Source organism: Gopherus evgoodei, chromosome 6 (assembly GCF_007399415.2).
Source record: "Gopherus evgoodei ecotype Sinaloan lineage chromosome 6, rGopEvg1_v1.p, whole genome shotgun sequence".
Taxonomy (NCBI): domain Eukaryota; kingdom Metazoa; phylum Chordata; order Testudines; family Testudinidae; genus Gopherus; species Gopherus evgoodei.
Genome location: NC_044327.1, coordinates 92,659,442 through 92,731,530, shown reverse-complemented (window position 1 = coordinate 92,731,530; position 72,089 = coordinate 92,659,442).

Here is a 72,089-nt window from a genome sequence, read left to right as displayed (position 1 = left end):
TGTGAACACAGCAAAATAGTCAGCAGACAGTCTTACCGCATGTTTTGTTGTATCAGGTGGAGAGAAGCCAGAGGACTTTGTGTGAGTGGGAGGGGGCAGGGATAGGGAGAAGGGTTCTCGCTGAGGAGAGGGCAGGAAATGAGGACAGGTGATGGGCAAATCTTGGATTGGTTTTTTGAGAATGGGGGAGCAAGTGGCTACTTTCTGATCTCAGGGCAGATTAATGTGGTATTTCCAAAGACACAGCAATTTGGAACCAACAGGGCAGGTAACTTGATGGCAGCATGGAGTGCACCATGACATGGGGATTGCTAGCTCCAGGCTGATTTTGGAAAAGAGTGGTGGCCTGTATAGGCATCATGTTGTGCCCACTCTACAACATTTAATTGATGACTTAGAAGGTTGTGATCTACTGGACTCTCTGGTGATTCATGCACATGGAAATGACCTGAGTCTCTAGCAAACAGAACTAATTACTGCCTCCATCATATAGTATTGCTACACCTGACACTGACCATACTCACTTTACCTGGAGTGTGTGCTGATAATAAATGCTTAGCCTGTTGTCATATCCCAGATGGCTACTGTCAATATCTTTTGCAATAAACCCCCTGAGCCCTGCTAATTACAGAATATACACTACTCTGAACTGAAATGATCCATACTGGATGCTGAAGGTATACATGCAACTCATCCCTTTGCTCACACACATTGGAGGGTGCAAAACATATATCCCCTCATATCACAATCACAGCTTTGGCACACACGTCCAAGTAATCCACACATATCACAGACACAGCTTTACCAAGCAGGCCTAACTCATGCCTCCCCACCTACCACACTGACTGCACCAGAGTGTATGCAGATAATTTCAGCTGCCAGCTCCAAGAGACCAGAAGGAAGGTGACATGGGTAATATTTGTTTTTCCTTTCAGCCATACAACACAAGACAGCTGCTGAAGAAAAGTATTCTACTCTCACTACTGGTACCTGTTCTGACCCCCTTCGCTCTGCTTTTCCCTCCCACCACTACTCCCAACAAATGCCACAACTCAAATTCCCTTGAAACCGCTGAACTCTCCAACTATAACTCTGCTCAGGCAAGTATGCTGACCCTGAGCCCCCAGTCCTGATCCACCTCCAAGCTGCCAAACCCGCTTTCTACTGTTTCTCTAGCAGGTACCCTGGCCTGCCTAAAGTAGGTATCAAATTACATGTGCCTTTTACACATGCAATCCCATGTGACAAGAGCATGAAAGTCTAACTCACGACTTTTAACTTGTCATTCTTGTTAGGATACAGATATTCAGGCCTGTCTGCAAAGGCCTACACTTTAAGAATTTAGGTGTATTCTAATCACTTAGCTAGATATAGAGGTATAAAAGAAAGAATCAAAAATCACTGTCTGTGTAGTGGCCTTCTCTTACTGTGACAGTCTGAGACCCGGTTCTGTAGCAGCCATAAATTGGGAAATGTATGGTCACGTCCTCACATTACAAACTAGTCATATTAAAATAAGGCAACCTGGGGTTGCTAGGAAGATGATTCGATCTATCACCTCCAGAGAAAGGGAAGAGCCTAGAAATTTAGTTTGACAGTTTTTTGTCTGGTAAGAACTCACTTATCAATAGACACAGCTGGAGAAACCTTACGTCTATATAGATGTAGTTGTGAAATCCTCACTTCTTTATTGTTTTGTATGTTTATTTGCATGGTCTCTGTCTGGTTCTGTGATTGTTTCTGTCTGCTGTATAATTAATTTTGCTAGGTGTAAACTAATTAAGGTGGTGGGATATAATTGGTTAGCTAATCATGTTACAATACGTTAGGATTGGTTAGGTAAATTTTAGTAGAATGATTGGTTAAGGTATAGCTGAAAATATTACTATATAAATTAAGGGCAAACAGGAAGTAAGTTGGGATTCAAAAATAAGGAAAAGGAACTTGAATTTAAGCTTGCTGGAAGTTCACCTCAATAAACATCGAATTGTTTGCACCTTCGGACTTCAGGTATTGTTGCTCTCTGTTCATGAGAGAAGGACCAGGGAAGGTTGAGAGTTAAGGAATAAGCTCTCTAACAATTGTCCTTTTAAATATTGTGTCTCATAGGTAGTAGGTGTGAGTTCTTTCCAATACACAGCCAGATGCTTTGTGCACTTTCTATAGCAATCTCTCACTGCCCAAAGATCTCAGTTCCACACCACCCCCGCTTCCTGGGAGTATACTCTGTCTAAATAATTCTCTTCAGCTACTGGAGGGACAAAGTTGCCAAAGCCCTGTCCTACAAAGTCACTCTAGCATCATTTAAGAGCCCAGGGCCAATTGTAAATTATATCTGTGCTTTTGTCATTCACAGTCAGACACTTCACCCATTATTTAACCAAGGATTTTTTTTGTCTTATGTTGATTTAAAACTGCAATTTTTTAACAATATGAAATTGTAAACCCTAGGCTTGATTCACTACTGCATTACTCTGCCTTTATGAGTGGCACTCCTTTGATTTTATTCTGCATTGACTTATTCAACCCACTGGAGAAGGTCTGTTACAAGTCCCGCTCTGTGCCTGATCCACAGCGGATATGAGTCTGTTACAGCCCCAGGGAGAGAGTTTTAGTTTAAGGTGTAGCAGTTCATAACTAACCCTAGAGGTCCCCAGCTCAATCTCCAGTGTGTCAAGATGGTGGCAGCCACACTTACACTGATGTAAAACTGGAGTAACACAGTTGTAAATCAAGATCCTTTTGGTATGTGGGTGAACTTAGTATTCATGAATGGTGCTAGACTGGCAGCCAAGGTGACTGAAATCCCTTTCTTTAGCACAGCTACAACCTGGCACATTCTGTACCTCAGCGCCTGAGAAACCAACATGTTATTGGCCCTTCCAGTTTGGTTGGTAATTGGGTAGAATCTTCTCTAAATACAGAGCCGTTCTGCTCTGTTGGGCAAAACTGGATTGAGACAATTTTTTTAAATATGTTTTTGCCCCAGTTCAAGTTGAGTGCCTTCTTTGAAGTTGCTCTGGTTCCTGGGTTTCAATATTTACTCATTAATTTATTTTAAAAGAATGCTATTTACAAAATAAATCCAGTCCGTGGTGTCATTATTACCTATTGTGCAAGCTATGTAAAGTCACTGATGACCATTTTTAGAAAAATACTGTCCTGTGCTCATGTGTCAACATTACCCAATTTGGGCCTGATTCAAAAGTTATTGCAGACAATAGGAGTCCTTCCACTGACTTCAGAGGGCTTTGGACCATGGCTTTGTTGAATAGCGGGCTTTCAGCTGCTTTAATGAGGCTTTATGGAGGCTAGGAGATTTGGGTGAAGGTGTTTTTTTTTACAAAATTACCCACAATAATTCAACTTTAATGGCATGATCACCTGCCAGATTTCTTGATTTTCAATCAAAGATGTTTTTGAACTGGTTACACATGAGCAAAAGTAAAAGGAACATTTGTAACTAGTTGCATCAGCTGCTCATTTTGTCATCTTGTAACTCAAAGGCCATGGGGATTGTCACTCCCAGAGATCTTTGTAGGCGGAGCATCAGCCCAGACTGAAATTTAAATCCATGATCTCTGGCTCTGAGAATGAGGTGTTAGAATAGTACTTTTTTTTACTCAGTGCAACATGATAGTTTGAAGAAGTGCTAATATCTTCATAACTATGAAGTAGGTAAAAGATACACATATTATATTTCCATGTAATGATGATTTGCAAACTGACGTTCTCCACATTACACCAGCTTGCATAAGGGGGAAGAAGGAAATGTCATGTGACAGGTGAGGGGACATGTGCCCTGAGGATGCAAGGTCTATGCAATGTATGCATTACATTGCATTTCATCAAAAATATACTGATATATGGGAGAAAGAGCCACTCAAAGTCAGTACCAAAACACATCCTGAGCAGCGAGTAAATGGTCTTCACACTTCCTCTCCTGAACTAGAGTGAATTGCATAGAGTTGTAGTTTTATGCAGAGAAGGGCTCTGAAGAATAGGGCGGCACAGGGACAGTCTCTTATGGAAACAATTACAGAGAACTATCATGTTTAGACTCAGATACTACTACTCCAAGCCAAATATTAAGCCAGGCAGGCAGCCACTGTTTCACAAAAAATACTGCTTGTCCATTGTCTGGAGCCTCTTCTGTCTCTGTCTGCAACTCCAAAAATGTAATTTGTCCTCTCTTCTGCTCCCAGCTCCTCCTCCCTTTCCTACTTCTAGCTGGTCAGTATCCTTGTCCTGGTACACCCAATCAGCACTAGCAGAAGTAACACCAGGTCCACACCACTCCCACTGAGCAGATACAGAGCCTGCTGGGGTGCAACAGCAGCATGGAGACTTGGCTGGTGGTACTGAGCAGGATCTCCAAGAACCTTTGTCACCCTTAACTGGGGTCCAGGACCTGACTATAATGATCAACACAAGCAGCTGCTTGGTCTCTCCCATTTTGGGGTTTCCTGTGTTGGTTGAGAGCTCCAGCAATCATTAGTCAGGTTGAACCTCCCATCTAGTCACAGGATGTGGTGGGGAACTTAATTCCCGCCCAGTCAGCAAAGCCAAAGCAGAGTATGCCACTCTGAGGAGGCCCAATGAGGTTTTGTTGCTTAGGGTCCTGCAAACTGTAAGCCCATACTTGCTGGGGAGACTTAGTGTTGGCGGATTGTGAAGGACATTCCTCCAGGCCCTCATCCAGTAGAAGTGAAGGTCTAAAGCACGAGAAGAAAGAGGGGGAAGGGAATCCTTTTACCCACATTTTCCTTTTGTCTTTAGTTTCACTCTGCTCAGTCACTTTATTATAGCTCATTGACCGGCTGAAAGGCCGGCTGTATGGGGAGCAACATGAGCTGAACTGACACAGTTTTAAAAATGAACTCAGTGAGGTGAAGAGATCATTTTTCTCTCCTGACATTTTCATCTACTTAGATGCTTAATTATCTGTTACCAGAATGTCTCCATGTGAGTGTCAGCAATTTCACCCATTAGCAATTAGTGAGAACAGTTATTCTACTGAACTTTGTGCAGTTGAACAAATAGATAAATACCATCCCCTTTGAGCATGAACACTTGGGGACAGATCCTCAGCTGGTGTAAACTGTCAAGTCACCATTGAAGTTAATGGAGCTATGAGAATCTACAAACGCTGAGGATCTGCTCCAGGGAATTGTTTAAAAAAGATATAAAAGCATTTTCCTACAAAGAATTACTGCATCTCCTCTTATTTTGGGTATTGATACAGTGACCATATGCATTTCTGTCCTGTGAATAATCTGAGTATTGATCCACTGAGTAGATAAATTTCTACCCTGTTGAGATTTTGGGTATTGATCCAGTAAGCCAATACATTTCTCTCCATACCAGCCAGTTTCCCTGAAACTTTTCTGTGTTCCACAGTAGATTTGGAGGGAATCCACCTTTTTATTAATGTCTCCAGCTCTAAAGTATCAAAACTATTTTAAAGAAGGGAACTGATTAAGAAGTTCAGCCTTATGAGTAATAACTTCCACAAGGCCATTAAAATTTGCCAAGGGAAGATTCATACCATAAAGGCTATGTAGTAATTAGAACCTTTTTATCAGCTGCAGATAAAAGAACCGCTCCAGAAGTAAAATGATCACTTTTTATTTTTCTGTGTTTGTGATACCACAAGGTTAGTGTTTCTCATAGTTATCTGCTCATGTATTAAGTTAGTTTTAGGGGGCAGGAAGAATTAGGAAGGAGAGTCGAAATGTGTGCTAAAGGAAAGGGGGGAAATCATTTTAAAATGTGGGTGGAAAGAGCAGACTGCAGCAGAGACTCCAGTCTCTGGATTTTAATTTATATTTTTCCTAAAGCATTTGCAAAACTGTTCTTGGAAAGTGCTTGTTTAAAAAAAAAAGTTTTTTCAACTTTCTGCAAAAATGCCATGGTTTATCATTAATGTATTAGTTTTCTTCCACAGGAATTGCTTTCTTGTTACTGAAAAGTTGCCTTTTTTTAACATAGTCCTGCACAGAGCTCACTATGATTTTGATTAAAGTCAAGAGTAAAAAAGTCAGCTTCATCCATGTTTATGTCTGTGATTACCAGCAGGATGCTGTTATCCTCGTGGGTCAGGCAGTATGGATGAGTCAGCCAACTAGAGAGTGAAGTTCAAATAGAGTAACCGGATATAGTTTATCAGATATCTCAGAGCTGTAGGTGTGAGGTAGCTTGAGATACCTTCGCCATTAACTGACCCAGCTCATAATGTCTGTGCATCTGAATCCCCTCTGTGCATGTCTGAAAACTAATATACTAATCCCTTTGCTGCCAGGGGCTCCAGGGTATAATTTTCGAGAATTGTTCGTGTGTGATGGCTGACATATTTGTACATGTATACTTGCGTGCGCATACACCCTGTGGTAACTGCATACACAAATCATTAGCTAAACCACAAACTGGTCTTCTGTACTCACAACTGTGGTTAATTGTGCACTTGCCCTGTGGTAAATACCACAATAATTGCACGTGTAATTTATACATAGGTACACTTCAGTCACTCTCCTTCACCAGAGACCCTGCAGGAGGGAGCCAGACAGTTCTGCAGCTCCACTCACAGTGAAAGGAGCCTGGGGACGCCAGCAGGAGCTGTGCTACCTCTGATTGAGCCACCAAGTAGCTGCTCGACAGCAGCCATAAAGCAGCGGTTCCACAGGAGTTGATGCTGCTTCACTTACCTCATGAAATTCTGTATGGAACCTGGCACTTTGACAGTCTCAGCAGTGAGACCAAATGAGAATGGAGACTATCTGCCTTAGGCTTTTACATGAACTAAACTACTCTGGCACCCGTGGAGGTATTGTACCCAGCAGAGTGGCATGTGTAAACTTGCACTCTCGGTGCTATAGATAGAGGACTTCAGACTCCAGAGCTGTCAGCCAAGCACCTTTTATAAGCACTTAGTTCACACAGAAAATAAAGTTAGGGCAGGCCACTGCCAAGCCATGGATGCATGAAGATGATTAATGCAAAGGGTTTAAGAATTCATTAAAAGTGGCTCCTGGATGTTTGTCAAGTTGGGTTGATAAGGAGCAGTTAAGCAGAGGCTTACAGTCAGCTCAGAAAGGCTCCCTGTAGTGAATACCCCCCAAATTCCTGCTGATTGTTAACAAAAAGGGCTCATTGTAGTGAGTAATGCCATGGTGCAGGCATTGCCGATGTACATGGTAATCGGGAATTTACAGCAAAGTATGCAAGGACTTTGGTTTAGATTTAGTCCTTTTCTAAAGGGTTGATTAAGCCACATTTAAACTGGACCTTAACAATGACAACAGTTATTCACTGGAACCTGACCGTAGTTTAATTATTTACTGTCAGGGTGATTTTAACCCTTGGCTCTGGCGTCAGGACTGCTGCGTGATATACTCTGTTCTCAGCACTGCCACTATGGGATGAACGCAGGTGTACTGTGAATGTCAAGCAAGATTTTTCCTAAAACAGACATTGGGCTGAGTGAATCCTGTTGTAAATTCATGAGAAATGCTTTTTTAAAAAAAACCTTTTCCTCCTAATCCTTTCTGCTTACTAGCAAATAAAAATGCTTTCATATTCAAGAGTTGCTTCCACTCTCCCTCAGCTCACCTTGCATCTGCTAATGTATCTATCCCTGCTCCTCCCCCCAGTCCTCTCAACCTTCTCTCTTTCACTTGCTCAGAGCAGCTGCAGATTTTTTATGAAAGTCGTTTTTTTTCAGAGAGATGTTTAAGGTCACGTAAAAGAACTGCTCAATAGACTGCAGAAGGAATTCCTCACAGCAACACACAGAGGCCGATTTGCTGTAGAGATGGGCCTGAGATGTGAAGCAGGGAGATGAAGTGAAACTAAGGGAGGATTTAGACAGGCAAAATGCAGTTACCCAAACAAGAATTTTGCCAACACACTTATTAGACTCGGACCCCTCCTACTGTGCAAAGTGCACACAACTAGCCAGCTAGTCTTATCTGAAAGACAAGTAAAGGACAGACTTTTAAAAGCAAACACTGTCTCATCCCACATGCAATGGGGCCTCCATGTATTTTATATTCCAGAGGAAAAATCTTGACAAAATGCAGCTTTGATTGTGCAAAAGCCCTCTGTAATGTGGAAAAATAAAGGTTATTTGCCTATAACTGGTTCTTTCAGTAGATTCTCTGTACTGATCCACACATCCTATTGGATCCTCCCTTCAACACCTGAAGAATTAATGAAATATTCTTTGAACTATCTCCCTGGTGGTATTAAGAATTTTTATAACCTTCTCACTAATAACTGAGACTTAGAATGCAGAATTCTCCTCTGTACAGAAGAAATTTCACTAGCTATTTGATATGTTGGAGCCTTAGCACAGAGGGAGAATGAATGCTCCACAAGCTAGAAAAATTCTGACTGGAAATAAGATGTAAATTTTAACAGTGAGGGAAATTAAACATTGGAACAATTTATGAAAGGTTATAGTAGATTCTTCATCACTGGCAATTTTAAAATCAAGATATGATGTTTTTCTAAAAGATATACTCTAGTTCAAACCGGAATTCATGGAAATCCTATGCCTTGTGTTATACAGGAGGTCAGCCTAGATTATCACAATGGTGTCTTCTGGCCATTTAATCTATGAATCTAAAAATTACCGTCTAATGAAACCAGCCTCAGACCGCGGAGTGACACCAGTGTCTAGTCCACTGAAATCAAAAAATGCTGACCAGCTCTACCAGATGCCTCCTGAGGAATTGGATTATTTTTTCACTCATCTACATCTGGTTCATTGGTGATAACTGTCACAAAGGAACTAAAAAGATAAGTAACCATTACTAAAATGGTAGCTGCTGCTGAGTGCTGATCTCAGTTTTGAAAATCTGGTTACTTCATTTAGGTGTCTAAATGGGAGCTGGTGGGTGCTCAGCTCTTTTGAAAATCTGACCCCAGTTGCCTGCAGTGGAGTTAATTTATGATGTCAAGGGACTTACTTTTACCCTTATTTAGATGGCTTGTGGATAAGAGCTCAATAATTTTGGGAAGAAATTCTATCCTACAGTCATTCTGCTTGGGGGTATAACTGCTTACTTAATCACAGTGATGCAGACATAATTGGACTTCGACCTAATTTGTTGATACATCTTTTATGTTGACACTTCAAACGTTTCATTAATTAGACTGCAGCTGTAACACCCAGGATGCTGACATACTTTCTGGGCTAATTCTTCAGATAACACTTCCCACTTACCTGTATTCTCTCCAGCATAATTACATATTTGAATACTATGTATGTTACCTTCTCTGGGGGAATGTCAATAACACAAATTATAGGAATCTCCTGCCTCTTAGCATCCGATGAAGTGGGTATTCACCCACGAAAGCTCATGCTCCAATACTTCTGTTAGTCTATAAGGTGCCACGGGACTCTTTGCTGCTTTTAGAGATTCAGACTAACATGGCTACCCCTCTGATAATTTTGTAGTGTAGGCATATCCTTACAAATAATCACACTTGAGTTTGTTGACCTTGATAAATGTATTCTAGTTACTCACCTCTCTTCATTATAAAGAGAAGAAAAGAATTTAAAAGAATATTTGTAGCTCTGTCATATGACTGAGTGAGAGATTACCTTTGCTATTTATTTATCCCGCTAACCATTAATTGGTGGTGGTAATCATTTAATGTTCAGGATCGATCAGGTATGATGGCAGCCTGGGAATGCCTAATAAACAATGCAATTAACTAACTGCTAACCTGCTATCTGGATAATCTCAATTTGCACATTGAATCCCTGAAGAAGACTAGAGGGGCTAAGTAAACTGGAAAAGGCTTATTTGTGCCTTTAAGCCAAAATCTCAAGAGGGTGCAATGAATGTGCAGACACATACTAACATTGAGATGCCCACAAATGGAAATTGTACCTGTTCAGTGCTATGTACCCATGTTAGCCATATTTTTTGTGCAAATGCAGGAGTCTGTGACTGCACCCAGTGCATGCTCCTTTGAGAAGGCAGTCCTTACTGTTCACATTTCCTTTTATAATGTAATGATAATAACGAACAGTGCGTGCCCTTGAAACATTTTCTTTTAACTTTCTAACATTTAGTAAAGTATCAACAATACTAGTGCCATTCCCTATTCTATGTATGATGAAAAATGGCACTTACCGGACAATTCCTTATCTACTGCAGAAAAGGCAAAAAGAAGCTTTTTAAGGGCACCTACTGTATTTATTCTGTCACTGTATTAGGTTACCTGACTATTGTTTATTATATTAATTGAAGACGTATTAAAGAACTATATGCTGCTGTCTTTGACATGGCCCACCTGTCTGAGAACCAATTTCCACTACATGCATCCAACGAAATGGGTATTCACCCACGAAGGCTCATGCTCCAAAACGTCTATTAGTCTATAAGGTGCCACAGGATTCTTTGCTGCTTTTACAGATCCAGACTAACACAACTACCCCTCTAATACTTTACTACAAGAATTAGAGCAGCCTCAGCCAAGTACAGTTGCAACAATATGTATCTCATTTGTTCCTTAGAATTATTTTTTGGCAAATATAATTCCTTTCCATCTCCTGCCTTTATTGCAGTGCAAGACTGTAGCTATGCCAGGAGTTAATGATTATGAGATGAACATTTATCTCACTTGGTGCCATGTTAGCTTGTACCAGTCTCAAATGGTTTTTGCTCTTATGCACTCTGTTCTTCTGCCAAAAGTTGAAGAGAACTAACCATTTGTTTTCCAAGAAAGAAAATCCTGTGACTTGATCCCAATTAACAGCTCTCATTTTTAATATCATCCTTGTATTGCTTCTTTATTTCACCCCAACATCACCATTGCATACTTGTCAGACACTACCTTGTATCCTTTAAACTCTATTGTCACCTGTGCTGAGATATTTAATTCAGGATTTGCTGAGTAAAGAATGACTTTCTTATACTTTTGACTCCAAGGGAAGAGGTCCCAAGGATGACTGATTTTCTAACACACTTTTACCAATAATCAATATGCACAAACTGCCCTGTTTGCAAACATTTGCTAAGTAGCTTTTCTTCTGTATTCTATATTCTTTCCATTTGAATTGAGGCTTGCCTTTCATTTTTTGTTTTGTGCTCAATGCAGCCTCTAATTATTGTAATCCAGCCAGAACTGCTTACAGTATCATGAGTGCCACTATTTGCTGTGAAATTGAAGATGGCACTATGTGAACAACCAACTCTGCTAATGTAATTATTTACTTTGGGCTGATTCCTCAATTAGCTTTCCAGCTAAGTAACTAGCATCTATGATCCCGGTTATCAAGTGTCTTGCTTTGGAGCTTAAGTGCATTGATTCAGGGATCAAAATGGAAGGAGTTTTTCCCCCCAAGGGTGCCTTCCATGGTATCCAGGGATTTTCATCTCTGAAGCATTAGATATTGGCTGGTGTCATATGTAAGATGCTGGACTATATAAACCAACGGTCAGATCCAGTATGTCAAATCCTATATTGCTATCTTTATTGTCTGACTGAAAATTGGAAGTTAAATAACATTTCAAATGTTTAAAATTATCTCCTGAGTCAAAGTACATTTGGTGCATCAGTGGCGTAGGGATGTGGAGTGGAGAGAGCTATTCTATTTACTTTAAAATCCAACCAAAAAATTAGGCAGCAAAATATAGAAAAATGTTAGTCTCAGAGATTCATTCTGTTAGATTTCCTGCCTCAGTATTTACCAGGCCTCACTTCCAGAAGCAAAGCTTCTCTATCTCAGTGAATACGATCCATTGAAGAAAGGAACCCCAGTTCACATCCTATACCTTTTTCTTTTCCACAGCTCCCCTTTGATCTACTGTAAATATTAATTTAATTATGAATGCTGCATTAGCTTCCCTTTCAATATATTTATTGTTCTTCCTTATTTTCCCCATGGTTCAAGGAAGAGAGCATAATTTCTAGAATTAGAAGGCCCATATTCTTATGACTAATAATAAATATCTAGTACTTGCTTAGCACATTTCCATCTCAAAGCATTTTACAAACATTAACTATTTAATCTTCACAACCCTTCTATGATGTAGATATAGTAAATAAATCCCATTTACTCTTTGTCCTTTAATGTATAGGATTTTCTGTAGACATTATTGAACAACAGTCTATTGTCCAAAAGCTTACTGCAAGTAAACATTGTTACTGCATTTGATTTACCCAATTAACTCAATTAAAAATATTGCTGACAACTTTGTTCCCTAAGCTAGCATGAAATATAAAAAAAAACCTTCTAATTTATTTGTTTTGCAAAGCTTATATATATGATACTGATACCTAAAAGTGTCTGTGGTATTAAATAAATAAAACAAAATAAATTCTTATCTGAATTAACCAGTATGATTCTTAAGGCCTCAATCTTGAAAAAGTTAAGCACATGCTTAACTTCATACACTGAGTAATTCCATTGATTTATGTGGAATTCCTCACAGAGGGGATGTGCTTAAACCTTTTCAGGACTGGGGTATAAATGTAACATGACTCCAGGTTTGCAATAAGAAGATATTTCAGGAGAAACAGAAATGCTAAACATTCTAATGGTGGGTATGGAAAATTAAAAATCATGGACTGAAAGATTGTTTTACCAAGGAAAAGAGTCTGCTTATTTGCTTCATGCTGAATGGTAAGTCTAGAAAATGGATTTTCTGATAACCTTTTTTTGTGAATTACCTGAAAATGAGTTAAGGTGCCAAAAAAATTACCTACTATCTGTGTTACTATGTGATGGGGTATCCACTCCTCACAAGGCCTGTAGGGGTTTAAGGTGACTAGGTGCACCAATTATCTGCCTACGAAGCATCTGGAGGAGGAGCCAGGGAACAAAGAAGGCTAATTCAAAATGAAGCTCAGCTGGATAGGAACAGGAGGGGCCTGTATAAAGCCGGGTAGCTGAGAGTAGAAAGGAGTTGCAGAGAGAGAGGATGCAGTCACTCTCAGGGGGAGAGAAGGCAAAGTAGGAAGTAGCCCAGGGATACAATGGTACCGCTTAGGACTGTGCAGGCCTTGACTGCTTGTTGTAGGGTCTTTGGGCTGGAACCCAGTGTAGAGGGTGGGTCTGAGTTTCCCTATCAGCCCCTGGAGAAGTGGCACCATAAAGAGAAGACTGCTTGGGACAGACAGTCCCGAGAGACTTAGAATACTGCACTCCTCCAGAAAGGGAGAACTACATGGACCTGGTCAGAAGACAAAGTGGGTGCAGTCGAGTCCCGAGAGAGTGAGACAGAGAAAGAGCAATGGAGTGAGCAACCACAAGAAAGTGCGTTGGACTGTCAACTAATCCCCAGATGCAGCCAAAAGGAGGCGTACCAGTGATGAGGAGAACATCCCATGATATACTACTTTTATAAAACCAGCCTTAGCCAGATTTCTGCCCCAATATCTAGAACTAGAAGTAAGATATGGACTCTAAAATGTCAGGAAGAACATCTGAAATAATAAAATCCTACTACTATTTCTATAGAAATCTTAAGCAATAGGGTTGAACTTGGTTTGATGCTGTCTAAAAAAGAAAACTCAGTTGGATGGATGTAGTACAGCTTATTAATTCTATCTGAGAATGAGTAACAGAACCCCTTTTAATGGGGACAGTCCTATGGCATATATATGAAGGGCCTATACTGCAGCCTCCATTTATTAAACATACTTTGAGACGAGTCAAGGCCCTGAAGGCTTTCCTCACACTCACTTTATGCTACAGAAACCCTAAGAGGCCCAGCTGAAAATGCTGAAAGGAAGCTAGTGTGGTACACTAAAGCTCACAGCCATCATTGTTGCATTCTCATGCAGCTGACCGTGAGATTCAGCTCAATATGCAGCATCTAGACTGCATCAGCTCAGCCTGAATGAAACTACACAGAACACAGAGGAAGAAACAGTCCCTGCCCCACGTGGCTTGCAGTCTAAATAGAGAAATAAAGAAACAACATCCCTCTTGCTCACCCATTGTCTACCTTATTGCAAGTGTTTTTAATGAGCATGAAGTAGTGACAACATTAGCTTAGGAGGGACAACACTGGTAAGCTGGGCAGTAAATGTATCCTGACTTCTGTGCTGCAGGGAGAAGCTGCTCCCATCTATCCTAGATGCAATGAAAAATTAGACTTGTTCCCAGAGAAATCAGATCCACAACAGCAATCAGAGGAACAAACAGTGAAAGTAGTGATATATTACATAGACAGAAAAAGATGTTAACAAAACTTTTCTAAAATAAACCCAACTTACTCATTTAGTTTCTTTCTCAATAATTAACTAAAGGAAGAATGTGCAAACTTAATGAGAACACTGATTTAAAGAAAAGGTCTCTCTAAAGCCTGGACCAGCAGGGAGCTGCACAGCTAAATGTACTGTCAGCCAAACAAAAGGAGATGACAATTAAACCAAAGTTTAGACATCATTGATAGATACTAGATATAGAAAACTAAAAGCAGGTAGATAAAACACTCCATACCCTAATTCCATCTGTAGCCTGAAGTCACAACAGTGGCTCTGTGTTTGAAATGCTTAGCTTCCTAGCCAGCTCCAACAGCCACACAACTAAGAAACAGACTCAAGAGTGGGATGCCATTGCTGGAAGAATTACCACTTCTATGACCTGCAGTAAAGACAAAGGTGAAAAAAATATTGAAAAGCAGTGATCAGCAAAATTATTTTTGCTGTATAGAACACATTTATTCTCAGCACTAGCAGAGTCAGAGTTTTTCCTCTTAAATGTTAACAAGCTCCTTCAACGGTATTAAAACTATGGGCAAGTCTACATTACAAAATTAAGTGGATCTAAGTTATGTTGATGTACAGCTAGCACAGTAATTAAGTCGCTTTTGCATGTCCACACTACGCTCCTTCTCTGGGCAGTGTGCCTCCTCATCAGGAGCGCTTGCACTGATTTAACTGCCAGTGTGGGGCATTGTGAGACAGCTTCTGAAAGGCAGCAACTGTTAATGTAAGCAATGCAGTGTCTGCACTGACATTGTATCGACCTAAGCGCTATGCCTCTCGTGGAGGTGGAGTTATTAAGTCAGTGTAGCAGGTAAGCTACATCGGTGGGAGCTACATTTTAGTGCAGACACTTACAGAATTGGGTCAGCATCTGCCTTACATCGACCTAACTCTGTACTGGAGACAAGGGCTAAATCCCATAATCCTTGTGCCCCCCTCGTTTAGCAATGGAAGCAGTCCCCATCCCCACCCCCAACAACACCATTTCCAGGATTCAGGTAAAGCTGCCAATAGTTGCTGTTAATTAAGAAATTAAAACAGAACATAGTCAATCAGCTTGTTCCATGCAGCATGAAGGAAACAATTCGTTTCCATAACCATGACTAGAAGTTTTGTGCCACTGGCAGTTTTGTATTTCAAAATCTTCATAACTTGCTGTTAATTAAGAAATTAAAACAGAACATGGTCAACTAGCTTGCTCCATGCAGCATGGAGGAAACAATTCGCTTCCATAACCATGACTAGAAGTTTTGTGCCACTGGCAGTTTTGTGTTTCAAAATCTTCATAACTTTCACATACCATTAGCTATGTTTCTGTCCCACTTCAAGGCCAGCTCAGAGACTGCTATTTCTAGGGCCAATTACATCTGCCTATTACTTTCCTCCCACTTTTTTCCTTCCAGACAATAGAAGGCACTGAAAAACATAGAGTAAATCCAAAATGCAGTGTCAAGTGCTAGCTAAGTAACACAGTATCCCACTGATTCACCCAACAAACAGCATGTTTATTCCAGATAGGTGGACAACACTGTCTATAAAGGCTCAGCTTGTCCTTCAGAAAAACGTTTGATCATTATTATTATTAAAATTTTTTGTAATTCTGCAGTAGAGGTGGCATCACCTCAGGTTTGCTTCAGCCTCCTCATTTTTATGACTGATGTGGATCATTACTTGAGGTAATGAGGGTAAAATCTCTTCAGTTTTCTGAGCCAACACTTCTTCTCTAGAGAAAAAACTCTGAGCTTGATGTCTTTCAGGGATTAGGCCAAATGTTAACTGCAGTTCTACTGTAATGGGAAAATGCAGCAGATAAGATAGACAAAAATGCCAAAAAAGTGGGGGTGGGGAGGAGGAAGGAACAGAAAGGGAAGAAAGAGACACTTGGAGCTGTGACAAACTACTGTGCTGGAGGAAAGGAAGGAGAGATATAACAGGAGGCTCAATCAGATGTGAAGGCCCAGTCAATTGTTTATACCATAGGCAGCAGAGCCAGGGAGGCCACCTGAGTCTTGGCCTGACCATTTGTTTTATGCTCTTGCTGGTTGCCAATCAAGAAATGTAACCTTTTTGCTGTGCACATGTATGCAGCAATACACACTATGGCTGGGAGCACACCCCCACCAGCTCCTGGCTCCTACTCTGCATGTGGGGCATGCAGCATGCCAGGCCTTAACCTGGCAGCTGCGGAAACCATGACAGCTCCTCTCAGCTCTGGGGATCAGCCAGGAAGTGGGATAGACCCATCACCTAAGGGTGAGGATCACGAGCAGGGAGGGATAAGCTAAGGAATGGGGTGCGAGAGGCAGAGATTCCTGGGAGGAGACAGTAGCAAGACTCCCTTGAGGGCTGAGGCTTCTGGGAGGGGGTGGGTATAAGGTTTCCTGGTCTGGGAGTAAGGCTGCTGGGGTGGGGGGGCACGTGAGAGAGAAAGAGGAGGGTCAGTGCAGGGAGTGAGGTGGCAGCACAGCATGGTGGTGACATTATGGTCCCACACACACACTTTAAGTGGTGCTCCATAGCCCCTGGTTTATACCAACATTTTAAAAAGCACGCACAAGTAGCCAATGGGGCAACTGTTTGCAGACAGTTTGGAGCTGGGCATACATGGGATTTTGAGTCAAGTGCCCTGAGCTCTCTGGGTCCCCTGTGCCCCACACAGGTGGGTTTGGGATATAGAATTGGGAATGAGCTTTCCACGAGTGTTTTCAAAAGCAATTTGGGGCTCCCAGGTGCTGCTGCTTAGCTGAGTCAGATTCATGGCCACGTCATGAACTGCAGGTAGCCTCCCACTGGCTGCCTCGCAGTGCAGACCTCCTGTAACCTGTCTCCAAACAGAATACAACACTCCAATAAAAGGTGATAAAAGGCAATCAGGCAAGAGGGTCAAAGAAAGATACACCAGGACACAGAAAGGAGTAGACATTTTGATGAGGATTTAAGCAAGGCTGGAAAAGGCTGACAGAGATGGGTGCTCTTACAAGTCTGCTGGACGAGGGGAAGGATTGAGTTGTATACATAGGAGTGGAAAAATCAACCGGGGAGACTGCAGGCAACCATGCTGAGTTTGTAAATAATGAGGACACTCAGGGAAAGAAGGAGATGAGCAAAGGACGTCCCCTAAAAGAAGAAATGCCTATACCCTCTTCTCAGGAGCTTTGTGAGAAGAGAGAACAGTTTCACAAAAGCCAAGGGAGGACAACATACCAAGGAAGAGAGACTAACCAACGGTACAGAAAGCAGCAGAGCAGTAAATAAGGATGAGGATGTAATGTGGATCCAAGAACAGGTTACCACCAAAATCACCAAGCTTCACATCACTCCATTTACATTGTTTGAAGAACTAAAAATGCTTCCAGATCATATCAGTTCTTAAAAAATGTGTGAGAGAGAGAAAGCAGGAGAGAAAGAACTGGAACTATTTCCCATCCACTAGACTTGAGATCTACAGGAAAATTCTTCTATTCTCACAATTCATTAAATGTTGAAACAGCTGTAATGCCAGTACCCATTTTCAGGACTCCATTGGACATAAGCAATTTTGAATACCTTTCCTCCTGAATTCCCATTTATTTAAAAAATATGTATGTAAATATAGTTGCACTTGCAAATTTACCACTCTCCCCATTGTGTCAAGATCCATTGCCTTCTAAACACAAGTCATCTGGAAAACATGAAAATAAATCCCTTGGGTTTCATCTTTTACAGGATCAGACAGATCAGTTTTAGCATTCTGGCAGTTACTGTGCAGGACCATTATAGACTAGTGGTTTTCAATCTGTAGTCTGTGGACCCCTGGGGGTCTGTGGCCTATGCCTAAGGGGTCCGCAAAAGATTGTCATTACCATAGAACAGTGATTTTCAACCTGGGATCTGCAGACTATGTCTAAGATTTCCAAAGTGGTCCGCACTTCCATTCAAAATATTTTTAGGGGTCTTCAAATGAAAAAAAGGTTGAAAACCACTGTCCTAGCCGATGTGTTTCCTTACCCCGTCCTTCAAGATGCTCCTTTTTTCCTCTCCTGATTGTTCTGCATTGATCTTCCTAGGGCTCAACTAGATAATACTATTTGTCACTAGAGATAGAGCATGGGTTGCTCCCGGTTTCTTAATCTCTCTTTTGTGTCTCTTCATTATCAATGCATTGAAACAGCATAATAGTTTCCACTATAATTTCAACAAGAGGAACTGGTGCTAACTGAATGGTGTTTTTCTGCCTACTCAAGACAAAATAGCAAGGTTTGCATTTGATGTGTGTTTATTTTTCAGTTGATATAAATATATTTATTCTATTATCTCAGGCACATGGGCAGAAGTGTGAAACTCAGCAGTATTTGGTTGACCATAATTAGCATGATTAAATTACCATCACCACAAACAGGGGCCAGATCCTCAGCTGCTGTAAATCAGTATAGCTCTATTAGCATCCTATCTTTTCCATAACAATATAGAGTAAGGGACCCATTCTATAACACTTAGTCTGGTCAGGCCAAGGAAATCTAGAAAAACCTCTCCATTCCAGAAGCTCAAGTACTTGATACTTGTTTTCCTACTGACCCCTGTTTTTCCTATGGTTTCGCATCCATTTCACCCTAGTAACCCTGAAAACATAATTTCTTCTGTGCTCTCCAGCAAAGAAATCTTCACACTTGTGCTAAGATAAACAACATTAAATCTGCTTTATCTGCAGCATCCCAAAGAGTCATTCTAGGAAGTGAGAATTGAAACCTGTCTACAGCAAGGACTGGTTCATTGTGATTTGACAAATGTGACAATAGTGATTGAGAGGCTGCAGAAAGTGTTTTATGAAATAGAATTAAAGGGAATAATGTTTGGGCAACCATTCCTAGGAGCAGACATAGGTCTACAAGTATATTATGGATACAAACACCAACAAGGACGAAGAAATGTTTAGGATGCTCCAGGGCATGTAACTAGGAGTAACAACTAAGATGAAATTGAGCAAAAGAAAAAATTAGTCTGAATATTATCTGAACATCCTCTGAAAGCTGAAACTAGACAAATACAGGCTAGCAAGAAGGTGCAAATTTTTAACATTGAGGATGATTGACCTTTGGAACAACTTACCTAGGGATGTGGTGATTCTGTATCACTAACTGTTATTATATTAAGACTGGATATCTTTCTAAAAGATAGGTTATAACTCAGATAAAAGTTATGGGCTTGATGCAGATATTACCTGGTGAAAATATATGGCCCATGTATGCAGGAAGTCCGACTAGATGATCAGAATAGTCCCTCTAGCTAAAAATCTATGAATCTCTCAGGAAAATGCCAAAACATTGAATTCAGTGATGTACACTGCCTCAGATCTGGCTCTGGGAGAGCAGCTCAGAGTGAGCACTTGAGAGCCAAATCCAAAACCTGTTGAAGTCAGTGAAAAACTCCCTTGACGTCAATGGGCTTTGGATCAGGCCCTTATAGCAGGAGGAGATATAAATACTGTTTTGCTGGCCAAGTATATCATGTCACCCAGTATTAGGTGACACTGCCCTCAAAGGCCAAGCCAGAGTAAGCAAGCTCTTATTGGTTAACTACTAAAACAAATGTTAAAGGAGGGTTAGCACTAGCTAATGCATTTCAAATATTAAGCTATAAAGAACCCCTGAGTTTCTGCTTGACATTGGACTATTCAGGAAAGAGGTTGCTTTTTTCTCTAAAGCCACATTAATTGGAGGTGAGATTAGATGATCTAATGGTCTCTTCCAGTCTTAAAATCTATGACTCTATGAAAGTTGTGGACTCTCCAGCACTTACAAAAAGTGATTTTGGGAGGAACCCAAGGGGAGGGCCGTTTCATAGGCACAGAGCTGGACGACCACCTGGGCACAGCCCAGCTCAGGGCAAGTGATCTGGCAAACACCAGGGCTAGGAAACGGGCAGGGCATCCTGGGGGAGAGCCCGCCTGCACACCCTCCTCCCCTGCATCACACACTCTGCATAGCCACCCCCCATTGTAAATGGCACTCTGCAGCACCCCCCCCCCGCCCCAAATCCTAATGATTTCTAGTTCCCTACATGTTTCTCAGTGCGAACCAAAACCAGTCAGGACAATGTGCAACACAAACATCACAGAAAGTCATGTGTAAAGCAAGAACAGAAAGAATTAAAAGGAAAAATCTTCTTCCATAAAACCCTCGTACCATGTCTAAATTTGTCTAGAACATTAACATTAAAGAAATTAAATGTGCACCATGAAGTCCTCCATTAGCTGGGAGAATATTATATTAACATCAGCTATAGAATACAATTAGATTTTTATAGCATCAGTTATGCTCAAGGTATCAAAGTGCTTTGCACAGTTTGATACTGACAGTGCAGGACTCAGTAGCCATGACAGGCTCAGCTATAACTTGGGCACTGGAAATGTGTGCTGGGGCCTGGATAAGGGTATTGCCCAGACAAGGGTAGATTTAGGATCTGTCAGTTAATTTTGGTTATCAGAGTGTTTTCTGCAGAATTCCACTTTGCATTTTACAAAAGGATGTTGCTAGCCCTTGCCACATAGCTGCAGAGGCCATCTTTCCAAGGGGAACCAATTCAGTGCTGTTTTCCTGAGTCTGCACGTGGAAACAACAGCTCTGAGAGCTGAGGACTGCCATATTCATTCCAGCTGAGGTTTGACTCTGAAACCCACTGATAACAATTTAAATGTGCCTGTGGCCAACTGACCATTTAACAAAAACACAGTGCTTTGTTCCCTGTGGTTGGATTTGTCCTAAAGGATCTTTCAGAAGGAAGCAGTGAGAAGGTTTTAAATCTACAAATCATTTAATGTTCTGTAACATTTCTGGTCCTTTCGAAAACACAGTGGTAGATAATGTAGATGGATCATTGGTCTGTTTCATTATGACAAATATCTTCCTCCTTATTGAGGGCCAGATTTAAGCCTTTCCTTCTTCCCTCCCCTTACCCAGTGACATAGTATACCCACTTCCAGTGGAAATGGGGGCTCTGTAGCAATACCTGCCTTCCCTGCTGACCTGGCTGAGCCCCCTCCACATATCTAGAGTCCACAGGCCTGTTCCTGCTCCTATTCAAGTCATTCTTATTGCCTTCACTGGGGCAGGATTGGGTCCCATGCTGGAAGAAGACAGGGCTGGCTCTGCGTAGGGAAGATGCACTCTGTCCTCTTTCTGGCCCCACAGAACTTAACCAGAGAAGACAACACAGGGTAAAACTGTAATATCTTTTCTGCAGGACCTCCTGTCTCACTCCAGCTGTCCTGGTGGCCTGCCTGGCTTGTAGTATAGCTCCTATGGAGCCATACTGCCAGAGAACCAGGAGGGGCTGCCAGGGAATGGATCCAGTGCATGGGCAATGGACCTCTGCAGAGATGGCCCTGGCCTCAGGGAGCTGCAAGGTTTGGGACAAACAGGGATTTCTTCACCAGAAGAAGACCCTTCCCAGAGCTTTGTTTTGCAGCACTTTGAAATCCCTGGCACTTTTCCTCTTTGAATTCAAAGAATCTTTTCTGAAGCGTAACATCAGTGGCTAACAAAGAGGGGACAATCTGGCCATGGTTGTTTGTTATTCTCTCCCGTCTATTGTTCCTTCTTGCCAGGGGTTCACCTGATCCAGAAGTGTTCCTAGTTTGCCATCTCCCACTGCAACAGGCTCAATACATTGATCTCTTGAGGGCAGAAAAGTGAGGAGCACTCAGATCCTGGCAATTTGGGTGATGAAAAAAACATCATGCTGCAGACAATAGGCCAGGTTCTCATTTACACTGGTGTAAATTCAAATGAAGCTAGTAGAGTTGTCCTGATGTAAGTCTGGAGTAAATGAAATAAGAAATTAGCTCAGTTTCCACACAGGACACTGCAGCACACAAGGACATCGCTTGCATAGTGGCACCTTGCCATTAATCTCTTCCTCCTTGTCCATGCTAAACAAAACAAACATTTCAGTACAATCCCCCACATTTCTGTGGAATGCTTTCAGACCAGACAAAGTAGAACCAAGGCCTAAAATCCTTCCCAGGCATTTTCTCAGCTAGCAAGTAAAAAAAAAAAAAAAGAGATCTTGTGTCTAACCAGATAAACCCTGATTGCATTTTGAGAGTATGGTTGCAGGCAGGCAAAAAGTTAACCTTTCAAACATTCTGCATAAGGTCATTCCCATAATCAAAAGGAAAATAATCCTCTCTCTCTAGATAATTGGCTTAGCTAACCAATGATTTTACGCTTCAGACAAGGCTCTTTGAATTCAAAAAGGGAAAGTGCCACGGATTTCAAACTGCTGCAAAACAAAGAACAGCCTAATGCTGCGGGGAGAGTATTTGGGGGGACGACTCTTTTAAAAGAGAAGCAGCATGCTCCTGAAAGAACAAGGATACTTCTCTGTCTAGATTTTTTACACTTGTCATACACTCATCTCTTATTCGAAGATTGAGCCAACATAACCACAAGCTGTGTGACAAGTGTTCTGAAGAAGCAAACATGTGAACAGTGGTGTGTGGTGTATGTCAGCCATTTTCATGACCTCGTTTCTGCTAAGCTAGTGATCAGACATAGCTTGCTGCTGCCTGATCTGGCTACAATGACATAGAACAGTGTAGTTAAGAAAACCTACCTTAACATAGGAAAGGCTCCCACCTTTCTCAGCAATCACAATGCCAGGCAGGAACACAGAGCTACCCTTTGCCATCCCACAAAGCCTGCAGCTCTGGACACCCCTCATTTAGTTAATAAAGGATGTAAAGGAGAATCTCAACTTTCATGCTAAAAGGCAGCACAGTCTAGTAACTAAGCAAGGGACTCAGAACAGGTAACTTACGCCAGCCTTTGTCAAGTCACATGGGCCACAAATTTAAACCCAGTAGTCTCAGCTGAGGCACCTATCTGTGAGGTAGGGTTTTAGGGGCTTACATTTATACAGCCATGTTTGAACATTTTGGGCTTAATCTATCTGTGCCTCAGTTCACGCATCTGTGAATTAGGGATAACAGTACACCTATCTCACAAAGGGGTATTAGCAATTAAAGAGTGAATGTTTTTAAAGTGTTATATGAATATTAAAACTCAGCAGAGTGCACATGAAACCCTCCAGTGCCTGAGATCCAGCATACCCCCAAACTACAGTTTAATTGAGCAATTGTCCCCTGCAAAACTTCAGTCTTCTCCTCTTTCCTCTTCCCTTTTTGAGTGCTCTCATTCAGCTGTCGCCTCAATTCCATCAAATCCATCATTAGTCTTTCATACCTGACCAATCTGATTGCCTTCTATGATGAGATAACTGGCTCTGTGGATATGGGGAAAGTAGTGGATGTGATATACCTTGACTTTAGCAAAGTTTTTGATACGGTCTTCCACAGTATTCTTGCCAACAAGTTAAAAAAAGTATGGATTGGATAAATGGAGTATAAGGTGAATAGAAAGATGGCTAGATCTTTGAGTAGTAATCAAGGGCTCGATGTCTAGTTGGCAGCCGGTATCAAGCAGAGTGCCTCAGGGGTCAGCAATTTGGTGGATGACATTAAGCTGGGGGAAAGAGGTAGATACACTGGAGGGTAGGGATAGGGTCAAGAATGACCTAGACAAATTGGAGAATTGGGCCAAAAGAAATCTGATGAGGTTCACAAGAACAAGTGCAGAGTCCTGCACTTAGGACAAAAGAATTCCATGCACTGCTACAGGCTGGGGACCCGAATGGCTAAGCGGTAGTTCTGCAGAAAAGGGCCTGGGTTTTACAGTGGATGAGAAGCTGGATATGAGTCAACAATGTGCTCTTGTTGCCAAGAAGGCCAAGAGCATATTGGGCTGCATTAGTACTAGCGTTGCCAGCAGATCAAGGGAAGTGATTATTCCCCTCTAGTCAGCACTGATGAGGCCACATCTGCAGTATTGCGTCCAGTTTTGGGCCTCCAACTACAGAAAGGATGTGGCCAAATTGAAGAGAGTCTTGCGGAAGGTAATGAAAATGATTAGTGGGTTGGAGCACATGACTTATGAGGAGAGGCTGAGGGAACTGGGCTTATTTAGTCTGCAGAAAAGAAGAGTTGGGGGCGGGATTTGATAGTAGCCTTCAACTACCTGAAGGGGGGTTCCAAAGAGGATGGAGCTAGGCTGTTCTCAGTGGTGGCAGGTGACAGAACAAGAAGAAACGGTCTCAAGTTGGGGAGGTCAAGGTTGGATATTAGGAAAAACTATTTCAGTAGGAGGGTAGTGAAGCACTGGAATGGCTTACCCATGGAGGTGGTAGAATCTTCATTTTTAGAGATTTTTAAGGCCCAGCTTGACAAAACCCTGGCTCAGATGATTTCCCTTCTGCTCCTATTTGTTCCCCAACCACACACCACTATTATTTTTATTTATTGTTCGTACTGTAGTAGCACCAATCTTGTGCTCACTTGTGCGGTGTAAACAAGGTAGCAGGAGTATGAACTCCAAGCTCAGTCTCAGAGCCATTAACGCTGCTTTGCATTGCTCCAGCTCAGTACAGTAGATCTTAAATTGGCTTAAGTAGCCAACTGAGGATCCTCCTTGTTTAAAGAGAAACCTTGAATGGCATAAAGCCAGTCCTGCACCTCCATCTCTCTCCCGTAGCCTCCTGAGTTCTGAGGAAACTCCCTTTCATCCACAGAAGCACCTGCCCCCAGGAGCCTTCAAGGGGATATCTTCAATAAAGAGCACTACAGACCAATTAATCCAGCATCATGCTGCATTAATTTCTCCCCATCATATCTACTGGAGTTTGGGGAGAATGATGTGAGTCCGTCTGCCCCGCCACACAGATTACCTGTTGCCTTCCCTTTGCTGCTCCATTCCCAATCCTGATTACCAACCATGCAGAGGGCTCTCTGTATTTTGAAAAATCTCTTTTAACAGGTTTTCCAAGTGCAATAAATTAATGGAACAATCAAGCCATGGTGAGGGAGGGAGCAAGGAATCAAAGAGTCTCCTACAAGTCAGCAATGGAAAAGACTTGCCATTCAGAACCCTCATTACAATCCTTTTCTAATCATAATTACAACCTATGATGGCTGGAAATCCTCTTTTGTAATGGAGAAGATGGCCGTCCAGGGCATGTACTGTTCTTTGCCTGATTTCTTTATAATAAAGTGCTCCAGGATAATCACATATCTGGACTGGCTAAATAATCCTATCCCTGCAACTGAAGGCAGAGGATGCTTCATGCTGTTGAAATGAACTGCTTCTCCCACTTTAATTGTAGGGACTGTTCATTTTAAAGTTACATCAAGGGAAAGAAACTCCAGCGAAGATTATTAAAATAAGCAGTATTTTGTTATTTGTCATATTTCTCATTTGTTGTCATTCCACATTTCAGTATTTTATAATAAACCTGCATACCCCGAGGTTACTTCGTTGTTTGTTTTATAGGGTGCCTCATTCACCATTCATCTGGGAAAGCAGCATTGTTTTTGAGTCCTGCATCCCAAATCAGAACTCTTTATGAGCCACTCTATATAACACAAACAGAGGCACCCTCTGGGCACCATATAAATTAATAGCAGAAGTGTATTTCTTTTCAACATAAATGTTTCATCCAGGAAATTTGATTTTTCTGATGGAAGAGTTTCTCTTAATGAACTAGGCACTGTAGGCACAGACTATCATCAAGGTATTTGTCTTCTACACAAGCTGGTCTGCATCACACTCAGACAATGGAGTTCCAGTACAGTAGCCTCTGTTTGCCTGATTTTCCAAGGTGCTGATCACTCACGATTGGTTCCTGAGCTAGAGTTATTATGGTGCGCTGTGCAGTTACTGGTGAGAATATGTTTCAGGTTGGCAGGTTGCCTGTGGGCAAGGACTGGCCTGCCACCCAAGGCCTTTCACAGGGTGATATTAGGAATCACAGGCCTTGGGTGGCAGGCCAGTCCTCGCTCATAGGCAACCTGCCAACCTGAAACATATTCTCACCAGTAACTGCACACCGCACCATAGTAACTCTAGCTCAGAAACCAATCCATGCAACAAACCTCGATGCCAACTCTGCCCACATATCTACACCAGCGACACCATCACAGGACCTAACCAGATCAGCCACACCATCACCGGTTCATTCACCTGCATGTCCACCAATGTAATATATGCCATCATATGCCAGCAATGCTCCTCTGCTATGTACATCGGCCAAACTGGACAATTGCTACGGAAAAGGATAAACGGACACAAATCAGATATTAGGAATGGCAATATACAAAAACCTGTAGGAGAGCACTTCAACCTCCCTGGCCACACTATAGCAGACTTTAAGGTGGCCATCCTGCAGCAAAAAAACTTCAGGACCAGACTTCAAAGAGAAACTGCTGAGCTTCAGTTCATCTGTAAATTTGACACCATCAGCTCAGGACTGAACAAAGACTGTGAATGGCTTGCCAATTACAAAACCAGTTTCTCCTCCCTTGGTTTTCACACCTCAACTGCTATAACAGGGCCTCATCCTCCCTGATTGAACTACCTCATTATCTCTAGCTTGCCTGCATATATATACCTGCCCCTGGAAATTTCCACTACATGCATCTGACGAAGTGGGTATTCACCCATGAAAGCTCATGCTCCAAAACAACTGTTAGTCTATAAAGTGCCACAGGATTCTTTGCTGCTTTTACAGATCCAGACTAACACGGCTACCCCTCTGATACTGGGGTGTTCAAGGCCTTCTGAAAATCAGTTAATCTATGAAAAAAAAAACCCATGAAACAAAGATAGCAATGCAGTTACCATTTAATGGACAGTCACTTCAGACAATGATCCTTCATCATCTGACCATGTCTATCCATGTTGCAGTGTCTACACTCACCTTTTTTATATGATGGGCTTCATTCTTTTTTCACTGATTTGAATCAGCAGTAACATGGCTGAAATCAATCCAGTTACATCAGTATAAAAGTGAGGGAAGTGAGAGAAGACATAGGCCCAACATACTTACTTGTGATCTAATCAAAGTGGGTAGCCAATTGTCTCAGTGCTAAGCTTTCCTTCCTATGAGGTCTGACATGCATAATCCTTGCTAGGAATCCTTGTCTTGCTCATCCAGTTTCCTAAGCAATCTTCAGATATGTTTGTCACTTGGTGATCACGTTCTAGCATCTAGCAGAAAGCAGAGACGGCTAAACCTACAACAATTTAATTTAAGAACATTTAGAATGGAAGGTAACCTTCATTTTAAATCTATGTCCTCCAAAGATTTTTAGGCCATAAAATCTACATACAAATTGCACTCCATGAGCCATATTCTGATCTCAGTTACACTGGTACATATCTAGAGTAATACCTCTGACTTGATTAAGTTACTCCAGGGTCATTCTCATGGAAATGAAAGCAGAATCTAGCCCCTATAAAACCCTCCCTTAAACAAATCATCACCCCAGAACCTAGGTCCCAGTTCTGATCTTTCAACTGTTTTACACTGACTTCAGTGCACATATTCCTGATTTAATTGAGGTCAGAATCAGGCCCCAAGACTGTCATATTGCAGATTCATACCTCCTCAGTTCAGAAGCCTGTTATCCTCTGTCTTAATATTTTTTCTTATCTTTTGTTGCCCTGATGAGAAATTAGAGTGCTTTCCCTCTCCCTGCCCCTTTCCCCCCTCATTTAACTGGTTGCATTATGGTATTGTATAGCTAGAACAACCAATACACAGCCGGTTAATGACTGTAAAGGAAATACTGAAATGTGTTAGGCTAGTGAAAATTATCTCAGATTAGCTGTTTGGTGCATCTTCTGACAAAACTGTGTAGTTAGACTTTAATTGAAGTGTGGTTCTCTCGGCTGCAGGACCAATGAATGTGAAATGCAGTGAATCTCGCTCCTCATCACTGACATGCAAACAACAGCAATATAATGCCTATTGTATTTTTCAGTTCACCGATGGAGTTTTCTGAATTCAACCTGTCTGCTTCATGATTTTACTTTTGTGAATTTAATTTCATTTAAACAACGGCGCAAAACATGCGGGGGGGCTTCTTCAATTCTGGAAAGCGAATATCTGAGATAGACATTCTGGACCCCACTCTGGATGCTTTTTGCCTCCCCTTCCATGCAAAGCAGCAAGATTACTGGCTTAACCAACTACTTGGGAATTCCCTGAGTCAGAAGAGATTCCCAGGTGGCATACAAACAGTTTAATAGCTCCCGGCACGTGGAACAGGCTATGGTGTCCTTATGTCTTGGCAACTCCTGAAAGCCATGGAAAGCTGGCGTAAATCAGAGCAGCCTTCAGGCAGTCTTCATCTCTAGATACTTCCCAATTTTCTTTTACACATTTATTAATTTCTCAGCCATTTTCTCTTCTATACTCTAAAATAATCTCTAACCCACAAGATTTAGCCCTAACAGTTTCTCATGAGTCCAGTAGGGGTATAGTTAACCCTGTTACCCTAAAATCTAGCATTTGTAGGGCCAGATGCCTTTATCTGGTTCACTTGGTGCAGGGCCCAGGGTGAGTAGGGAAAGATGGCTCTAAGCCAGGAGTGGGCAAACTTTTTGGCCCAAGGGCCACATCTGGGTATGGAAATTGTATGGCGGGCCATGAATGCTCATGAAATTGGGGTTGGCATGTGAGAGTGGATGAGGGTTCCAGCTGCGGGTGCAGGCTCTGGGGTGGGGCCAGAAATGAGGAGTTCAGGGTGAGGGAGGGGGTCCTGGGCTGCAGCAAGGGGTTGGGATGCAGGGGGGGTGAGGGCTTCAGCTGGGGGTATGGGCTCTGGGGTGGGGCTGGGGATGAAGGGTTTGAGGTGCAGTATGGTGTTCCGGGCTGGGACCAATGGTTTCAGATAGCAGGACGGGAATCAGGGCTGGGGCAGGGGCTTGGGACATGGGAGGGGGTCAGAGGTGCAGGCTCCAGGCGGTGCTTACCTCAAGCAGCTCCCAAAAGCAGTGGCATGTCCTCAGTCCAGCTCCTATGCGAAGGCACAGCCAGGTGGCTCTGTGCACTGTCCCATCCACAGGCACTGCCCCTGCAGCTTCCATTGGCCGTGGTTCCCGGCCAATGGAAGCGGTGCTTGGGACGGGTGCAACATGCGGAGCCCCCGGCTGCGCCTAAATGTAGGAGCCGGAGCGGGAACATGCTGCTTCTTCCAGGAGCTGTGCGGAGCCATGGCACATGCAGAGCAGGGCAAGCCTCCAACCCTGCTCCCTAGCTGGAGCGCCAGAGTGGGAAAAGCCCCAGACACCGCTCCCTGGTGGGAGCTCGAGAACCAAATTAAAACATCTGATGGCCTAGACATGGCTCGCAGGCCGTAGTTTGCCCACCCCTGCTCTAAGCCATGGCCCCTAGGGCTGCTCTAAATTACATTGGCTAGAATTGCCCACTAAGCACTGCTCCACCATCTAGAAATCACTGAATTTTACCTTCACACACACGCCTCCAACTTCACACCTGTGGGATGGCCAGGGATGCTCTCTATATATGAATATGAGTGGATGACATTCAGGGACTCTGTTACTTTAGGAGAACCCCCCAGAAGCCTGGCTAAGGCAGTCCTCCATCCCCTATGCACTGACAAAGAGACTCAAAAAGGACGTAGCCATGGACCACAATCTGGCCTGTAACATATAACTATCCACTAAGCCCGCTCTATTAAAAGAATAGGCTACTAAAAATAGACTTGTTGTGACTCAACCCAAAAGATCTTGTATGCAGAAATACGGTGAAGCTCTTTTAAACTAGCTAAAACAACACATGTCATCAGCACATTAAGAGATGTACTGTAAAAACTAGATTAATTTTCTGGGCCTGGTGCTGACCTCAGAGCAGTTTTGACTTCAATGGGAATTAGCCCTGATTCGCATAAGTGTAATGAGATCAGAGTCAGGCCTATTTTCTGTGTCCTAAATCAAAACTGATGTAACATAAATGACAAAGCCCTGTTAAATGACTCTGTTTAGATATATGATGTCTGAAAGGCAAAAAAACGTGCAACAAGTTCGTTACACTTTAACCCGGTCTCTACTATCTTTGGAATTGCCTTATTTTAACATTCCTGTTCCTTGCATTTGTATTCAGACAATTTAAAAACTCTCCCCAAGTGACCACCTTATTACTTTCAGTGGTTTGGGGCCAGTTTCTTCACCCAATCCCCAAACCTCTCAACACATTCTAGGAATTATATGTCCTATTCCACTGCCGCTGTACATGATAGCAGATCTTTCCACATGGGTGAAAATAGTAAAGGAAGTATTTGTCAATTTTTCAGTATTTTCAAAGCCACTAGTTTTGACTAACTTCTAGAGGAACCATTTGTGGACTGATCTCCTTTGCAAAGTACTGTGTCACCAGATCTCACTGTTCTACAACATGCTGCAGCACACTGATGGGCAATATAATCTATATGAAAATGAAGGAGCAAAATATATGCAAAGCTTCACTGCTGGTGCAGAGGGCTGGAAACTATGTTGTATAGTACATCATTTCACTGGAATTTCTCATTTTCAGGACATTGGTTCTAATATTACTGCCATCATAGTGTTTAATGTCCCTATAGTGGAATTCCAGCATTAAAAAAAAAAATCTATGGCTCACAGCCAGGAATACATGTCCCACTAATTTTAACCTGTCTGCCTATTTTAGGAGCTGGGTCTAGCTGTGTCGAGGACTGAGCTCCCAGGCACTGAGGTGTCAAATAACTGGTGAGAAAAATTAAAATAAACAAGCACACACTCAATCTCAATATTTTTAAAGTATCTGTAGAAATTCTATAACCACAAAAGGTCTTGAGGGGCAATATGTCTTCTTTCTATGTTCTTTCGATATTTTTCCTTTTGTTTGACTTTAATGATTGTAAAGTGATTTAAGATGTCCTCAGGAAAGACACCTTACACTGCGAGAGATGGAATTGTTGGTAATGACTAAGAATCACCTGTTGACTGAAAACTCATCATTTTCACATGTTTTCTGTCTTCATTGTTGCCTTAAATAATTCTCTATATCCATGGTATTAATTAACATTTCTCTGCCAGGTTGAGGCTGGCCCTGTATGTCTTTGAAACAGAGTTATGATTTGATACACAGAAAGTTTAAAATGGGTTAGAATGATACACTTCCATTCTCATCATGTTGTCCTCTCTCTTTGGAAAACTGAGTGATGTTACTCACACTAGGAAATATGCTGTGCCATCAACTGTTCCGTATCTATTATATGACTAAAACAATGGCTTTGTAGCCAGTTTTGGAAGTGCAGAAATAAATATGACTCCTCGCACAAGATAAAATGAGAAGACTTCTGCAAGATGGCCAGGCTGTTAATTTGAAAAAACCCTTAGGAATGTGGTTACAGAGGCAGAATGGGGGAATTCCAGACACAGGAGTTTCAGCTCCCCCAATAAGCAGTAGGATTTGCCAAATATAGAGTTTCAGCTATAAATACCACACATTCATGTGCTCTTGAATACTGCTGGTGAGCTGGTGGCTGTGAGATAGTCATTCCTGAACATGTCTCAGTAGGCCAGTTTGGGAGCCAGACAACCTTAGTGGTTACTGTCCATGAGGTAGCTGTCTGGGAATACAATCCTCATAAGAGCAGCAAAGAATCCTGTGGCACCTTATAGACTAACAGACGTTTTGGAGCATGAGCTTTCGTGGGTGAATACCCACTTCCTCAGATGCATGTAGTGGAAATTTCCAGGGGCAGGTATATATATGCTAGCAAGCAAGCTAGAGATAATGAGGTCAGTTCAATCAGGGAGGATGAGGCCCTGTTCTAGCAGTTGAGGTGTGAAAACCAAGAGAGGAGAACTGGTTCTGTAGTTGGCAAGCCATTCACAGTCTTTGTTTAATCCTGAGCTGATGGTGTCAAATTTGCAGATGAACTGAAGCTCAGCAGTTTCTCTTTGAAGTCTGGTCCTGAAGTTTTTTTTGCTGCAGGATGGCCACACTATAGCAGACCTTAAGGTGGCCATCCTTGAGCCCCACGCTGCTGCTGCCACTACCAACAACATAAGATCTTCCTGTTTTCACATGTATTTACTAATGATATTTCTTCAACTTCGTACAACAACATGAGAAGCTACAGCTGCTAGTAGGGGATTACACATTCATATACACAGATATCTAAGGAATTAAGCTGTACCTTGTTTATTTTGGTATTTTTAACAGCTTTGCAAAACAGAGTTTCCAGCTATAAAGTGTCCTGATGTCTAGCAGTATTGCTATTTATCAGCAAAATTAGGGTTCAAGACTCATGCTGGTGCTCTCATACCCCAGCTGGGGAAGCTCAGGTAGGTAGAGTGTGTGGAGCACCAGTCTCTGTGAGCGCTTCAACAGCACCTTCTGAGGTCACGTATCCACTTGGGCTACCCATCACCCAGAGTAACAGAAATCTGACCAACTGTATGAAGCTAGAATCACCCACACTCTTCCCAGTGGTTATCAAAACTGAGGATTATTTATTTATTTGCCTGTATTACTGTAGCACCTAGAAGCCCAGCCAAGGACCAGGACCACACTGTGCTAGGCATTGTACAAACACAGAACACAATGGTGTTCTGCCCCAAAGAGCTGACAATCTAAGTCTAAGACCAAAGACAGCAGGTAGGTAGGTAGATAGATAGATAGATAGATAGATAGATAGATAGATAGATAGATAGATAGATAGATAGATAGATAGATGATGGGGGAGTACAAGGAAACAATGAGATGATATTGGTTGGTATGATAAATTGTTGTCTCAATACACCAGCAGGTTAATCATTGTCAAATTTTTTGAGGGCATCTCGGCAAAGGAGAGTTTTAAGAACAAATCTGAAGGAGAACAATGAAGTGGCTTTGCAGATGTTTATACCAGGTGTCAGTGACTTCTTTTTCTCCAGTTTAGCACCTGCAGAAGAATAAGACAAATACAGAAAGCCTTTACAATCAATCAGAGCCATAACCTCCGGTGGACACAGTGCAGCCTGTAGTGCAATAGAAACCACAGCTCAGCTGGTCTGGGACATCAATCTGGGTAGGTTTGTATGGACTTTCACTGAGATTAACCGAAAGGATCCCAGATTCTTTCCTAAAGGAACAATGACAGCTCTGGAAAAAAAAATCCCAAACTTCACAACAGAGAGAACTCTCCATGATGGGCAAGACTCACCCACACGGGATAGGCAATGGATCCTCTAACCCACATGCAGGATGGAATGTGCCAGCACTGAAGATGGGAGAATGCCCTAGACCAGTGCTGCTGCCACACCCCCAAGCTGACTGCTTTGGGAAATCCAGCACAAACCACATACTTGTGTGCATGCATTGTAACTTGTCTGCCCTAACTAGGAGCCAGCCACACCTAGGAAGCTTTTATCTCAAGGTCACCCTCATGGCCAATTATCACAAGATGATGGGATGCATCTCGACAGTACAAGGACTACATGTACTTGTATCCAATGAATTTCAGAATTCATTCTGTGTCCTGCTGGCATGCTCCCTAGCCAGCAGAGCTCTTCAATGCAACGTGTACACCTTTGAAAAATGATGCTTTCAAGCCTGCCCTGTGGTGCAGTAAATTTGAAAGTGCTCTTAATAATAATCAGGATCAACATTGACTGTAATGGTCTTCAAACCCATCGTATAATTTCATTAGCTACCCAACACAGATGCAAGCAGGGGTGATGTCATACTTTTTCCCTTGCTCTGAAACCTGAGTAAGGCGCCAGAGATAGAAGCCAGTTTTACTGCCTCTAATCAGATTAAAGCTTCTGGCAGCTGGTGATGGATAGGTGGTGGCCGGAGCAATTCAGAAATGCACAGGGCTAGCACAGGTTCTCAAGAAGACACAGCATTGTTCACATTAAGGCAAGGTTCTTGTTGACTGCACACAGGACTCAGGATACCATGAAATGCCTGTGAGCATCCTGAATCAGTTAGAGCAATTGCATGTTTCAGAGCACTCCTGCCAGCACCACCACCAAAAGATTGCACTGTGTCACGGTACCAGGCAATTCACGTTCTGACACTGCAGTGTCCTTCCTGGAGCTCCCATGACTGTACTTTTACAATGGCTTGACCTAGGTATCTCATGTAGGGAATGTAACCACCACCACATGGGCCTCCAGACCCTCATGCCCATGGTTCCTTCTGCTTAGCCCATCTCTTCTTGGTACAGTGGTCATCATTAAAAAAGTCAGCATTTGTCAACAGCTACCAAATGGTGTTCTCTCACACAGAGAATAGGAAAAAATGAAGTAACTTTATCATGTCTATTGGCAAATTGTCTACTTTTTTAATTGCCTACACATCTCACAAAACTCAGACATAGCAAAGCCAAAGGCAACCAAACAAAAAAAAAACCCAAAGAAGTGAGAGGAATCCATGGCCATTGACTCCTTAACAAGACTTAACAATAAGCTGAGAAGATGCAATTACCTCATCATCTGAACATTGCAGTGGTAGAATCAATGCTACTTAAGGAGTCTGACAATCAGTTAAGCACTCTCCAGATATTTGTGCAAGTCAAAGCAATCCTGTGTAAAACATTGATTCATGCACAGATATCATTAAAGCTCCACAGTAGTAGTCCCCTAATGGATAAAGAGAAAATGAATTAATTCCAACTATGGAATTCTGATAAAATCAGACTTGCATCTTCCTCTTCAGTGGGATATGGTTTATTTTTATAGGCTAGATTTCCTCATGATGTCATCTACCACAGTGTGAGAGATCATTCATCCGTACCCCTATTCACTATAACCACCCCTGGCCCCAGCTCATTCCCCCCTACCTACATGTTAGGGGACAGGCCAAACCTGTGAATGGGAGCAGAGCACATTAGCATCATAACAATCACATTATACATTGGGTAATGCTTGAAAATCTGCTTTTAGTTTTCACTTAGAGTCTCTGAGTAACAACTAAACTAATGAATATATCAGATAAAAAATTGGAGTCACATACTGTCCCTGAATGACTGTCAGTGGCTCTACACCTGTGTTTTCAGTGGCTTATAGAGGCTACAGGGTTGAAGAAAATTTTACTATTCATTTCATATTTTTTTCTGAGATTGTGTAACATCAGTCAGGATATTATGGGCCTTTGCAGGATTTTCAGTTAATAGTAATTATGATCATGTCTAAAATAGTGTGGGACAATTTCATTTCTGGTATGATTTGACTTCACTGGAATTACACAAGGAATGAATTTGGCTCTGTGTGTGGATAATAATAATCTATCAGTGTCTTGCATGAGTGCTCATACTGAATCATTCTACCAGTGGTGATTCTGGCACAGAAAATGTGTATCTCTTAATTTTCATTAAGATGCCATGGGGGTGATAATAAATTCACAAATGTGACCATTTGGCCATAAACGTTCCCCTTGGAATTAAAGAAACTACAAGGTATATTTTTATCTTGCCACATACAAATGTTAATCTGAAATAATTTAGATAATGGCATAGAAAGTATACTTACAAAGTTTGTGGATGATACCAAGCTGCAAAGCGTTGCAAGTCCTTTGGAGAATAGGATTATAATTCAAAAGATCTGGACAAACTGGAGAAATGCTCTGAAGTAAATAGGATGAAATTCAATAAGGACAAAATGCAAAGTACTCCACTTAGGAAGGAACAATCAGTTGTACACATACAAAATGGGAAATGACTGCCTAGGAAGGAGTACTGTGGAAAGGGACCTGGGGGTCATATGAGTCAACAGTGTAACACTGTTGCAAAAAAAGCAGACATCATTCTGGGATGTATTAGGAGGAATATTGTAAGCAAAACATGAGAAGTAATTCTTCCGCTCTACTCTGCACTGATTAGGCCTCAGCTGGAGTACTGTGTCCCGTTCTGGGCACCACATTTCAGGAAAGATGTGGACACACTGGAGAAAGTCCAGAGAAGAGCAACAAAAATGATTAAAGGTCTAGAAAACATGAACCATGAGGGAAGAGTGAAATAAATTGGGTTTGTTTAGTCTGGAAAAGAGAAGACTGAGAGGGGCCATGATCACAGTTTTCAAGTATATAAAAGGTTATTACAAGGAGAAGGGAGAAGAATTATTCTTCTTAACCTCTGAGGATAGGACAAGAAGCAATGGGCTTAAATTGCAGCAAGAGAGGTTCAGACTGGACATTAGGAAAAACTTTGTAACTGTCAGGGTGGTTAAGCACTGGCATAAATTGCCTAGGGAGGTTGTGGAATCTCCATCATTGGAGATTGTTAGGAGCAGGTTAGACAAACACCTGTCAGCAATGGTCTAGATAATGCTTAGTCCTGTCATGAGCGCAAGGGACTGGACTAGATGACCTCTCAAGGTCCCTTCCAGTCCTATGATTCTGTGAATTATCTGAGCTGTGTGAAAAACTATGAGACCCCAATCCAGCACATGCTTAACTTTAAGCACTTGAACAGAGCCACTGCATCCAATGGTTAAAATTAAGTGCATGACTCGTGTTGGCAGGATCAGGGCCTTAAACTACCTGGTTTCAGGTTTCATTACAAACTCATGCCTAATCCCTGGCTCACTGAAACATTCACTAAGCTTGACAAACCTTTCAAGCCAACTGAGTTGAGTTATGAGTGAGCCTGAGTTTATATAGGTTTCCCCACTAATACTATGCAAAACTCCATTTCAGATTATTTCAGTATAAAACCAAGCAGTTTGAATGACTCAGAGCCCTGAGTTTGAGGCCTCTTTGATCCTAGACTTCTGAGCATTAAGCAGTGGGGATGAAATTACACAAGTTTAAATATAGAAAAATGTTTGCATGAACCTCTGTGAAATGAAACCTCTGCTTTTTTAAAAGCAAAGCTTTAGCAATTACATCATTTCAGGATGCTGCTGCACTTGCAGCTCTGGCAAATAGCACTGAGGTAATCTCCTGTATATGAAAATAACATCTAGGTGCATTCTACTGCCAAACTGACAAAACAAAGGGTCAGACTATTGTGCCTCACTAACTGGGGCACTGTCAGCCAGTCTGAGCCTGCACTGCCACCAATAATGAATAAACTCATAAAAGACCAAGACCACAACAATAATTGGGATAACAAACAATTCATCCCCACAGTAAGGGGTCATGGCTTGAATCTTCAGAACATAGCCCAGACTGTGATTTGTAATAGGGAAAAGTGAACATGCTGCTGGGCCCACCAAAGGGAGAAAACGTTAATGCAACTGAAAAAAGTGAAGAGGCGTGTCCTGCCTTCCTGTATCCTGAAAGAACTTGGACATAATGTGGCAGAGACACCTGGAGTGTCCCCTTCTGCAGAGATAGTTCTAACATGAAGAAACAGGTTTTATGCTTTTCTTCACTCCCTTTCCTCTCTCCTTTTCTTGAATTTGAAAGAAGAAAATCTGGACAGAAGATGCACACTCTATCCTACCATCCTATAATCAGTTTCACACATACAGAATGGAAGAGAGTGTCTAGGAAGGAGTATGGCAGAAAGAGATCTAGGGGTCATAGTGGACCACAAGCTAAATATGAGTCAACAGTGTGATACTGTTGCAAAAAAAGCAAACGTGATTCTGGGATGCATTAACAGGTGTGTTGTAAACAAGACACGAGAAGTCATTCTTCTGCTCTACTCTGCACTGGTTAGGCCTCAACTGGAGTATTGTGTCCAGTTCTGGGCACCGCATTTCAAGAAAGATGTGGCGAAATTGGAGAGGGTCCAGAGAAGAGCAACAAGAATGATTAAAGGTCTTGAGAACATGACCTATGAAAGAAGGCTGAAAGAATTGGGTTTATTTAGTTTGGAAAAGAGACGACTGAGAGGGGACATGATAGCGGTTTTCAGGTATCTAAAAGGGTGTCATCAGGAGGAGGGAGAAAACTTGTTCACCTTAGCCTCTAATGATAGAACAAGAAGTAATGGGCTTAAACTGCAGCAAGGGAGATTTAGGTTGGACATTAGGAAAAAGTTCCTAACTGTCAGGGTAGTTAAACACTGGAATAAATTGCCTAGGGAGGTTATGGAATCTCCATCTCTGGAGATATTTAAGAGTAAGTTAGATAAATGTCTATGCGGGATGGTCTAGACAGTATTTGGTCCTGCCATGAGGGCAGGGGACTGGACTCGATGACCTCTGGAGGTCCCTTCCAGTCCTAGAGTCTATGAATCTATGAATCTGTCCTCATTCTTCCTCCTCTACCTGTTCTTTCTTCCTCTATTCTTTTACTAAACTACTTCTCAACATCCCCCATACTAGGAGATATGTCTGAATAAAGAATCCTGAACAGAGGGCAAAACCTTTCTCAAAAAGGGTCTGAATCGCAAAACTAACAATACAGCAATTCTTCAAAGCCTGGACACAGGTCGTGGGCTAAGAAAAAGAACCTGTATGGCTAGGGTAATGGTGTTATGCAGTGACACTCACGATAACCATATTTTACTTTCATTGCTTCCTATATGATTTAAACATATAAACTTTGGTCCATGTTCTTTATTGCTCCAGTGTCCACTGGGCACAGTAGTATGTGGATGGGGCTGCAGAAGAGAAAGTTGCAGCTCCTAGATTCTGATTTTACTCTATCCTCTGTTCCAGCATAATTTAGAACAACCTACAGACTGCTCTAAAGCACATGCATGGATTGCTTTCTAAAAAAGGCTGCCTGGAACACAGTTGCACTCTTGCCACACTCCTGTTGTCCCCAACATGCCTCCTGCACCAAGAGTGGCCGGACAGGTAGCATAGGCATTAGCTTCACTGGAGACTCCCTGGCATTAGCTTCACTGGAAACTCCCATTCAGTGGGGAAATTGTCATGTGGGCAGATCCAGCAAGCTCCTGACCCCTTTCACTGCCAGAGCGACACAAAGAGGCAGGAATGATCAAGAGCATCTGGTCCCTTACTTTCCCTACTGATCTAAGTATACTATACTCAGAACATTTCTGTATGCCTGGCAAGATTAAAACTGACCTTCTTCTATGTATCATTTAACAATCACATGTGGAGCACTCTGAAAAGTGAGCCCTGCTCAGCATCCTCGTGCTTGACAATAACCCTTCTTTCTGGTCAACTTCTCAGAAGTTCAGGGATTGCAAAATATTCAAGCTAATGGTAGAGAAAACTCAAGATAGCGCAAAGGTATTGCTGGAACCTGGCAAGAACAGAAAGAGTCAATATTAAGCTCCTCTTGAAGACCCAGTGGCCAGGTGCCAGAAAAAGCAGTCTAGCTTTACGGATTGAAGCATGCCTGCCTTCATCTTGCTTTTACAAGCTATACCCCCACGGACTTGTTCAATACTTCATGGCTCTTTCTAGATGATATGAAGCATTTTTGGTGCAGACTCCGGAAAGAGTCGTTTTTAATTTGTTTACAACACCACCATCTGTATAAATCGCTCAGGGCAAGCAGTGAATCAGTGGTTAAATCCAAATCCCTCTTTCTTATAACTTTCAAGCAACAGGCAGAAGGTCACAGGTATGAAAAGACAGATTAATGTTTATTATTATTTATGTGAAACCATAAGTGTGCATGGTGCATTAGAGTCAAAGGAAACACGAGGTAAATTTGCTTCCTTTTGATAACCCTCATCTGTTGGTTTCCATCCCATTCCTTCCCTGTCCTCAAATTTTAATATATTAAATCACACACAAAACCTCTAAAGCATCCATAACAAGACATTGATATAACAATAAGCACGTCTAATAATAGCTCTCTCCAAAGACCCCATCTCTCAATCCTTTGTTTCTAGTTTTGAATTATGTCTAGCTTAGATTGTAAACTTCTTGGGATAGGAACCTGCAACTTTTCTCAGTCTGTAAAATGGCATGCACACCTACAAACAATTAAGTATGATACCAATAAAAGGGGCACTGTGCCCAAGAGTGTTTACAACCAAAAAGCCCAGTCCTGCAACGTGATGTGGACCTCTGTGCGTGCACGGAGTCCCCGCTCCACATATCATATTGTGGGAAAAGGGCCTCAAAGATGCACAGAAGTGAAGATGCACTAGTGGACTCAGAAGAGAGAATTTACTTAATTGTTGGGGGCTTTGTAATAAATAAATATATTATTTCATGCGCTTGAGCACCATCAGGAGGGGCCTGTGCTGGACAGAGCACAATTACCTGTTAACATTTTTTTTTTTTGAAGCCTATGTGAGCCTCTGTTTGCCAGGGTTTCCTCAGCAACTGTAACTCTAGAACCTTCTACATAATAAATTAACATATAGTTACAAGGTAAGCTGGTACATTAGCACTACACACTAAAATAAAGACTACTACATGCAAAGTAGACTGAGTTACAGTTCCTATGGAAACTAACTGAATTGTGGGATTAAAATCTCAATTTTAACACTTCATTAACAAAGGTGTGTGCACGTGCATGTGGAAAAAGTGCCCAAAGGGGAAACCATTACACACATGACAAACAAATCCCATTTTTTTTATAGTCTGAGAATGTAACTTCAAAATGTAACAGCTCAAGCTTGCAGTGGATTCTGATTCATAATGTTTTGAACTAATTTAAGGGTACAAAGAGCAATAGAGTGTTACTGGTAACACTAGTTACACAGTAAAGTGAAACAGTGTACATGCCAGGTATCTTGTATAAAATTAATTGGTTCATTAACCTTAGCCATATCAACCAAGGTCAAATACAAGAATTCATGGCACACAGTATATATATATATATTTTTTTTCACCTTTGTTCTTTTAAACAAAACTCTTTGTTTAACAGCAGTGTGAGTAATTTAGGAAGAAAAGAACAATGATGTTGAGAGATGGAAAATTCCAGATAAGTAAGTAGACATGATGATTAATAAGAAAGCGTATAAAACATTACCAATATTGAGATAAAATGCAAATCTTATTTTATTGTTCTTTTCTGCTGGCATATTCGTATATGTACTTTAGACCTTTTTGAAAATCTCAGTTGGTTAATCTGGATAAACTTCAGATAAACTTTAAATAACCATTCCAAGGGAAATTCTGGCACTATTGAAATCAATAGAAGTTTTGCCACTGACTTCAAAGGGACCATGATTTCACCTTCAAACATTTGGATACTTGTAAGAATAGAACCTGAACATCAAATGTATTGAGGTTTGCCCATCAATTGTTTCCTGGAAGATAACATAATCAAAGTAAAATAAAAACCCACAAGTAGGCAAAGGTCACTTACCATGCAAAGCGACTTCAAGGATCATGTACTGGGTGCAATAAAATTTACCTTTTGTTCTAGGAACTTTCCCAAAGATTAAATACAGAATGCAAATGGAGATGGAGTCTGTGAACAGGTAGAAATATGCCACAGTCCCCAGGGGAATTACCTGATATTCACATCCTGATTTCCTCACTATAAGCCGAAGCAATTCGCTCTTAACGGTAATGTAAGCAATTTCAGCAAGATACCAATGGCACATTTAAAGAATGAAAGATTAAAAATAAGGAATTGCTGTAATAATTTCACTTCATGAGTGCTGAAAACAGTCAGACTTTGGCCCAGCCCTGCTTCAATGCGCTCAAGGTGTACTGCTTTTGCAGTTTACCCACTCCTTATTACATTATTGCTTTCTTATCATTGTGGATTAAGCCATTAAATTTAGTACCCTATGCAGGAATAGATGATACCACACATGCAAATGAATCTGTTCCAGTTCCTGTGGAAATTATCTGACACCTTAGCTTCAGTACTTTTGGTAAAGTTAAATGAAGAGTGGTAATTGGAGCAGAAATACAGTTTGGTCATGATTAGCAGCAATGTGTTCAAATGTTTTTTATGATTAAAATCATAGAGCTGTGTGATGTGCTAACTTGACAGTAACACTAAGGATGTCCATAATTGGTATTATTTATCTATTTCTATTACATCGATAACTAAAGGTCCTGACTAAATACCCACTGCACTAAGCACTCACACACATAATGAAAAAACAGCCCTTTCCCCAAGAACTTCCAGTCTAGGGTCACAGTCTTCCTACACTTTAGAATCATAGAAGATTAGGGTTGGAAGGTCATCTAGTCCAACCCTCTGCTCAAAGCAGGACCAACCCCAACTAAATCATCCCAGCCAGGGCTTTGTCAAGCTGGGCCTTAAAAACCTCCAAGGAAGGAGATTTCACCACCTTCCTTGGTAACCCATTCCAGAGCTTCGTCAACCTCTTACTGAAATAGTTTTTCCTAATATCCAACCTAAACCTCCCCCACTGCAACTTGAGACCATTGCTCCTTGTTCTGTCATATGCCACCACTGAGAACAGCCTAGCTCCATCCTCTTTGGAACCCCCTTCAGGTAGTTGAAAGCTGCTATCAAATCCCCCCCTCACTCTTCTCTTCTGCAGTCTAAATAAGCCCCGTTCCCTCAGCCTTTCCTCATAAGTCAGGTGCCCCAGCCCCCTAATCATTTTTGTTGCCCTCCGCTGGACTCTCTCCAATTTGTCCACATCCTTTCTGTAGTAGGAGGGCCCAAACCTAGATGCAATACTGCAGATGTGTCCTCAGCAGTGCCAAATAGAGGGGAATAATCACTTCCCTCGATCTGCTGGTAATGCTCCTACTAATGCAGCCCAATATGCTCTTGGCCTTCTTGGCAACAAGGGCACACTGCTGACTCATATCCAGCTTCTCATCCACCGTAATCCCCAGGTCCTTTTCTGCAGAACTACCACATAGCCAGTAGGTCCCCAGCCTGTAGTGGTGCATGGGATTCTACCGTCCTAAGTGCAGGACTCTGCACTTGTTCTTGTTGAACCTCATCAGGTTTCTTTTGGCCCAATCTTCCAACTTTTCTAGTTCACTCCGGATCCTATCCCTACCCTCCAGTGTATCTACCTCTTCCCCCCAGCTTAGTTTCATTTGCCAACCAGTAGTGTAGCTGGAGGGGAGCAGGGGGAACATCCGCCCCCCCACTGAGCATCTTGGCGCCTTTTTAATTTTTACTCCCCCGGCAGCGCTCCGGGTCTTCGGCGGCAATTCAGCAGCAGGCCCTCACTTGCTCCAGGTGTCTTTGGCAGCACTGAAGGAAATACTGCCGAAGACCCACGGAGCGAGTGAAGGTCCCACTGCTGAGGTGCCTCCAAAGACCCAGAGCACCGCTGGATGAGTAAAAGCACTGCCCGGTCAATAAAAGCACTGCAGCAGGTGGCACTTTTTTTTATGGTCTCCCTGTTCTCTCCACCTGGCTATGCCACTGCTGCCAACTTGCTTAGGGTGCAATCCATCCCATCATCCAGATCATTAATGAATATGTTGAACAAAACTGGCCCCAGGACCGACCCCTGGGTACTCCATTTGATACCAGCAGCCAACTAGACATTGAGCTGTTGATCACTACCTGTTGAGCCCGATGATCTAGCCAGATTTCTATCCACCTTATAGTTCATTTATCAAATCCATATTTCTTTAACTTTCTGGCAAGAATACTGTGGGAGATTCTATCAAAAGCTTTGCTAAAGTTAAGATATACCATGTCCACCGCTTCCTCCATATCCACAGAGCCAGTTATCTCATCATAGAAGGCAATCAGGTTGGTCAGGCATGACTTGCCCTTGGTGAAGCCATGCTGAATCCATGTTCACTGTTCTTGACATATTACTACATGTGCTACCAAGGGATCAGGCCAGAATGGGAAGCTTATTGGGAGATCGTATTCAGCTGCCTTTCTGAAAGTCACAGATCACATTGATGCAGGTTTTCATACTCTGAGCCTTGACCAAGAGCAGTTATAAGGGGAATTCTACACTTTGTCTACATTTTGTGGACATTTCTTTTGCATATGTTTTAACTTTTATAGATGTTAATAAAATAGACGTATTCAGGTCACCTGTGGTGCTAATAGCAGAATACATCATTTCTTAAAATAGGATAGGCAGAAAGAGAAGGGCAAACTACAGAAACTTTATTTCAGATAAATATCCCAAGATTCGGATGTCTCTCTTTAACTTATCTAAAATATACAGTGTTGTTGTTCACCAACAGAAGTTGGTCCACTGAAAGTTACCACCTCACCCGCCTTGTCTCTCTAAAATACACATACTTTTTGAAATGCCAACAACTATTCCCCTCCATCTCATAATTTTCACTCTTTCCCCATTGTGATGGGTTCAGTCACAGAGATCCCCTTGAGATTGTTACCTGATGTGCTGAAATTACCTCTGAGCCTGTTTTCCCTGCCAGCTTGGGACTCCAAAACTCTGCCTTGTTGAGCCAGACTCGATAGCCTGCTGCAACACAGACCTCGGGTCTGGTCCACGTCGCCAAAGCTGCAGACATAACTGAAAACAGCTCAGCAGGTTGCCTATCTCCAGCACCCAGACACCCAGTTCCCAGTGGGATCCAAACCCCAAATAAATCCATTTTACTCTGTATAAAAATTATACAGGGTAAATTAATAAATTGTCTGCCCTCTATAACACTGATAGAGCGATATGCACAAACATTTTCTCCCTTAGGTATTAATCACTTATTCTTGGTTTATTAATAAACAAAAGTGATTTTATTAAGCATAAGAAGTAGGATTTAAGTGGTTTCAAGTAATAACAGACAGAACAAAGTAAGTTACCATGCAAAATAAAACAAAATACACAAGTCTAAGCCTAATACATTAAGAAAATGATTATAGGTAATATCTCACCCTCAGAGATGTTCCAATAAGCTTCTTTCATGGACTAGACTCCTTCCTAGTTTGGACCCAATCCTTTCCCCTGGTACAGTCCTTGTTAGTTCCAGCAGACACCTCAGGTGGTAAGCAGGGGTTTTCTTATGACTGGCAGCCCCTTTTGTCCTGCATCACCCCCTTTTATAGCTTTGGCACAAGGCAGGAATCTTTTGTCTGCATTTGTTTCTACCCCCACCTCATCAATAGACAAGTACAAGGATCAAGATGGATTCCAGGATCATTTGATTTGGTCACATGTCACTGCAAGACCCCTAATCTCCATTCTTCCTGGGTCAGCTCACACGTATACAGGAAGGTTTGCACGTAAATAAACCATTTACAACCAATTGTCCTAGTCAATGGGAGCCATCAAGATTCCATTAATGGCCCACACTTTGCATAATTACAGTAGGACCTCAGAGTTATACTTCATATTTCTAGCTTCAGATACAAAAATATACATGGTATCATGATACAATGATACAAATAGGAGGAATATATTCAGTAGTTATAATCTTTGTTATGATACCTTACAACAGACCTTTTGCATAAAGCATATTCCAGTTACATCATATTCACACTCATAAGCATATTTCCATAAAACATATGGAGTGCAACATCATACCCCATAATCCCAATATAGCATTTAACTCTGTCCCTCCAGTGACATCCTTCCTCACCTCTTTTCATGCTCCGGTGCCCTCATAGCTCCTGTAATACTGATGAGCTTTAGAAGAGTGCCCAAGATCAACTCCCTAGCCGTCACCCTCAGGCTGGAACTAATCTTCATGGGCAGATCTCAAGTCCATACCACCATCTCATTGTGATGGGAGGCCCAAAACACTTCTCTTTCCCTCTAGATGCTCATCTTCAAGGAAGACCCAGCGGTCAGCTTTCAAAAACTACACATCCCAGAGCTCATTTTGTGGCAAAAAGTACATGGGATTTCAATTCAGAGGCAGTTGGAGCCCAGAAGAGAGGCTGCCAGAGATACTTCGTCCCACCAGAAGACCTACAAAAATTAAAAGAAAGCCTGTTTGGGGGAGATCATGGAGTGGGGATGGAAGAGGGGGGTATGGCCAGAACGCTACATCCTCAGCTGTGGAATGACCCCTTAGGGGTTCTTGCAGACAAGCATAATTTAGAGATGCTCCAGGGCTGCTCTAAATTACACTAGGGGCCAGTTCAACCCACAGCAACATCCAGGAACAGGAAAAAGCATGGTGGCTGGTGCAACTGAGGATCTGACCCAATATCCAAAGCATTAGTAGAGCTGGAAACCATGGAATATGGTTATTGTGAAGGCTAGGCGATCCTGAGCCAGCACACAAGATTCATCATCAGTATGGACAAAGAAGTCATCAAAAACAATCAGCCTCGATGATTTCAAAACTAGGCCAGACAAGAGCTCAGTCAGGAAACCTGTACTGCAATTAACTGACTAGTACACCACCCACATACCATGCTAGATGGACACATTCCAACAAATCTATCCTTTAAAACATGACGCCTCCTGCACTTTAGGTCTAATTTTAAAAAATGAAGTACACTCCAGGAGACATCAACACAAGGCCACGTGAATCGTCCAATCAGATCTCAGAGTAGAGTAAGGGGGCTCATCCATGGGTACATTGGAGATGGTGGTGACTTCATTAGCTACTGATCTGTTGAACAGCATAAACTGGAGACTGGGAGACTAGGGCCCATGAGACAGGGAACATATGTTAAATAGTTGGCTTGTGCCTTGATGTTATTCTCCTCCTTCCTACAAAATATCCTCGCTATTTATATATAATATTCAGTGAAGAGTCCACACTTGTGTTTGATTAGCAGAAGCCAAGATTCATCACCATACTCATTTTTAGTCATGAAAAAAGCTGCAGCACAAACACAGATGTGAATACTTTTCAACTTGGTAGCCCTGTAACCTTTGTGTGAACTTGGGAAGTTGTACAAAACAATGGCAGACTCACCCTATTGTGGTTGAATGCTGCAAGATTTTGTCTAATAATATCTGACACTACCTCCTTTAGAGAATGCTCATTAAAAACAGATGGCAAACACCATTCCCTGATCTACAATTTTGTTGTTGTTTTGAACACGAGATGTAAAAGTCACACTATTTATTGTAAAAAGTTTTTAAAAACAGATGTTATCATTTTGATATATGTATCAGTGAGTATGAAAAACAAAGGGTGCTGGTCAATTATTAACTTGTTTTTCATTATCTACCCTCCATAGTCAGAGCCACCAATATTATGATTTCCATTCAGCTTGTAGGGTGAAAGCATGACACTCCCTCTGAGGCTACCAACAATAGCTCCCAAGGATGAATCACTTAGTGAGTGCAGGGGGATTATACCTGTTATGTTCACAGGATAAACACAGAGAATTTAGATAAAATTATAAATCCTGTTGTGGGAAGGTTGCAATGTATCACTACTTTATTTCTTATAATTCAGAACAATAACACACAAGAACTCAAAACCAGAGAACAAGAAAACAGGCTGCTCCCTGAGGCAGCTAGTCACAACTCACCTCGCTTTGCTTCAAACTGGCTCTCTCCAGACTGCTGACTGTCTCAGAAGATCCAGATCATATGGCTTCCCTTAGAGCTCCCTAGACTGCAAGGATCAGGAAATCCCTCACACTTAGTGAAAGCTTATAACTTTTAACCAGTTTCCTATACACCACAATGCCAAGCCCCAAAAACCAACTTGACTCAACTTTCTAATATATACCATCTCTTCCAGCCCAGTGGACAGCAGAGTCCTGGGGTTATTCCTAAAGCCCAGGTCATCTGCTCAGCACTGTCACATATTGCCACAGCACAGAGCCAATTACTGACTTCTTTAAAGATTATTTGATAGCACATATATAAGAAAATCGCAATTCTCCACCCTCCAACACCAATATAGAATTTGTGTGCTGTTTCTCCTCTGCCCAGCACCCCAGCAGACTCTCGGCCAGAATTTTTGGTTTTATCTACTGTTACTCCTCTCACTCAATTATTTTCTTCTCAGTCCTGTGTTTGTCTCACTACTTTAATGATCTCAAGTCTTCTCCTCCTGGAAGGCACTTCATCTCTGATCCTGGTTGCTTCACTTGCAGTGTCACTTCCCCAGTCCCCAAGATGGGCTGGGGTTCTGATGTCCCACATTAAGGAAGGAGGTTGCTGGATCTGCTGGGATCTTTGATCCCTTTCTGTTCCTACTTTGGGGAGGGAATGGCTGGAGATGGGTAGGAGGACAAGGCTGGAGCCAGCCAAAAGAGAATGTCACAGAGCAGCTGAGCAGCAATGCTCTAGGACTGGTCTCAGCAGGACAATAGTGAAGAAGGAATAGACCTGGCCCAGGGTAGAAGAGCCACTGATCATCACTCCCCCTACCTATGGACTCAGAAATGCCAGTTGCAGCTTTAGTCACTCTGCTTCTGAAGTGAGGCCGAATGACTGGAGCACCCTCTGTAGGCCCAACAGAGTAATAGCAGGAACTGCTCTCACATGGCCCAATAGATGCATTTTTAAGATTTTCTCTTTCACCATAAGGGCTAAAAACTTTTTTTTGCTCTTTTAAATGAATGCTTAGATTCTGCTGAAATGGATGGCCTGTTTACTCAGTAAAGCTACATACTCACCCCAGGAGAGCAGGATTTTCTGAGGCTGTTTTAAAGCCAAGAATACCAACAGACACTCTGTTTTCTGGTCATTTAGAATATCAGGGTTGGAAGGGACCTCAGGAGGTCATCTAGTCCAAGCCCCTGCTCAAAGAAGGACCAGTGCCTAACTAAATCCCCAAATGGTCCCCTCAAGGACTGAGCTCACAACGCTGGGTTTAGCAGGCCAATGTGTTGCCAGGTTATGTCATTTTTCAGGGATTCTCACCAAAGCACTCAAGAATTTACTATGGTTTCTGACTACAACTGTATTATACTGTATGCTTATTTATGAAATAGTTTGTGATCACATAATTAAAGATTGTATCTTAATGTACATGTCCATGGGGTCAAAGCTTAGGTTGCACTTTCAGACTTACCTTTCTAATTTCTTCACTTGAAAAGCAGACTAGGTAAACTCATCTTAGCATCAACATAGCTTTTTACATGGCGCATACACACATGATCTCATGCATTCCTTTAGCTAACAGTATGGAAAATCCAAGCATTCTATGGGTTAAAATATTCATATACACAAAAGATAATTACAAACTAATATCAAGCCACAACTTTATAAATCTCTTTGCATAAAAAATATATTTACCTCCTTTCACTCCAAACTAGATAATTTACCTTAAAATAACTAACCTCAGCCTGTTAGAGATCAGACTTAACTGGGGTAGATGACACTATAATTTCAGACTATAATTTAATACTAACCTCTAATACGAAAATGAAAGATTGAAATTCCTCGTGACTTTGTGAATTCATTAAAATTGAATAATTTTCATTCTTCAGAAGAAAGCTGTGTTCTTTACAGAAATTAGAAATAGTATAAATGACCTTCAAATTCACAATTGCTATTAGGGATATTAAAGCTTTTGAATGAAAACCGCTTTTAATTTCTAATAGAAATATGCCTCTTCCTCATTCCTGCCTCTCTCTCAGGGCACTCAAAGGGCTCGATCCTGAGCTCTGCTGTGTCAGCAAAAAGAGGCCATCAAGCTGGCAGAAACAACTAGCTAGGATTTTCTTAGTGAGGGGGAATAAAGCTGGAGCAGTTGGCCCTGTATCATTCCTCAATATAGGGGGTGTTTTGAGGGAGTGTTGTGCATGGGACAGGGTGTGGCAGGAACATGCTGCATTCTGGCAACCCCTGCCTGTCTGAAGGTCCCTTGGGGTCCATTCCAGCTAGGGTATAATTTTGAGAAGCCCTGAGGCTACTCTAAACTACTCTAAGGTCCAAATTGCCTCCCCCACATTGGCCCAGGATCAAGGACCCACAACCAGCTACTGGCCTCCACTGCGCCCAGTCTCCATTGCACATAGCAGAGGAATAAGAACAGCCATACTGGGTCAGACCAAAGGTCCATCTTGCCCAATATCCTGTCTTCCGACAGTGGCCAATGCCAGATGCCCCAGAGGGAATGAACAGAACAGGTAATCCTCAAGCAATCTATCCTCTGTTGCCCATTCCCAGCTTCTCACAAACAGAGACTAGGGACACCATCCCTGCCCATCCTGGCTAATAGCCATTGATAGATCTACCCTCCATTAATTTATTTAGCTTTTTTTTTTAACCCTGTTATAGTCTTGGCCTTCACAACATCCTCTGGCAAGCAGTTCCACAGACTGACTGTGCATTGTGTGAAGAAATGCTTCCTTCTGTTTGTTTTAAACCTGCTGCCTATTGATTTCATTTGGTGACCCCTAGCTCTTGTGTTATGAAAAAGAGGAAATGACACATCCCTATTTACTTTCTCTATTTCTCTATTTACTTGAACCCAAAGTCCCAAACTAAAAATTCTCCAAACCCCATCTTATTTTTACAATTCTGTAACCACTTGCTGACGACAGTTTGTGGGGCAAAATGAACATCAGGTATTGCGCTGTATGCCAGCTCTGCACTTTGATATTTGCACTGCAATATAGCTAAGACAAGATGACAATGTGTTTTTTCCTCTATCACTGGTGTTCATTCTTTTTAGGGATTTTCCCAAGTTACACCCCCTCCCCTCATTTTGCCCACTTTATTTCCAGCCAACTTCTCCAAAGGCTCCATGACGTGTCAATGCTCCCAGTATAGACAAAAGACTACAGACCTGTTGGTGCTACTCTGAGCAGTAGCCAGGCATCGGCTGCAGTGAGTGAGATGTTCCATCCACTAAAAGGGCTGAACTCGCTGTCTTTGTAGGCTTGGCATCTAAACTCATATCACCTAAACTCATCACTTTGCTGATGTACCAGAGCCTGATTTTTAACCTCATACAGTCCTGGAGGGTTCAGTCACCATGAAGATTCACTCCTTGGTCTCTCTTCTGATAGTGTCTTACAAGGGTATCAATTGTTGCTATTTGTGGAGTAGAAACAGGCCTGAACATGGAGTGAACCCACTGGTTGGAGTGCCTTGGATTTGCTGCCCTTATACAATGACTGGGGCCCACGAACAACTTTAATGTAGTGGTTGGTTGCAACACCTGGAAGCAGTTCTACAACAGCGTTTAAATGACAGTAGCTGCCAGTGCCCCATCTACGCAAGCACTATGGATACTGCTAAAACTGGAGGAGCTGCACTGGCCTTATCAACAATTCCATATTTTATAAAAAGCCTAGTGTAGAGAAGGCCTTTGTTTCCCAACTTCAGTCCAAGCAATTTCCAGGCTAAAAAAAAAAGAGAAAGAGAAAGCAGAGGACTGGAGAGAAAAACGACAAATAAATACCAGACTAAAAAGGAAAGCCACAAGCCAGACACTCCCGAAGAGCAGAAAACACAAGAGGAGGTCAGAGAGCGGCAAAGGATAAAACAGGAGTGAGGGCCAGGGTGAAAAATACAGCAAAATTACTGGGTTGGGAGTTGTAGAAGACACGTGCAGGGGTAAATGCAGTGAATCTCAAAGCTTGGGGGCTTACGCAGTTCTGACTTATAAATCAATGCCTCCGAGTTTTTCCTTTTGGAAGTGATGGTCACCCTGAGCCATCTCCATTCCCTGGCATGCAATGCAGAGTTAAATGATCTGGGGCCAGATTCATTCCCTGCCTTGTTGCCCCCTGGAGGTGGTAGGTCTGCCTGTAGCAGTGGTGCAGGATCAAATAATCTGCAACCCCTGCTCTGCCAGGTGACACAGGGCTGGCTGGCACAGTTCCAAAAGTGGGCATAGTCAGCCCAGGAGGGAAGGGCTAGAAAGTGCTCTGATTCAGTGCCTCTCTGGGGCAACACCAGCCAAGAGGGCTCCACTGGAGCCCAACTAGATTTTAAATCTGCCTCCTCAAGATGAAGCTGCCAGCACAGTGAATCCTGTTGAGTGGAGTGCAAGGGAGGTGCAAACTTCACAGCCTTGCACCTGCAGGAGTGAATGCAGACCACGTCATGGAAAATCTGATCCACCCTGTCGTCAGACACAGTTCCCAGATTCATGAGCAGGTAACTGGAGCAAGAAGGCAGACTATTGGAGTGGCTCATCTCCCCCCATACCCCAACCTTTCCCAAATCACTATTAAAAAGCAATGATTGAAAGCCATTTAGTCCTTGTTATTCCTGCATTATAATTGCTTCTGAACGCCATTTTTTTTCTTTAATTACCCCTTTCTACATATACATGGGCATAACAGGAGCAAAAATATGATACAACATTGCAATTGAATTACAAAAGCATTGCACACAGCTATCCAATTAACTTCATAGTGGTGATGTGTTATAAAATGCAAAGTGCAGAAGAGGGGGCAGTAATTTGTTTATAAATATGTTAATTAGGTGGAGCAAATGCCTTACTGCCTGGGGGCGGGGGAAAGCACTGATTGCAAACTATGCCTTCTAGCATGGATTTCACAGGGTAAAAATGTAGCTAATCAAACTAACTTTATGTTTCCTATTACTGCCTTTTAGCATAAATAGCTAATAACCAACTTACATTAATGGTATTGGCACAAATGTACATTAAGCTCTTTTTGTTTGTATTTGTTTGGCACAAATGTACATTAGGCTCTTTTTGTCTGTGTTGCTGAAGTACAATTCTAGTGCCAGATTATTGTACTTGGCCATTTCATTAACTGCAGTGATCTAAGAAACAGATAGAGTTCCGAGGAATTTTAATATGAAAAAGAAATTAAACTGCACATCTTGTTAAAAGCTTAGATGATGCAAAAGAATATGTGAGCCTGATGGGCTAAATCTTGTTCCTCCATCACACACACAAGGGTACAGAGAGCAAAGAAACTGTTCAAAGTTCTTCTGCACATGGGGGTAGGATTCCAAGTACCTGCACACCATGGTTCTGTGCTCCAGAGGGCGCCCTGACCAGCACCATTATGAGGGCTGAGGTGGAGCCGTGCAGGGACCATAGGGAATGGGTCAGTGAATCTGCCACTACAGGGTTGAAAACAGGACTTGCTTCTCTATAAATTGGCCACGTTTACAATACCAGCTCTCTTCAGTTATCAAATACTCTCCCATTTATAAATGATTTAGAACACACTCCACTTCACTATAATGAAATCATTCTCCTGCAGCTAAGAGACATGCATTATAGTTTCTTCGGCTTTTCATCTCAGATGTAGGAAGTGATGCAGAACCTCATATTGGGCTTACACTATAGTTTCTCTGCACGCCCTGGATAATGGCCTTCCAACTTGACATCTTGACAAAGAGACCACTTGAATATAATAACTTCTATAGGTTCAGGTGACAGGTGGAGAAAGGGTCTTTATGGCTTACTAAATCAATGTTCCTGCCATCCAAAGATCCGATGTAAATGTTGGCAAATTACAGGCAATGCACATTCGTTCCATACAACCCAGTGTGCTGAAAGAATGGAGGCTTTCTCTTTCAGGCCTCATTCATCTGGGACCTTTCATAGTCACAGGGTCTTCCTTTAATCATGCTATGAAACAGCTACTGTATATATTGAAAGCCAATTTTCCTATATACTTAAGTTTGTCACTGGAGGGACAATAAGTCATAAATCTATTTCCAGTTTCATTATCCTTTACATGATATTGATATGAAAGCATCCTTTCCCCTGATCTTCTTGTTTTTAGCATGACAATGAGAAGAAAGATTTATTCTTTTAATACCAATTGACACGGGGCGGCGGGTCTTTTTCATCCACACAGATACTGACACAGGCGCTTCCTATAGCAAAGAAAATTTCAGAGGAGGGATGTCTGTACTGGTCACCTTTCACCTTGCCTTGGTGCTAAAAATACCGGGCTAAAGGTTGCTGTCATTTACACCAGTGGAACTACACTGGAATCACTGTGGTGAACTGAGAGCAGAAATTTGTCATCTTGTTTTAATCTGTCCAGTCATAAACTCATCATCATCATCATCTGAAGTAAAAGAGCCATGTTAAATATTAGCCAATTACAATCTGCTCTAACCTCAATAGGAGCAAAATTATTCTAGCTGATCTATATGACTGTGGCAGATCTTGGCATCGGACTGAGCTCATATCAGTACAAATCAGAAGTAATTTCCTTTAACTGAGCTGAGTTCTAGTGGTGTAAAAGTAGTGTAAATGAGATCAGAATCAGCCATTCAACTCCAATATATTACTCTCCCTACATGCACAGAGCATTCGCAAGTAGGTAAATGTGATATGCAAGTAAAGATATAATAAGACAATATTTTTTCTGCAGAAAAAGTAAAAAACTGAAAAAAAGTCATAGAACACTAATAAAAACATAAGAACGGCCATACTGGATCAGACCAATGATCCATCCAGCCCAGTATCCTGTCTTCTGACATGGCTGGTGTCAGATACTTCAGAGAGAATGAAGGACAAGACAATTATCAAGTGACCATCCACTATCATCCAATCCCAGCTTCTGTTAGAGGTTTAGGGACACCAGAGCATGGAGTTTCATCCCTGACCATCTTGGCTAACAGCGATTGATGGCCCTATACTCCCTGAATTTAATTAGTTTTTTGCTTATTACCTTCACAACATCCCATGGCAACAAATTCCACAGGCTGACTGCTTTATGTGAAGAAATATTTCCTTTTGTTTGTTTTAAATCTGCTGCCTATTAATTTCATTGTGTGATCCCTGGTTCTTGTGTTATGTGAAGGGATAAATAACACTTCCTTATGCAACTTCTCCACACAATTCATGATTTTATATACCTCTATCTTATCCCTTCTTAGTCTTCTCTTTTTAAAGCTGAACAGTCCCAATCTTTTAAATCTCTCCTCCTATGGAAGTTGTTCCATACTCCATATGATTTTTTTTGTCCTTCTCTGCACTTTTTCCAATTCTAACTTACCTTTTTTTGAGATGGGGTACCAGAACTGCACGCAGTATTCCAGGGGTGGGTGTACCATGGATTTATATAGTAGTACAGTAAAAGCTTTGTTATCCAGCATATTGGAGGAATGCAGGGCGCCGGTAAGTCAAAAATTCTGGTTAACTCAGAGGTATACTTACCAATGGAGGGAGGGAGTTTGGGTGCAGGAACGGTTTCAGGGTGCCGGATCTGGGCAATGCTCACTGTGGGCAGCTCTCAGCAAGCGGCGACATGTCTCTGCCACTCCTAGGTGGAGGCACAACTGGCAGCTCTGCATGCTGCCTCCATCTGCTGGCACTGCCCTCGCAGCTCCCGGCCAAAGGGAGCTGGAAGTCAGTGCTCGGGAAGGGGTGGGGGCAGTTTATGGAGCCCCTGTGGCCGTTCCTCTGCCTAGGAGCAGCAGGGACATGTCACCGCTTCCAGGGAGCATGCGGAGGCAGGTAGGGAGCCTGCCAGCCCCACAACAACTGGACTTTTAATGGATATCAGAAATGCTGGTTTCCAAAGCCTTTCAGTTGGTAAAGTGCCAGATAACACAGCTTTTACTGTATGATGTTTTCTGTCTTCTTATCTGTCCCTTTCCTAATGGTTCCTAACATTCTGTTAGCATTTTAGTTTGCTACTGCACATTGAGAAGGTGTTTTCAGAGCACTATCCACAATAGTTCTCCAAAATCTTTTTGAGAGGTAAGAGCTACTATAGATCCCATAATTCTTAGCACTATGTTTTCCAATGTACATTACTTTGTAACTTCTGCCATTTTGTTGCCCAGTCACTCAGTTTTCTTAGATCATTTTGTAACTCTTCGCAGTCACCTTTGGACTTAACTATCTTGAATAATTTTGTATCATTTGCAAACATTGTCATCTCGCTGTTTACCCCTTTTTCCAGATCATTTATGAATATGTTGAACAGTACTGGTCCCAATACAGAGAGAGAGAAAGACAGAGAGAGAGAGAGAGTGATTGTGATTCCCTTGGCCATTGCCAAAGGCAGGATACCAGACTAGCTGCCCAAGTGGCCTGATCTGGTAAAAATGTTCTTTACAAATGTTGCAGATAAATTCTTAATATAGTATATGCTTTGGGTCAAATACTGCTTTTATTGACACTTCAAGGGGAGTGTTTTCTTCTCAGGTGATGTCAGTAAAGATGCCTGAGTGTAAAGGAGAGTGTTATTTGGCCAATTACCTCTAAAGTTGTGAAAAACTTATTTGAAAGCAAAAGAAACAGTTATTTATTGCTCATCACTAAAGGTAATAACACTGCCACTAAAAATAATTCAACAGAGGTGGAGCTGCAGTATGGAACAGTGAAGCCCAAGATGTTTTTAGCTATTAATATTCTCATAAGATTATGCTTTTTCTGTTGAAAACAAATTTAATATGCCTCTCAACACCCAGGCTTGTGTGTGGGTGGCAATTTTAAAGTGCTTCCTACTCATCTGCAGCACAGAAGGGGTTACAATTTTGGGCGACACTGAAATTTATGTATCTGCAGGCTGGGCATGGTGCATCCAGCTACGGTAAACTGTGAGCTGCCCCATACTTCTGTGCTGTCAGTGTCAACATTACCCCGGAGAGACTGCTGTGTCTGGGGGAAATTAGAGGTGATTCAGTGTTCACTGTAGGTCATTCCAGAGCCTCTCGAAAACACAAACAGCACAACAGAATAAGACATACCTAGAAGGCTCTGAGATGTGCGGGAATCTTTCTGTTTTGCAGATAAATAAAGCAGTCTCCCCCTCCCCTATCCCTTCCTGTTTGTCGTGTATTTTTCCAAGTTATACTGTATGAGGAAAAAGCCAATTTCTTTGTGCCTCCGAAATAATGCCTCTTACAAGAAAAGTCAAGGCAATCAATCTGGCTTTCCCAGAAAGGCTCTATTGATGGATGGACCTCAGAAAAGCGGGGATGCTGATTGGAAGCTTATCCAAGTTTATCCAAGCCTTTTGAAGCCTCAAATGCCCCCCATGTTATTCTTAGAAAAGTCTTGTATCCAGGAGTCCTACAAACCAAGCTTAATCTGGCAACTAAATTTGCTACAAAAATAAGATCTAAAAAAAAGGGTACAGATCTAATAGTACAGATTCACTTAGTGAGAGAATCAAGGTCAGACGAGGAAGAGCTCTTAAAAAATTAAGTGCAGTGTGCACTGTATCAAAGGGTTGTGGCTATATTGTGTAGTTCAACCTACAGTTGCCTGCAGTCACTGCTTTACCTGCATTATATTCTAACTTCACTGCTGTGTAAAGTGCTTTGGCAGAGTTAAGTGTGAAAGGAGCTATATACAACCAAACTTTGTTCTAGTCTATGTACAAACTAAAGGCATCAGTAAGAGTGCATATCACTCCTTGCTTTATGCAGATTGGAAAATTTCATTGTAAAATGATCGATCAGCTTTATTTCAAAGGAAACTTTTAGGGTAGGATTCTGTACTGTCTAAAAGGTACAGCACAGAACTCACAGACCATGGGGAAAGGTGGGCTAAGTCATCTTTAAGCATCTTTGTGCCTTTCCAATCTTGGGCTACTCTATGGCCTAGAGAGGTCCTGGTTTAACTTTAACAGCCCTGGGGGCCTACCAAAGTTACTGTAATTTCAGTATTGCATACTGTGGCTCTCCCTCAGCCCCATCCCTGGCCCCTCCCCCTATCCCTTCATGCCCCTTACACCAGGGCTTGCAAGGAGGTCTGCGGAAGGTAGTCTTTTGGCTGTCTTCTGCAGTATCTGCACTGATAAAATCCTTTCTCCACCCAGAACCAAGCCTTTTAGGGCTGCTTTATGCCACTCCGATCCTATCACCTGGCATGACGGGGCCAGCATAGGGGTGAGACTCTCATCCTTAGATTTGGCAGCATCCTAAAGCAATTTCAGACCAGATATGGGAGCTCCCGCTTGCCTCTGTGCAAGGCCTCACTTCTTAGAGGTTGGAAGACTCTATAAAGAACACACCTAAGGATGAATACCTTGGAAGTACTGTACCCTTCTGAACCAAATGCCAGCATCTCGGTGCCCTGAGCATTCCATTTCAGTTACTCATTGAGAGGGAAGCAGAGCTCCCCAAATTTGAAATGTAATCATAATATATGGTCCAAAAAATTCTATGATAGGGCAAGACCACTGGGAAAATCACTGAAAATTGCTATCCTCCCCATTTCCAACTTTAAGTAATTATAAGTCATTATCCCTTCTCTAAAGATACTGCATTGACTGGACTCTGAGACTAAAGACAAGAATAGCCTCTGCACACCCACATACTCTCATATCATGGAATAACAAAGAAATCGTCTGAGGCAGTTTCATATACCCTGGAGAATGGGAAAGACTTCTTAAAAGTCCATCTGCACCAGGTGGTGGGACAAGTGAAGGAAATATTGAATAGATAGTAACTAGTGGCAGGGCTTTATGGTCCTCCTCAAGGTGAGGATGATACTGCGTTTGAACTGTAAGACAAACAAAGTGGAAGTGTATTCTATTGCACAAGCACAAATTCCAAAATTGGTTCAGAACTGGCAAAGTAGTCTAGAAGAACTGCTTTATCACACACCATAAAAGCTGCTGAGAAAGGGCCAGGTTAATAAATAATAAGCAAGAAACTTCTCTCCAAAAAATGGTTTCAAATAGGAATATCCTCTAGAACAATCTAAGGGTACGTCTACACTACAGGATTATTCCGATTTTACATAAACTGCTTTTGTAAAACAGATTGTATAAAGTCGAGTGCACGCAGCCACACAAAGCACAATAATTCAGTGGTGTGCATCCATATACCGAGGCTAGCATCAATTTCTGGGGCGTTGCACTGTGGGTAGCTATCCCGTAGCTATCCCATAGTTCCCGCAGTCTCCCCCGCCCATTGGAATTCTGGGTTGAGATCCCAATGCATGATGGTGCAAAAACAATGTCGCAGGTGATTCTGGGTAAATGTCATCACTCATTCCTTCCTCCATGCAAGCAACAGCAGACAATCATTTCGCACCCTTTTGCCCTGGCAGACGCCATAGCATGGCAACCATGCAGCCCGTTCAGCCTTTTTTCACTGTCACTGTATGTGTACTAGATGCCGCTGACAGAGGCCGTACTGCAGTGCTACACAGTAGCTTTCATTTGCCTTTGCAAGATAGCAGAGACAGTTGCCAGTCGTTCTGTACCGTCTGCTGTGCCATTGTAAATTGGCCATGAGATGACGGTTATCAGTCATTCTGTACTATCTGCTGTTGTCATGGGTGCTCCTGGCTGACCTTCGCTGAGGTCAGCTGGAGGAGCAAAGACAAAAATGGGAATGACCCCCCGGGTCATTCCCTCCTTTATGTTGTCTCTAAAAATAGAGTCAGTCCTGCCTAGAATATGGGGCAAGTGTATTAGAGAACCAGTGTACCAGAGAACCAGAGAGCACAGCCGCTCCATGTCAGATCTCACAGAAATGATGAGCTGCATGCTATTCTAGGCGGTGATCCTGCAACAACCCCACCCGTTGCTTCCCTCCTCCCCCAACTCTTCTGGGCTACCGTTGCAGGGTCCCCCTATTTGTGTGATGAAGTAATAAAGAATGCAGGAATAAGAAACACTGACTTTTTAGTGAGATAAAAAGAGGGGGAGGCAGCCTACAGCTGCTATGATAGTGCAGGCAGGATATTAAACGGTGGCAGGGAGAGAAGCCTAGCATCCCACTGCTATGATAGTCCAGGCAGTACAGAATTTTTTCTTTAGACATGAAAGAGGGGAGAGGGGCTGATGGAACTCAGCCCCCAGTTGCTATGATGAGGACGGTTACCAGCTGCTCTGTACTATGTACCGGGAATGACTGGGAGTCATTCCTATTTTTATCCAGGCGACCCCGGCCGACCTCACCTGAGGCCAACTAGGAGCACTCACAGGATGATGAGGACAGCTATCAGTCCTTTTGTACAGTACCATCTGCCACCAGGGAGGAGAGGGGAGAGGATGCTGCTATTCATTGCTGCAGCACCACATCTACCAGCAGCATGCAGTAGACATAGGGTGACACATAAAAAAGTCAAGAAACGATTTTTTCCCTTTTCTTTCATGGGGGGAGGGGGGTAAATTGACGATACATACCCTGAAACACCCCAGACAATGTGTTTGACCCTACAGGCATTGGCAGCTCAGCCAAGAATGCAAATGCTTTTCGGAAACTGCAGGGACTGTGGGATAGCTGGAGTCCTCAGTACCCCCTCCCTCCCTCCATGAGCGTCCATTTGATTCTTTGGCTTTCTGTTACGCTTGTCACACAGCACTGTGCTGTAGCCTCTGTCTATCATAACCTGGAGAATTTTTCAAATGCTTTCTCATTTCGTCTTCTGTAACGGAGCTCTGATAGAACAGATTTGTCTCCCCATACAGAGATCAGATCCAATATCTCCCGTACGGCCCATGCTGGAGCTCTTTTTGGATTTGGGACTGCATTGCCACCCTTGCTGATCAGAGTTCCACGCTGGGCAAACAGGAAATGAAATTCAAAAGTTCACGGGGCTTTTCCTGTTTACCTGGCCACTGCATCCGAGTTCAGATTGCTGTCCAGAGCAGTCACAATGGTGCACTGTGGAATAGCGCCCGGTGGCCAACACCATCGATTTGCGGCCTCACTAACCCTAATCTGATATGGTAATACCGATTTCAGTGCTACTCCTCTCATCTGGGAGGAGTACAGAAACCAGTTTAAAAAGCCCTTTATATCGATATAAAGGGTCTTGTTGTGTGGACGAGTGCAGCGTTAAATCGGTTTAGCGCTGCTAAAATCGGTTTAAATGCATAGGGGTGACCAGGCCTCACATGCAGCTCAGATCCTACACAAACCAGCAGGTGGAACTGGCCTCACTTGCCCTAAGGGAACTGTGCTGTCTCGGAAAGGCTACATACCATTACATCCTGCAACTCAGTAAATCTCTTCCATGTCAGTCCCAATTTTATTCCATTCATAATAGTTACTGAATGAACTCCTGTCAATATTGAATGTATTGCCATGCCAGTATATCTCTCCATTCTTTCTGTCAATTCTACTGGATTCATTTGTTTTTTATATTATAAGATGCCTTGTGGTTTTTTTTAAACTGTGAAATTAAAATCTCTGGCCCTTCTGAGCCTTTCAGAGTCCTCCAGGATGGCCTACAACTAGGCGTCTCATTTGGAGGCTTCAGGAAACACTACTTACCTCAGGATCCATGGGCTCCATGTGTCCAGTATTAAAGGCTGATGTGCATTGATGCGTGGACATCAGATTTGAAGGATAGTTCTGCACAGGTATCCCAACCCTTGATGCTGTTCTGCATAAAAGCCTTGCTGTCTCAGGTTGGCTTGAAAGAATAGCACCACTATAAATAATTACTAAAAGTAAATTACTTAAGTAAATACCAAATTGAAATTATACTGAGCCACAGGGTTTTCTTATCTTCAATCTCTGCCTCAACAACCCTCAACAAGGGACCCTCAGGAGATGTTTTCCCCACATTAGCTTCAGCAGTCAGTCTCACAGCTTGAGCTACTATTCTCTCTTTTGGAGGCACAGATGAGCCTTTTAAATTCTGCATATTGAGCCATGCAGTTCACACGCTACTCAGGGCTGGTCCACACTACAGGGGGAAATCGATCTTAGATACGCAACTTCAGCTACGTGAATAACGTAGCTGAAGTCGAATATCTAAGATCAGATTATTCACCTGTCCACACCGCGTGGGATCGATGTTCGCGGCTCTCCCTGTCGATTCCGGAACTCTGTTGGGGTTGATGGAGTTCCGGAATCGATATAAGCGCGCTCGGGGATCGATATATCGCGTCTAGATTAGACGCGATATATCGATCCCCGAGCAATCGATTTTAACCTGCCGATACGGCGGGTAGTCTGGACGTGGCCACAATCCTATCTCTTTGCTTCCCCTCTGACCAAAGAACCTATCAGTGCTTCCAACTGAGTATTCTCTTCTAGGAAAACTTTTAGAATGGCTGTGAGTTTCATTGTTAACTAGTTAATATAATGTTCTCTGGCACGGGCTCATTGCATTTCGCTGGTCTCTTTGTGTAAGTGATAGAGAATACTTAAGACAGTTTCTCTGTGATTAGCTATTTATTCTACTGTACATTTTCTGTGCATCATCCTTCTGATGATGCTTTCTGTGTTTCTTGTAAATGCCACATTTTCTAGCATGGCTCTGAATCGGTTCTTCCACACCCATTATCTAGACTGAAAGCATCTTGTCTAGTGGGCATCACCCAGATGGAACTGCATTTGAAATACAGATACAGAGTCAATATTCATAACTTCAGCAAAAATGATGCATGCATATAAATAGGATAATCATATTCAGCAAATCATAACTTTTTCAATGACATGTCGCATGACTTATCATGTACAAAATGCATCATAATTATGCCATAATCATATCGTAATAATACTGTATTACTATGATTAATATGAGGTGCAGTGTCACAATTGCATTAGCCGTTTTTGCTACAGCATCTCACTGAGAGCTCGTGTTCAGTTGCTTGTCTGCTATGACTGAAAATCTTTTTCAGAATCACTGCTTTCCAGAATGCAGTGCCATCTTCTGTAGATGTGGCCTGCATTCTTTATTCATAGATGTGTAACTTTGCATTTAACTATATTAAAACATATTGTGCTTGAATGGACCCACCTTACCAAGAGATCCAGATTGCTCTGTATGACTCCTTTGGACTCCTCATTGTTTACCACTCCACAATCTTTATATCATCTGCAAATTTTATCAAACATCTTTTTATATTTACTTTCAGATAACTGATGAAAATGTTGATTAGTATTGGGACTAGTACAAATTCCCAGTTGACAACTACTTTTTTGAGATCTGTCAGTTACCCAATTCTTAATCCATTTAACATGTGCTTTATCGATATTGTGTAGTGCTAATTTTTAAAAAGAATAGCATGCAGTACTAAATAAAATGCCTAAATATATTACTTCTGTGAAATTACTTTTATCAACCAAACTTGTAATCTTAGCAAAGAATGAAATCAGGTTTTTTGATTTGACAAGTTCTATTTTCCATAAAACCATATTGGCTGACATTAATTATATTTTTACTCTTTACTACTTTATTTTGCCTGGAAAGGATGTCAGGCTAACCAGCTTGCAGTTACCTGGGTCATCTCACTTGCCCTTCTTGAATATTGGTACAACATTAGCACTCTTCTAATCTTCTGGACATAATATAACTGTGCTACTGCACTGTGAAAAAGCTGCAGGAGATGGGACTGTCCTCTCAAAAGCCCTGCAATGAAGGGGGTGAACAATCAAGCTTTGTGCTCCCAAGGGCATGTGTTGCTATTGCAAGGTCATCACAACACAAATAAAAGTCCCTCTAATGCATATTATGTAGCTATAAAAAGCTTTTCAGATGGCACCATGGAAAGAGCTGGTCCAAAGAACACCAAGATTCTTATCCTGATTCACTCCCTCTGAACATTAAGGCAGTACCAACTTCCTTGCACAGACTGTGTCTTTCCTATGAGGACAAGAGTGCCCTAACACATCCAGCTAGCAACACTGCTCAAGCATTCCACCAAATCAGACATCAAACTTTGCAGGATCCGTGATGCAAATATACTTGTATATTATTAGTATAGCGGTGATATTGTCAGTGGTTCTCAAACTTTTTGTATTGGCGACCCCTTTCACACAGCAAGCCTGTGAGTGCAATCCCCCTTATAAACTAAAACACTTTTTAATATTTACCACTATTTTAAATGCTGGAGGCAGAGCAGGGGTGCAGGAGGGGCTGGAAGGGCTTGGGCTGTCAGCTTTGTGCATGGTGCAGGGCTGACAGCCTGAGCTTGGCATGGATGAGACTGATAGCTGGTGACCTCCTGAGGGGTCATGACCCCCAATTTGTGAACCTATCCTACCTCATCTGGAAATCATCTCTTAAAATTCTCTCGTGGAGAAAGGAAGATCCAGTGGGTCAGGATGCTAACCTAAGACTTGGAATAACTCAGTTCAGGTCCCTGCTCTACCATGTCCTTTGTGACCTGGAGCAAGTCCCTTAGCTTTGCCGTGCCTCAGTTTTCTTTCTATCCCCTGAGGATAGCAGCAGTTCCCTACCTCACCGGGGTGTTCTCATAATCTTTGGTGTATTTATTCTCAGGCACTCAGATACTGCAGCAATGTGGGGCTGTTGGGGAAAAGACCACCACCCAGTTGATTTTGGATCAGACAGCCTGAGGCACCTTTATTGATAAAATAAGATTACAAGTATGCATACAGGGAGAGACAGTGTGACCCCCTGCAAGAGGTAGGCTGCTCTGCCCTTTACAAGTTTCACCAAGCTTATAAAGGTTAAAACCACAAAACGTCATATTGATTACACAAGTTATTTGTCCTTTAATATTGCAAATCAGCAAGGTATTTTAACATATGTCATGCATTTTGGCAGTGATTGAACTGGTCATTCTATAATTGAGCAAGCTATTTCCATACTTATCATGCGTTTTGGCAGTGGATGAGCTGGTCATTCTGTAACTCCACCTTGCAGTTACCGTAAGCAGGCAATATTTGCTACACTATACTTGCCTAAAGCTGAACTGGTACTCAAGTGACCCCTTATTCCCCTCCTAGTTCCTCTTCTGTCAGTGTTTCATACCCTGCTTTTTCATATCTAGTTTCTCCACACCCAGTGCCACAGTATGCTGATAAACAATTTTTCTTTGAGAACTAAAACCATGGCTTTTATTTTGCATGTATTTAGCTTTTATGGGCCTGTAAACTAATAAAGCTAAAAGCATATAATTGTTACAATATTATATGTTAAAATCACAGATGCTTATATCAATGACAGGGCTCTGCAGCAGGGACTGACAGGTTACTATTTCAATCAGGGCCCTGATACAGCATCCAACCAGTGACAGCAACCCACCGAAAGGCTTTGGTGGCAAGACAAGATCCCATATAAACAGTTGCAAAGCTCTATCCAACGAGACGGGGGCGGGGGTTAAGTTCCCTCACAGGGCATAGAAGTACCATAGATAGGAAAGACTCCATAAATACACTGAATAACATGGGAAATAGGCTAGACCATGAGGGACACTATATTTCATATCCCTCATGGGTAACAAAAAATTGCCCATTTCTATGACCAACTCCTCCTTTTCTGTGTACAACTTGAACTATGAGAGGACAGTTACAAACACACCTGCACCATCCCTTATCCAGCAGAACAATAACTGCTAGTCAATCAGTTCAAAAGCTTGTACCAGAACTCCGCTCGACAATGAAAAGCTATAACAAAACCTAAAAGTTGTTTGTGGCAAACCATGCATAAACCAAAGAAAACCCTCTGAAGCCCATGCCTTCTGGGTAGCTGTCAGTGGCAGAACTAATCTTATATAATGACCTGTGATCAAAATCCTTAGGTTTGGAATTGGGTTCAGCACTCAGAAGGCTGGATACCTGCCCAAACCTTATCCAGTCTCTTGGATCTAAAACTTTTGAAACAGGCTTTCAGAAGATTTCCCACATTTCCTGGTTCTGATTGGGAAGGGAATACCACAAAAATGTCTCATAACATGGAAAATGATCCTGGTCAGATTTTTCAAAGATATGTAGGCTCCAAAAGATGCAGATAGGTGCCTGGGGGTAACCCAACCCGCTTAGGAGTTCTTGAAAATCCTGTGAAGCATTTTTCTGCATATTTAGGAACCTACATATCTACATTCCATCCAGAATCAGGAAGTTCAAATGAGTACAAAAATGACAATGAATGGGCCAGAGGATTATCCAGACTTGACTCAAGCTCTGGAGGTTTGGTTTGGATATGATTCAAGTTTTGGGCAAAAGTTTAGGTCATTTCTTATTTCATCTGAAGCAGGTTATTGTGATCCCTAATAATGACATTGCTGTACATGGCCATCCCCTTGCAGCTGATGTAGTCCTAACCTTTAGAGCATAGCATTATTATGCCCCTATTACTGACCTTAATACAATGTAATATTGACAGTAAAACGATATAAATAGCTGCTTGTTCATGGGTGGTGACAAGAGTAATGTTCTTGAACAATGATATCTTGTGTCAGTTTGTGGTACCTAAAGGTAAAGAAACTCAAGAATAAGAAAGTTTGGAATCGGAGGAGAGTAAGATCAGATGAACAAAGACCAGGACCAGGATAAAAAGTAGCAAAGGGTCCTGAAACCCTAAAAAGGGTCTTGTGAAAGCTCAAGGAAATGCATAAAATATCCCTAGAACATATAAGATTTATTTTTTTTTAAAAAAAGGGTAATGATAAGAAAAGAGCTGTAGAACCCAGAAAGAAACTAATTTTACCAAGGAGTTTGAATAGGACTCAGCATTTTTGGCTGGAAAACAAGAATTCCATTTTGCAAAAAAAAAAAAAAAAAAAAGTTTTTGACATTTGTTTTTGTTCCAGTGTAGGAAAAAGTGAAACCTTTTGAAATTTTTCACAAAAAAAAGGACTCACTGCACAATAGCCAATAACCCAGTAATTAGGACACTTAGCTGGGATGTGGGAGATCTGCCTGATTGGAAGTAGGGACTCAAAGCAAGGTCTCCCACCACCTAGCAAAGTGCCCTAACCACCAGAGAGAGAAAGAGAATATTCATGTCCATCTGTGTATCCACCCCCTTCAGAAATTCCATCCTGGACCTGAGAATCCTTCATGACTGATGTTTTGCAAAAGCCAATATGTTTCCCTGAAAAGTTTCAACTTTGACAAATTGGCAGTTTCTGACCAAAAAAAAAGGTTTGTCCAAAATTCCCAGCTAGTTATACTCAGCAAACTGAACAAAGCATAATTGCCACTCTCTTGGAAAACCAGTGAAATTCAGATAGCATTTTTTTCCTTTCTGAGAGAAGAGAAACATTTTCAAAGTCGTAAAGTATACTTGAAAAATATACTCACCAGTCTTGCCAATTTCTCTTTGAAATAATTCCCTGGATGCTTTCTTTGAAGAAGGGGAATGTTTTGTTCTACCAAATGCCTGGAGGATAACTAATGTGGCACAAATTTTTTAAAAGGGCTCCAGAGGTGATCCTGTGAATTACAGGCCAGTAAGCCTGCCTTCAGTACAGAGCAAATTGGTTGAAACTATAGTCAAGAACAAAATTGTCAGGCACATAGATGAACATGATTTGTTGGGGAAGAGTCAATATGGTTTTTGTAAAGGGAAATCATGCCTCACCAATCTACTAGAATTCTTTGAGGGAGGTTAACAAGCATGAGCACAAGGGGGATCCATTGGATATAATGTATTTAGATTTTCAGAAAGAATGGAGAGAGGTAAATAGTGGTGTCCCCATGGGGTCTGTACTGGGACTGGTCCTATTCAACATATTCATAAATGATCTGGGAAAAGGGGTAAACAATGAGGTGGCAAAATTTGCAGATGATACTATTCAATATAGTCAAGTCCCAGGCAGACTGCAAAGAGCTACAAAAGGATCTCTCAAAACTGGGTGACTGGGCAACGAAATGGCAAATGAAATGCAATGTTGATAAAAGCAAAGTAATGCACATTGGAAAACATAATCCCAACTATACATATAAAATGATGTGGTTTAAATTAGCTGTTACCACTCAAGAAAGAGATCTTGAAGTTAATTTGGATAGTTTCTTGAAAACATCCAGTCAATGTGCAGTGGTAGTCAAAAAAGCAAACAGAATGTTGGGAATCACTAAGAAAGGGATAGATAATAAAGACAGAAAATATCATATTGCCGCTATATAAATCCATGGTAAGCCCATATCTTGAATACTGCATGCAGATGTGGTTGCCCCACCTCAAAAAAGATATATTGGATCTGAGAAACGTTTAGAAAAGGGCAACAAAAATTATTAGGGGTATGGAACGACTTCCATATGAGGAGAGATTAATAAGACTTTTCATCTTGGAAAAGAGATGACTAAGGGGGGATGTGACTGAGGTCTATAAGATCATGATTAGTGTGGAGAAAGTAAATAAAGAAGTGTTATTTACTCCTTCTCATAACACAAGAACTAGGGGTCACCAAATGAAATTAATAAGCAGCAGGTTTAAAACAAACAAAAGGAAGTATTTCTTCAAACAACACACAGTCAAGGTGTGGAACTCTTTGCCAGAGGATGTTGTGAAGACCAAGACTACAACAGGGTTCAAAAAAGAACTAGATAAATTCATGGAGGATAGGTCCATCAATGGCTATTAGCCAGGATGGGCAGGGATGGTGTCCCTAGCCTCTATTTGTCAGAAGCTGGGAATGAGCAACAGGGAATGGATCACTTGATGATAACCTGTTCTGTTCATTCCCTCTGGAGCACCTGGCATTGGCCACTGTCGGAAGACAGGATACTGGGCTAGATGAACCTTTGGTCTGACCCAATAGGGCTGTTCTTATGTTCTTATGTGAAGTATTTCTAGAGTGCCCCTCAGCATGGAATCCAAGCACGTTGGAGTCAACTCATGTCAGGGCTGTCTTGTCCCCACAAGAACACTAAAAGGAACCAGAATTGCGGTTCTCTTTATTCTTCCATTATTTGTCTCGCCAAAACCTGACAATTATAAACAAATATGACCTAATTCTTAGTCTCATTAAGGTCACTTAATGCTTTTCTGGAATTGTGAAGGAACTTTAAAGTGATCTTATATGTAATTTACTTCCCCTTTAAGGCCCATCATCCACTGGACTCTGGGATAAAGGAGCCTTAATGTAAATGAGAATAAAGCCCATAATTTCTTCATACAGACACCTTTCTAGATTGACTTTCTGATAGTTTCCTTGTTTATATTTGCAACTGAGGGGTTTAATGTCCACAAACTGACAATGTAAATTATTAGCTTTTAGTTATCATTAGCAGTCTCTCCTCAACGTAATCTTCGAGACAAACACACTTAACAATTTAAGAAGGTTGGGCATTTTTGTGGAAAACCTGCACTTGTATGAATCAGGTAATATAGGACCTGACCCTGTAGTTTTTATCCAGGCTAAGCCCATTAAAATCAATTCTTACATTTGCACGTGCCAAATTAACCCATTGAGCTTATAGTCACCCATTTTGCATGTAGAGTGACCAGATGTCCTGATTTTATAGGGACAGTCCCAATTTTGGGGTCTTTTTCTTATATAGGCTCCTATTACCCCCCACCCCCTGTCCCGATTTTTCACACTTGCTGTCTGGTCACCCTATTTGCATGCATAGTTGCAATAGTGCAGTTGCTTGATTGCACATGAACCCTGGGCTTCTTTTTTACATTTTAAACTTATTTTTTTAATTGGCCCTTTTTCTGCATTTCTGCTCATGCAAAAATTGAGATTTGAGTGCATAAACTGAATAGATGTGTAAATTAATTGATCTCTATGTGTAAGCAAAAACTGGGATGTGTGAACATCTAGATTGTTCTTAGACTTTTAGAGAAGACACTGGGTTTTTTGCTTTCTTTCAAATGTGTTTTGTTACTACACATGTCAAATCTGGGAAGTTCACAGTTCCATTGATCATAGAATATTAGGGTTGGAAGGGACCTCAAGAGATCATCTAGTCCAACCCGCTGCTCAAAGCAGGATCAATCCCCAAGTGGCCCCTTAAAGATTAGGGCTCATAGCCTTGGGTTTAGCAGGCCAATACGCAAACCACTGAGCTATTCCTCCCCCCTGGATGCAGTGAAGATTCAGATTCAAGAATAAGACTGTTGCTCAAATCAACTCAGAATTCCACTGTATATCATTTGAGCATTCTGAGTAAGCTATTAGATGTGACTCTTTCCTAGACTTCTAAGAGTTGGTGGCTCTATAGTATACAGAGTGAGTAATTCTGGAGGTAATTCTTCCTAGAGTTGAAATAAAGTCTCTAATTTGGGCCTATGACCTTGATATCATGAAGTACTAATGCTCTCCATTCAGGCAATACAAGGGCAAATGTTGATTTGCTAGAATTATACAAATATTTTCAATTAATAGGCTATATTAATGTCTAAAATATACATTAAAGTATTTACACTCTCTTCCTTCCCTAGAATAGTCAACTCCGTGTGTGAGAGAGATTTTTTGACTTAATAAATGTGGTATTATGTCCTGATCCTTTAAGTAACCGACTGATGAAAGTCTGAGTTTTGTATCAGCCTTCATCATATTGACATTTACTAGTCAATTTAGAGCTTGATGCAGGGGACTTACCCACACAGCTGACATTAAAGTTAATAGGAGCCACAAGGAAAACAAAATAACATTCTTCCTCTGGGACAAAAAAGTAAATATTTATTGAAAGTGTTCAAATGACTTTTCCCATTGAAATCAATGTGGAAGACTTTGCATCTGAGTTCATCAAACTTGCTGCCTGCAGAAATGAGTGAGTTTAACTGGGATTTTTAGTTTCATTTGCTTGCCTGTCTTGTTATTTGATTTGGATGGTTGCTTGTTGTTGTTGTTGTTTTGTGGGGGGGTTTGGGTGGGTTGGGCTTTGGCTTTATAAGTACAATGTTTATTTCTCTGAAGCCAATTCCACTGGTTTTGATAGACTAACATTTTGAAAAACCACTCCTTAAGACAATAGAAAATGCAGCAACAATGACAATAGTAACTAAAAAATCCCAAACATGTATCTTCCACCAGAAAAAAAACACCTAACATGGGGCTGTGACTAGAATGACTACTGAGTTGTATATAGCACTATGTTTTTAGGTGACTCTTAATGACTTCTACACTGACAATCTGTGAGTTTCAACTTTCTGTCCATTTCTTACAATTTAGTTAAGATTGATGTTGCTCAGGCAGACTTGTTCTTTTTCCAGTTGGAATGGTATACATGACAATGTGCAGTGGTTTATAAATCCATTATATGATAGGCAGTAGATGTGCCCCAGCGAGATTAAACTGACATCTAACCTGCATTCACATCAACAAGTTTACTTGCATTGATCCTAAATTTTGTTGAAGAGATTAGGTGTTAGTATCGACAACTCCAAGACCAAAGCTGAGAAGAAGAGAGAAGCTGGACTACTTCCCAACCTGGCAACTGTCCCTTACTCTTAGAAAGGAATGAGTCAGTTCCACACAAACCCAGGCTACTTTCTCTTTATTAATGATAGCGGAGATGTTGCACCAAATGCTCAGCTGGTTTCATTTAAATGAGCATATGGCAATCAGCTAAACCCTGAGCATGTGGGCAAGACTCACCAGCCAGACACCCAGGAAAGAATTCTGTATAGTAACTCAGATCCTGCCCCATTTAACATCCCATCACAGGCCATTGGACATATTTACTGCTAATAGTCAAAGATCAATTAATTGCCAAAATTAGGCTATCCCATCATACTATCCCCTCTATAAACTTATCAAGCTTAGTCTTGAAGCCAGATATGTCTTTTTCCCCCACTGCCTCCCCTTGGAAGGCTGTTCCAGAACTTCACTCCTCTGATGGTTAGAAACCTTCCTCCAATGTCAAGTCTAAACTTCCTGATAGCCAGTTTATATCCATTTGTTTTTGTGTCCACATTGGCACTGAGCTTAAATAATTCCTCTCCCTTCCTGGTATTTATCCCTCTTTTATATTTGTAGAGAGCAATCATATCTCCCCACAGCCTTCTTTTGGTTAGGCTAAACAAGCCAAGCTCTTTGAGCCTCCTTTCATAAGACAAGTTTTCCATTCCTCGGATCATCCTAGTAGCCCTTCTATGTACCTGTTCCAGTTTGAATTCATCCTTCTTAAACACAGCAGACCAGAACTGCACACAGTATTCCAGATGAAGTCTCACCAGTGCCTCGTAAAACGGTACTAACACCTCCTTGTCTCTACTGGAAATACCTCGCCTAAGGCATCCCAAGACCACATTAGCTTTTTTCATGGCCATATCACATTAGTGGCTCATAATCATCCTGTGATCAACCAATACTCTGAAGTCCTTCTCCTCCTCTGTTACTTCCAACTGATGCATCCACAGCTTATAACAAAAGTTCTTGTTATTAATCCCTAAATGCATGACCTTGCACTTTTCATTATTAAATTACTTCCTATTACTATTACTCCAGTTTACAAGGTCATCCAGATCTTCCTGTATGATATCCCGGTCCTTCTCTGTATTGGCAATACCTTCCAGCTTTGTGTCATCTGCAAACTTTATTAGTACATTCCCACTTTTTATGCCAAGGTCAATAATAAAAAGATTAAATAAGACTGGCCCCAAAACCAGTCCCTGACGAACTTCCCTAGTAACCTCCCCCCAGCCTGACAGTTCACCTTTCAGTATGACCCTTTGTAGTCTCCCCTTTAACCAGTTCCTTATCCACCTTTCAATTTTCATATTGATTCCCATCTTTTCCAATTTAGCTAATAATTCCCCGTGTGGAACCATATCAAATGCCTTACTGAAATCGAGGTAAATTAGATCCACTGTGTTTCCTTTGTCTAAAAAATCTGATACCTTCTCAAAGAA